The following is a 72,089-nucleotide window of genomic DNA, read 5'->3' as shown; positions in this document are numbered from 1 at the left end:
GAATGTGAAGAGACTTTATTTCACCATAACTGATGCCAAGGCATGGAAAGAGGGGCCACCCTGATGGACTCTTAAAGACTGTGCTCCACGTGATGTGATGTCACTCTAACACATTTCCTTGCTGAGTGATATATCTGATTGGTTTGGGACTAAAGGCTCACAACATTTGTACAAGTATGATCTGCACTTTACACTGGATCTTATCTGTTACTATTTCTGCTCAGAGTGAACTGGCACCCTGGTGGGCGACCTTCTACAACCAATCCCGAGCCGTTTTCCACATACACAGTGAAGAATTCTTTCACATTTGTGAATACTGCACAGTCCTTGCATATCAGTAACAATGCAGTGTCCATGTGTCCATACTACATTGCCAGCTTATTTGTCAATAGACCATTCAAAGATACTAAAGACATCTGCACTACAGCACTATATCATGGGGATCTAAGCTTGTTGCGTGAACGTTTGACCTCAGCAATTTGTGCAACTGAGTTCTGTTTTAAAGATACCAAGTTTGTCAAAATCGATGGTATTGCTGTGGGATTCTGCTGGGTCCAGCTCCCCTGGATAACTTTGTTAGATTCCATGAGAAACATGTCTTTGATGGGATGACGCATAACTTTCTACATCTTGCATGTTTCTGATGTATAGATGGTGCATTTGTTATATTTGAACAGACAGCAGCATCTAAACATTTTACACTGAGCCCGCTGTAAGATTGGCCTTACCACCAACCTTGTAACTAAGGCCCAAGCTGTTTGCTCACCGTGTCATTTTGATGCTGAAATAAAGCACATCAAAGCCATTCTACAGGAGAGTGGCTGCTCTGATCAGATCATTTCTTGCTGCATATTGCACACACTGATGACAGGTCCTGGGTCCTGAATCATGCCCAGTCTACCCCTGCTTACCCTGGAAGAATAAGGTATCTCTAAGAATTGAGCAATGAGTGAAGCTACTTGTTTCACACTGCTATTATGTAGCAGCAACATTGGGGTGTTCACCACTAACAGAATGCTGCCATCAAACCAAAGCAAATTCTGCCAATCACACACCTCAACAATGTCACACATGAATTCCAGCCCCAGTGTGATGCCAGAAATGTAGGCCGCACATCTCGAACTTTGGCACATTGTATCAAACAGTATGTCCTTCAGCCAATCACAGGAAGCAAGGCACTAAACGTACCCAGGATTCCTGAGGAAGGGCTCTTGCCAAAACGTGGATTCTCCTGCTCCTTGGATGCTGCCTGACCTGCTGTGCTTTTCCAGCACCACACTCTCGACACCGACCATATCCAACCAGCCTGAGCTTACAAAACACACAACAAAATATTCAACATTAAATATGATTCTGCAATTGGAGTATATTTACTTGATAATCCTGTGTGTGCAAACAATTACAGAGACAACCAATGTATGATTGTCAGTTGGGCTCTCAGTGAGTCAGCCTACTGCTTTGAAATTTAAACAAAGCTTAGCAGTTAATTGTCAATCATTATTCGCTGGTACATTCTCCAAGGTGACACCTCTAACTATCAGAGTCTACTTGTCAACAAATCAGCATTCTCCTTCATGCAATGTTGGTTTCATTGCCCTTTGATGAGAAGGGCACTGCTTGTCACTGGCCACTCGGGTGTTTCCTTTCTTCCTGGTGGTGGAAACCGAATAAAGATTTGTGCACCTTGTGTCTCTCACTGTGTCCCATACCTGCACACACACAACATGGGTACTGGGGAAACAATAAGTACTACCACAGTTAGGTGGGAGTGTGGGCATAAAACAAAAAAAAGGAACTTTAAAAAAAACAAAAACAGGAGTGTCAGAGCTCTGTTCAAAAAAAAAGTTGGTTTCCCCTCAAATTAATATTCCTGCAAAATGCCTAATGAGTGCAAGACAAACATCTCTTCCTACTCCAGTGGTCCCCAGAACACTGGCATCTACCCAACAGTGTGGAAAATGGCCCAGGTATGTAGTGTCCATGAAAGGCAGGACAAATCCAACACGGTCAATTATCGCCCCATCAGTCTACTCTCGATCATCATTAGTGTGATGGAAGGGGTCAACAACAGTGCTATCACGCAGCACCTGCTCAGTAAGAACCTGCTCAGCGACGCTCAGTTTGGGTTCCTCCAGGGCCACTCAGATCCTGACCTTGATTCAAACCTGAACAAAGGAGGTGAACTCCAGAGGTGAAGTGAGAGTGACAGCTCTTGACATCAAGGCTGCATTCGACTGAGTGTGTCATCAAGCAGCCCGAGCAAAACTGGAATCAATGGGTATCAGGTGGTTGGATTCACACCCGTCACAGAAAGATGGTCGGGGTTGTTGGAGGTCAATCGTCTCAGCTCCAAGACATCTCTGCAGGGGTTCCTCAGGATAGTGTCCCCGGCCCAACCATCTTCAGCTGCTTCATCAATAACCTGCCCTCCATCATAAGGTGAGAAGTGGGGATGTTTGCTGAGGTTTACACAATGTTCAGCGCTATTTGTGATTCCTCAGATACCGAAGCAGTCCATGTCCAAATGAAACAGGAGTGGGACAATATCCCAGCTTGGGCTAACAAGTGCAAGGTAACATTTGCGCCACACAAATGCCAGTTCATGACCATCACCAACGAGAGACAATCTAACGAACACCCCTTGACATTCCATCACTGAATCCCCAACCATCAATATCCGGGGGGTTACAATTGACCAGAAACTCAACTGGACTCACCACATAAATATTGTAGCTACAAGAGCAGTCAGATGCTATGAATACTGCAGTCAGTAACTCCCCTCCTGACTTCCGTACGCCCATCCACCATCTACAAGCCACAAGTCAGGAGTGTCATGGAATACTCCCCACCTGCCTGTCTGGGTGCCCTCCATCAGAACTCAAGAAGTTTGACAGCATCCAGGCCAAAGTGGGATGCTTGGTGGGCATCACAGTCACAAACATCCAATACCTCCATCACAGTACTCAGTAGCAGCAGTGGGTACTGCCTACAAGATGCACTGCAGAAATTTACCAAATATCCTCAGACAGTACCTTACAAACCCACAGCCACTTCCATCTGGAAGGACATGGGCAGCAGATACATGAGAACACCACTACCTTCAAGTTCCCCTTCAACCCACTCACCATCCTGACTTGGAAATATATTGCCATTCCTTCAGTGTCACTGGGTCAAAATCCTGGAATTCCCTCCCCAAGGGCAATGTAGATCAACCCACAGCAGGTGAACTGCAGCAGTTCATGAAGGCAGCTCACCGTCACCTTCTTGAGGGTAACTAGGGACGGGCACTTATTGCTGGTCAGCCAGCAATGCCCACATCCCACAAATGAAAAAAGAAAAATGCTTAAGTGCAATGTCTGTTTTCTCAGCAACACCCATGTTCTGTCTGACCAAATTACTATTTGTAACCTTCCACTACACACTGATGGCAAGGTGGCTGAGTGGTTAGCACTGCAGCCTCACGACACCAGGACTCGGATTCTATTCTACTCTCGGAAAACTGTCTGTGTGGAGTTTGCACATTCTCCCGGTGTCTGCCTGGGTTTCCGCCAAGTACTTGAGTTTCCTCTCACAGTCCAAAGTTGTGCGGGTTACGTGGATTGGCTGGGAAACTCAGTGAGGTAAAAACAATGACTGCAGATGCTGGAAACCAGATTCTGGATTAGTGATGCTGGAAGACCACAGCAGTTCAGACAGCATCCAAGGAGCAGCGAAATCGACGTAGAACATAGAACATAGAACATAGAAGAATACAGCGTAGTACAGGCCCTTCGGCCCTCGATGTTGCGTCGATCCAAGCCCACCTAACCTACACTAGCCCACTATCCTCCATATGCCTATCCAATGTCCACTTAAATGCCCATAATGAGGGAGAGTCCACCACTGCTACTGGCAGGGCATTCCATGAACTCACGACTCGCTGAGTAAAGAACCTACCCCTAACACCTGTCCTATACCTACCCGCCCTTAATTTAAAGCTATGCCCCCTTGTAATAGCTGACTCCATACGTGGAAAAAGATTCTCACTGTCGACCCTATCTAAACCCCTAATCATCTTGTATACCTCTATCAAGTCACCCCTAAACCTTCTTTTCTCCAATGAAAACAACCCAAAGTGCCTCAGCCTTTCCTCATACGATCTTCCTACCATACCAGGCAACATCCTGGTAAACCTCCTCTGCACCCGTTCCAGTGCCTCCACATCCTTCCTATAGTATGGCGACCAAAACTGCACACAATACTCCAGATGTGGCCGCACCAGAGTCTTATACAACTGCAACATGACCTCAGGACTCTGGAACTCAATTCCTCTACCAATAAAAGCCAGTACGCCATATGCCTTCTTCACCGCACTATTTACCTGGGTGGCAACTTTCAAAGATCTGTGTACATGGACACCAAGATCCCTCTGCTCATCCACACTACCAAGTATCCGACCATTAGCCCAGTACCCCATCTTTTTGTTACTCTTACCAAAGTGAATCACCTCACACTTAGCTACATTGAACTCCATTTGCCACCTTTCTGCCCAGTTCTGCAGCTTATCTATATCCCGCTGTAAAATGCCACATCCTTCCTCACTGTCTACAACTCCTCCGACTTTCTTATCATCTGCAAACTTGCTCACCCAACCTTCTAACTCCTCCTCCAGGTCATTTATAAAAATGACAAACAGCAATGGTCCCAAAACAGATCCTTGCGGAACACCACTAGTGACGGGACTCCAAGATGAACCTTTGCCATCAACTATTACCCTCTGTCTTCTTCCAGCCAGCCAACTCCTAATCCAAACCTCCAACTCACCCTCAATGCCATACCTCCGTATTTTTTGCAGTAATCTACCATGGGGAACCTTATCAAACGCCTTACTAAAATCCATATACACCACATCTATCGCTTTCCCCTCGTCCACCTCCTTAGTCACCTTCTCAAAGAATTCAATAAGGTTTGTGAGGCACGACCTGCCCTTCACAAAACCATGCTGACTATCCTTGATCACATTATTCCTATCCAGATGTTCATAAATCCTATCCCTTACAATTCTCTCTAAGATTTTGCCCACAACAGAAGTGAGACTCACCGGCCTATAGTTACTAGGGTTATCCCTACTCCCCTTCTTGAACAAGGGAACCACATTTGCTAGCCTCCAATCTTCTGGCTCTACTCCTGTCGACAACGAGGACATAAAAATCAAGGCCAATGGCTCTGCAATCTCCTCCCTTGCTTCCCAGAGAATCCTGGAATAAATGCCATCAGGCCCAGGGGACTTATCTATTTTCACCCTTTCCAGAATTTCCAATACCTCTTCTCTACATACCTCAAAGCCATCCATTCTACTTAATTGTGACTCAGTATTCACATCGGCAACAATGTCCTGTTCCTGAGTGAATACTGACGAAAAGTATTCATTCAGTGTCTCCCCAATCTCTTCAGCCTCCACACGCAACTTCCCACTACTATCCTTGACTGGATCTATTCCTACCCTAGTCATTCTTTTATTCCTGACATACCTATAGAAAGCCTTAGTGCTCTTAGCTCTCTCTTCAGGTTCTCCCTGGCTACCTTATAACTCTCAGGAGGGCTTTTGCCGGAAACGTCGATTTCGCTGCTCTTTGGATGCTGCCTGAACTGCTGTGCTCTTCCAGCACCACTAATCCAGAATGTGGGAAACTCAGTGTTACAGGGATGGGCTGGGAATGCGTGGAATAATTGTAGGGATTCTATGATTATGTTAGAGTCAATGGTGGTGTAACAAATGGACTTTGAACTGAATTTGTGAAATTGAAAGATCGTAGATCTCATTGAATTCATAAAAGCCCATTGGTTTCATGATTGGGAAAAGCAGCATTAGTGCCAAAAGCTGTTGTTCAAAGAAAAGGTGGAGTCACAGGTCGGCAGGATAGTGAAGAAGGCATTTGGTACGCTTGCCTTTATTGGTCAGTGCATCGAGCATAGAATTATAGAATCCCGACAGTGTGGAAACAGGCCCTTCGGCCCAACAAGTCCACACTGACACTCTGAAGAGTAACCCACCCAGATCCATTTCCCTAGCCTATTATCCAATATTTACCCCTGACTAATACACCTCACCTACATATCCCTGAACACAATGGGCAATTTAGCATGGCCAACTCACCTAACCTACACATCTTTAGACTGTGGGAGGGAATCGGAGCACCCAGTGCAAACCCACACTGTGGTGACATGTTGCGGCTGTGCAGGATGTTGGTTAGGCCATTTTTGAAATGCGATGGTCAATTCGGGTCTCCCTGCAATAGTAAAGATGTTGTTAAAATTGAAAGAGCAGAAAAAAAATTTACAAGGATGTTGCCAGAGTTGGAGAGTTTGAGCTACAGAGAAAGGATGGTACACTGGAACTATTTTCCCTGGAACATCGGAGGTTGAAGGATGTTCTTATAAAGTTTCATAAAATTATGAGGACCATAGATAGGCTCAATATACAAAGTATTTTTCCCAGAGTGGAGAAGTCCAAAACTGGAAGGCATAGATTGAAGGTGAGAGGGGAAAGATTTGAAAGGGACCGAAGGGGCAACTTTTTCATGCAGAGGCCGGTGTGTGTATGGAAACAGCTGTCAAAGAACATGGTGGAGGCTGGAACAATTACAACATTTAAAAGGAATCTGGGTACGTATATAAGTAGAAAGGGTTCAGAGGGAGATGGGCCAAATGCTGGCAACTTGGAGCAGATTAACTGAGAATATCTGGTCAACTACTGAATGGACTCACTCACAAACTCTTAACATTCGCCTGTCCCTGTGGTTTTGTTTTTGCTGCTGTTTACCTATTACAGGTACATGCTCCTTTATCCGAACGTCCAAAACCTGAAAAGCTCCGAAAGCCAAAGGTTTTTATGGAGCGTGGAGCGCCAGTCACGCCTGTGTAACATAATGGGGTTTTCTGAATGGGCGCAGGCCACAGCCACTCGGCCCACGTGGCGGTGTGGCCCAGCACTCGCAGGTCTCGATGTGTATTGTTTTGACTGTGATTAATTGCTTACTTTTCGAGTGAAAATGTCAATAAGAGGTCCTGGTACACCTATGGCTAACAATAATATAAAGAAAAGGAAGCATCTGTCATTATCAGTAATGCAGAAAGTAGAGTTATTGCAGAAGCTCGATCGTGGTGTGTCTGTGCGGCGTCTTACTGAAGAATATGGTGTCGGAACTACCACTGTCTATGATTTGAAAAAACCGAAAGACAAGTTACTGACATTTTGTGGTAATAGTGATGACCATCAACTAATGAAAAATAGGAAAACACTGCATTGGGCAAAAAATGAAGATCTTAACCGTGTGTTGATGGAGTAGATTAGACAACAAAGTAGTGAACTTATGCCACTGACTGGTTTGATGGTCATGAAACAAGCTAGAAAATATCAGAAAGAACTGAACATTAAAGACTGCAGAAATTCAAGAAGTGTAATGGTGTGAAATACCTGAAAATCTGTGGTGAAAAGGCTGACCATGAAGCAGCTGTAAATTATGCTGGCGAATTTGCCAAGCTGATATCTGACGAAAGCCTTAGTCCTGAACAAATTTACAATGCTGATGAAACAGCTCTCTACTGGCGCTGTGTCCTGAGAAAAACATTAACAACAGCTGATGAGAGAGAGCACCAACAGGTTTTAAGGAAACTAAGGACAGATGAACTTGGTTGTGTCAATGCTGCAGGCACACACAAGGTGAAATTGGCAGTGATTGGAAAAAGCAAATATCCGAGATGTCTTAAAGATGTACGCAATTTGCCTGTGCATTATTATGCAAACAAGAAAGCATGGGTAACCCGAGAAAATTTTTCTGACTGGTTCAGTAAACACTTCATACCAACGGCACAAGCTCACGGCAGACAAGCCGGACTGGAAGCAAAGTGTAAAATTATATTATTCCTGGACAACTGCTCTGCACATCCCCCTGCCGAACAGCTTGTGAAAAGTAATGTTTTTGGCATTTACTTGCCCCCTAATGTGACATCTGTATTACAGCCTTGTGACCAAAGAATTTTAAACTCCATGAACAGCAAACATAAAGACTATCTTTGAACAATGGTTTGCTGCAATCAACAGAGAAGTAGGAATTCAAGACTTCCTGAAAGTTTATTGTTAAGGATGCCATTTACGCAGTTGCTAATGCTTGGAACGATGTTGATAAAGCAACATTTACAAATGCTTGGCCCCGACTCTGGCCTCCAACAATGTTTGTAAATGAACGTACAGGTGAAGAGTTTGAAGGATTTCATATCACTGAAGAGAAAAAGATGAGAGCAAGCCTTGTTACTTACACACAAAGTTTATCAGACAAAACTGTAAATAAGTTACATGAAGCTGACATCAAAGAAATGCTGAACATTGACAATGATGTGCCTGTCGTGCATTCCTTGAGCGATGGGAACATTGCTGAAATGGTTTTAAATACGGGTTCCTGTACAGATAAGGGTGGGGATAGTAGTGATGATGGTGATGATGAGTTAGTGAACACAGTTGAAAAAGTCCCCATTAACGATATGGTTATAACGTGATCAGTTAATTGCTGACCTTGAACAACATTCATTTATCAGTGAGCAAGAGATTATGGCAATTTACTCAATTAAAGAGAGATGGCTTAGACAGAAACCAATGTTAATGAGACAGATGACACTTGAAGGAGCCTTTAACAAGGCCACCTGCCATAGTGCTGAAGCTGTCTAATTCTAAGTTTTCCCGAATGTTTTCCTTGTAATGTATTTTCTGGAAATAAAATTTTGTTGAATGTTCATGATCGATGTATTTCATAAAGTGTGGTAGTATTTCTAGTCTTTATTTATCCCGCTTAGTGTGAGTATTCATACGTTTTTGCTGTAGTGCAGTATTAATGTTTGATTACAGGGTGCTGCCCTGTACCCTACAGGGGGAGCTACATTAGTTCTGAAAACCGAAAAATCCCAAATTCCGAAGAGCAGCTGGTCCCAACGATTTCGGATAACGGACTGTGTCCCTGTATTTACTTATATATGCTAATTAAATCTGTGATCTGCTTGTAATGTTTTTCACTGTGCCTTAGCACACATAACAATACATTCAGTTCAAGTCGACATGGATGAGTCGGACCAAAGGCTCTGTTTCTATGCTGTACAACTCTAAGATATTTAAAAGGGGGAGAGAAAAATGAAAGTGGTTGTGATCTGAAATTGTTAAACTCGATGTTGAGTACAAAATGTCGTAATGTGCCGAACCAAAAGATGAGGGACCATTCCTTCAGCTTCATTAGAACAGTGTGGAGGGTGGAAGTCAGAGTGGGAGTGGAGTGGAATCTTAAAGTGACAGGCAACAAGAAGCTCAGGGTCATGCTTGTGAGTTTGGTCGAGGTGTTATTCGATCTTGGTATGATCTCTCCAATGGAGCAGAGACCACGGCATGAGCAGCTTACATATTGGCATGGCCCAGTTAATAATGCTCTTGTTAGGAACACTCTTGCCTTTAGGTCAAAGGTTTAGAGGTTCCAATTCCATTCCAGGGTATCAGCACAAAGACCTGAGCAGACACTATGATGTGGCACTGAGAAAGTGCTACACCACTGGAAATATGACCTTTTGGATTAGAGTTTCGAACAAAACTTAATCAGCCCTCTCAGATGTTTATAGAAAATCCCATGACACACCATAAGGCAGGTGAAAGTGAGGACAGCAGATGCTGGCGATTAGAGTGAAGAATCCTTCATCAGGAATGAGGATGGGTGGAGAGATATAAAGCAGCAGAGATATCCCTCACTCTAATCACAGGAAAGAGCAAATTAACTGATGACTGTCACGTTGCTGTTTGTGTGAGGTTGCTGTGTGCAAATTGCCTCCCATGTTTTCCATATTACAAGTTTCTTCAAAAGGTGCTGAATTAGCAGTGAGGTCGTTGGGACGCTCTGGGGTTGCACTGTAAATTTGCGAGCTCACATCTACCTTGGAAAGAAAGGTCAAAGGTTTAGAGGTTCTTTCTTTCCAAGCTCACATCTATCTCATTCATTTAATAAGAGACCAGAAATCACCAGATGTAGAACAGTTTACGGCACATGAACAGCATTGCTATTCTCTGTCCATGTCTATCCAAATTTAGCTTTCAGACGTTTGCTCAAAAACTGACAACAGAGAATGTTGACTTTTCCACATTGACTCTCAAGCATTGAGAGAATCAATGCAACCACTTGTTGCTTACAAACGGTTCCAGCAGGACTGTTCATGGCATTAACAAAACTGAGGCAATGTTTTGCCATTGTTATTTGAAACTCAGCAAATCAGGAGTGGGTGAGATTAATGCAAGGCTTCAGCAAAATCATAGAATCAGGAAACTCTCGTACGCGTCACTGGAATGGCTACTTTGTCATAAAGAAATTGATGCCCTAGTGATTTGTGTGTACAGAAATGGAAAATGGATCATAATGTTTAGCTGGCATTTGGTGTTCCTGGCTAATTTTCTTCCTGTTTTTCTGATGTATTGTTTGTTGCAAGAGATTTTGTATACCACATTGGTCCGACATGTTATGGGAATGGGGTCCTTTGTAAGTCTGTAAGTAGTTGGCATGGTGTTGGCATGGTGAGCGGTCATAACAGCCTCACAGTTAATTTTGATATGCTCTTCCCAAAGGGTAAGGTGGCCAGTATGTTGATTGACACAGTGTCTTCTTGGCATTGACTGTTGGACAGGCAGCAGCAAATGAAGCTGATGGAGTATCCGTTGTGAGCAAAGATTTTGTGGAAGTGTTCTTCCTCTTCCTTGCGCAGTTCTGGTGTGTTGCAGTGTGTCACGTCTCAGTTACATAGTGTCCTGGCATAGCTCCATTTGTAGATGTTGGGGTGGTTCCTGTTGTAGTTGAGGATCCAGTCCGTGTGGGTGGGTTTCCTGGATACTTTGGTTGTAAATCCCCCATTGGCCATCCGTTCTACAATGACATCGAGGAAAGGGAGTTAGCTGTCATTAACTTCCTCCTTGGTAAATGTAATCCCTGTAAGTATACTGTTCATGAGGTCGTGTGTTTCCTCTAGTCTTAAACATTTGATGATGACAAATATGTTGTCCACAAAAATCATATCCACAGTTTTGATTGGATCAGGGAAGTGCCGTGTTTCAAGTCTTTACATGACTATGACAAAGTAACCATTCTAGGACAAGCCAACCAGAGATACCCAAGTGAGTTCTTGGAAGTCTGGTTTTCGACCAAAAAGGCCATCAACAAACACACAGGCCCAGAGAACAAACCGCTACAGAGAAGAGCCAGAAATGACACTCACTCCAAAAGACTCCACCACAGAAAAACCAAACGGGACAGAACAACAGCGCTGCACAGAAATCACACTGATGATGTTACCCAGCATGGGAATGAAACATCTGCATGATAACCCAGCAACTCGGTGAGCTAACCAAATACCTCATCCACAACCCGAGCTACAGATCTTCATGAAAACCTTCAAAATCACAGGATCAGTCAGCTTTTCAACAGAAATTATTGCTCAGTGCAGTGTAATAACTAAACCTGTTCTTTAATCAAAGTAATCATTTAAAATTGTAAAGCCAGCTCCATGTAACAAATTCAGGGTTAGGAGCTACATTCAGACTGTAACGTTTGGATCTGAGCAGCACTCCTTTTGTGCTGTTGTTTCTCTTTACCTCTGACCTTCCTATTGGAACAAGGGTATTAAGAAGATGTATTATTCTGTATTACAGTTATTGCTTCAAGAGCAAGGTGTACAGTTCACCTCAATGAACAAGATGCAATGTCACTGAACTTGAACGTATCCTGGAGATACGAATATCACACCTTGAAAGACACTGGGATCATTGCAACCTCATGGCAGACTGGAACAAAAGGTGACATCACATGGTATCAAGGGGGGAGCTGGCAAGGTGAATACAGAACTGACTTAGGCATAGGGGACAGAGAGTAGCGGTAGAATGATGCTTTTCAGAACGGAGAGTTATGATTAGTGGGACTCCACAGGGATCAGTGCTGAGGCCTCTGCTGTTCGTAGTCTGCATTACTGATTTGGAGGAAAACGTAGCTGGTTTAATTAGGAAGTTTGCAGATAATACAAAGATTAGTGGAGTTGCAGACAGTGAGGAGGATTGTCAGAGGATGCAGCAGTTGGAAATAATGGCAGCAACATGGCAGATGGAGTTTAATCCAGATAAATGTGAGCTGAAGCATTTTGGAAGATCAAGTATCGGTGGAAATTATACAGTGAATGGTGGAACCTTTCGGAGTATTGAAATGCAGTGGGATCTGGGTGTGCAGGTCCACAGATCAGTGAAGGTGGCAGTGCAGGTCGATAGAGAGTGAAAAAGGCTCATGGTATACTTGCCTTCATTGGAAGGGGCATTGAGTGTCAGGATAGGCAAGTTCTGCTGCAGCTTAACAGAACTTTAGTTAGGCCATTCTTGGAATATTGCATACAGTTCTGGTTACCACACGACCAGAAAGATGTGGATGCTTTGGAGAGGGCACACAAAAGATTTGTGGAGGATTTTAGCTATGAAGAAGAGTTGGATAGACTGGAATTGTTTTCTTTTGAACACAGGAGTTTGAGGGGTGACCTGATAGAAGTTTATAAAATTGTGAAAGGCATAGATGTAGTGGGATGTATGTGGCTTTTTCCCAGGGTGGAGGGGTCAATTACTAGGGGATACAGGTTTAAAGTGTGTGGTGGGGTGGGGTGGGGGTGGGGAGACGGGGAGGGAGGTGGCATGTTTACAAAAGATATGCGAAGCACATTTTTTACACAAAGGGTGGTGAGTGTCTGGAACACACTGCCAGAGGAGGTGGTGGAAGCAGATCAAATAACAAATTCAAGAATAAATGAATAGAAAGGGAATAACGGGATACAGATCCTGAGAGTGAAGACAGTTTCGTGTGGAAGGGAAATTGTGCTGGCACAGGCTTGAAGGGCTGAAGGGCCTGTTCTTCTGCTGTATTGTTCTTTGGTCTTTTCAAGAACAATGATATCATTTCATGTCAGAATGGACAATGTCCTGGAGAGGAAATTACAGTTAGTGATGCTCCCACTCCTGTCCTTGTCCACCTCAGTGTTGGAGGTCGTGCGTATGGATGGTGTCTTTGAAGGAACCTGAGGGAGTTGTTGCAGTATCTCTTGTCAGCATGATAGATGATGATATGTATTAGATTTGAAGAAATGAAGAGTTCCAGGGCTTTGAAAGCTCAAAGTGATTAAACAATTGTGAAATGTCATATTTGTCCATATTGATTAAAGATTTCACCTAGTTTTAAAAACATTAAAAGGTTAGTCTGTCCTTACTTTAACTTTGATCTTAATGATGCCATTTTTAAAAAACTGACAATTGTAAGAAACCAATTCCCTCGAGGTGCTTTTCAACACTCTGGTTTGCTGCCTGTGAAAATCCTCCAGCATGATTGGCTCATACCTGCTTGATGACATTTCTGCTGCTGGATACAGGATATGATGTAATGGATGGATACAGAGGGAGGAGACTGTGGTGTTTGCAGTGGTCAAGTGGATGAATACAGTTGATGTGAGCAATGTATAAATACACCTTCTGAATGAGTCCAGAGGTGGGATCCAAAGATAAGATATAATCAACCAATATTTTTGGCCTCTCCAATTGCCAGAGGATTTTAATAACTTGATTACTGTGGTATACAATGAGATGTGAGCAATTGATTGGGATGGAGTTGAAAGCTGGTCACATTTATTTTGCTGATCTCTGCAAAATGTTCCTGAGGTCACTTTCCGTGGCACCAATCGCAAATATAATTGGAATGAATGTCAATCTCCACTTGGCTTCTTGTACAGTAGTTCCACATTGATTCAGTCTTGAAAAGCAGTGTAGATTGGACAAAGTCAATAACACAGATTGATCTCTATAATCCCTGAAATAAGCTTCAGTTTCCACTGTGTGGCACTAAATGGCTATTCCTCCTTGTGAAACTGGGAAACCAATGTGGAAATGTCAATCTGTTCATATCCTAGTACCATATACATCGCTGCAGAAAACCTGAACACAACTCACATTGCAAAATGTCTCCCTCTCCCTTAATTCACCTCAACTCTACAAAGCACAGAAGAAAAAAGACAATTCATATGTTCTAGAAACATTTTCCAAACAGTGCCTGAGCCAATGTTTTAGGAAAACATGATTTCCCTCGGTATTTTATCAAAAAGCATTAAAAGATATTGAATTAAATCTTTTTATCTGATTATATCTTTCAGGATGGAATATAGTCTCATCGGCCCAACCACCGATAACCTTTCATCTATCATAAGGTCAGAAGTAGGAACATTCACAGATGACTGCACAATGTTCAGCATCATTTATGACTCCTCAGAAACAGACACAGTCCATTCTCAAATGTAGCAAGACCTGGATAATATCGAGCTTGAACTGAAAAATGGCAAGTAATATTCATGATATGCCTGAAATGTCGATTCTCCTTCTCCTCAGATGCTGCCTGATCTGCTGAGCTTTTCTAGCAATACATTCTCGACTGTGAGCTCCAGCATCTGCAGTCCTCACTTTCTCCAAATAATAGTCATGCCACACAAATGGCAGGCATTGACTTTCTCCAATAAGTGAGAATCGAACATCCTGGAGATTACCATTGATAAAAACTGAACTGGAATAGCCATATAAATGCAGTGGTTACAAGAGCAGGTCAGAGGCTCAAAACCCTGAAACAAGTAACCCACCTCCTAACTCCCCAAAGCTTATCCACCATCTGTGAGGCACAAGTCAGGAGTATAATGGAATACTCTGAAATAACACTTAAGAAGCTTGACACCTTCCAGGACAAAGCAACCAGTTTGATTTGCGCCACATCCACAAGCATCCACTCCCTCCACCACCATCCCTCAGTAACAGCAGTGTATTACTGTCTACAGGATGCACTGCAGAAATCGACCAAAGTTCCTCAGACAGCTCCTTCCAAACCCATGACCACATGGAACGAGGGCAGCAGATAAATGGGAACACCACCACCTTCAAGTTCCCCTCCAAGTCACTCACCATCCTGACTTGAAAATGACAAAAATGATCTTTGGCAAAAGTCAAAAAGAGCATGGGTATTTAGATTAGGAGGTGAGTTACTTTTGGTATTCATCCCCTAACAAACAGATAATCAGAACAATGTCCCATCCCCAAGGATTACATTGATGTTTTCAAGAAACCAAGGGCTATAGACATGGTAGATTGCGATTGACTATCTGTGATGGATGGGGAGTCAAGAACTGGAGGGTATTTGGGTAAAAAAAAGGCCAGATCTTTAAGGAGTGAAATTAGAAACACATTGACATACCTTGAGTGTGATAGAAGTTTGGAACTCTTCCACAAATGAAAACAGATGTCAGATCAGTTGTCCATCTTAAGTCTTCAATAGTTGTTTTCAGTTACCCGGGTACATGCAGGGACAAGGGATAAAGACGGGTGTATGATTTAGATCGTGGATTTGCCAGAATCTCATTCCATTGTAGAACCAGTTTGAGGAGTGAAATAGCCACCTCTTGTTTTGGTGTTTAGGAGCACCTACAGAGATAAGAGCAGCAAAACCCGCCAACATGAAGAGCAGGAAGGGTAAGAACGATAAACCAGCAGGGACCACCAAAACAGTGAGCAGGATTGGTGTTATATACATAAATTCAATGACAATATCCAAAAACTTCTATCAAGACCTTTACTGACACATTTTCCTAGAACTTCCCAGGACTGTCTTCTGTTGTTCAGGTGAGCTGTCTTCTGTCTGCTCCCAGTTCTCTCTCTGCTCAAGTTCTCCCTAGTAGTAACATATGCTGTACAGCAACAGACCCTGCAACCATTCAGGCTACTCCCCATTTACTTCAGAGACATTTTTAATCAATCTGTTCTGCTGTGTTAGGACATATCAGATGCAGGTGTATGAACTCAGAATTTCTCTCTCGGAACTACCACTGCACCATCAGATCCTCCCTCCCACCTCACCCCCACCTAATTTTCAAAATTCCTCCATTGGTAATCCAGTGAAATTAGCGTGACATCAGTCTCATTACTTACACTGATTCAATGGACTGAAGGGCCATTTTATGTTTTTTTACACTTCTATGATTCTATGACTATCATCTCTCCACCCCACCCTTCCCCCCTGTTTGAATAGTTATTTTGATCAATTTATTCAGATATTTTGTGACACAACTCCAGTAGAAAATAGCTCACTTTTTTTTCAGACTGCAGCATTCCAACATCCTGAAGTTATTCACCTAACCAGGATCTAATCAGAGAGTGGATATCAGCTGATGAACCTTGGCATCCATGACTGGCCACAATAGCCCAATCCAATTGGCTACTTGTTATCACCCAAATCTCACTCTGAATAAATTCCCTTTCGAGAGACCTTTTCTCCCCACTGCTTGAATAGAGAAGCAGTTTAAACACCACTCACAATGAGATCCAATAACTCTAAGAAGTGCACCAACTCTGTCTGAAATCTTTGGTTGTAAAATGTATTTTTTTTTCCATTTCAGCCACAAACAAAAAGACAGAAAAGAAATGATATGATCTTTCCATTTCTACAATAATTTGTCTGTACTTCCAAATTTCATTGTTCATTGTCTATTTAAGTCTCTGTTTTTAGAATCTAAATTCACCAACCAACAGAACAGTTTTCTCTATCTACTCTATCTGCTCCCGTAGTAATGTGAAAACTTCAAACAAAACATCCTGAACTTTCTAAATTCCAGGGAATTCTAACTTGCTTTGTGCACTCTCCCGGTAATTTGGTTGGCCCAGTACAGATTGCTGAAGCAAATTATCCAGGAGACACTCAATAAATTCTTACCTTCCTGACATGCTAATCTGGTTATCCCAATCTAAACGGAAGGCTAAATCAAAAAATAGATTAAACAAAAAAACGGCACGCTGCTGTAAGGGGCTCTTGGGGCGCAGTGGCAGTGTCACTGTCTCTGAGCCAGGAGGTCATGTTTCAACTCCCATCTGCTCCAGAGGTGTGCAATAACATCTCTGAACATGTTGATTAAAAGTAACTAAATCCTTTTGTGTTTTTTCATTCTATCTGTAAAACCTTCTCTACCTGTTTGCCTCGAGTGGAATTCTTGCTTATCACTGATTTTATTTTTAATGACTAATGCTCCTTCACCACTCCGTCATTTCCATCATCAATTCTGTTTTAATTTAGTATATGTGGTTCATGTTTCTGATCGACTTGCAGCTATATCTCAATAATATCTTCCCCAATCGGACCTTCTTAGTTAAATTTGCGGCTGCAATTCATTCCAGGTGTGCCTTGACCTCCATGTCCTTCTCAGAAGAATATTTATTACGGTCAAACACCCCAACCTGAATTTATGTTCTCAAGTTTTACTCACGTGCTTCCTATTTCTCTTTCCTGTTTTAATGGCATTAGGGTTTGCAGAGTTAAAGGGCAATACGTCAGCATGGATCAAGGAACGGTAACTGACGAAGCAGAGAGTAGGGGTGAAGGAGGCATTTTCACATTGGCAGGTTATAACTCGTGGAGTGACACAAGGGTCAGTAATGGTGCCTCAACTGACAGCAATGACCCAAACTTGACTCAAGGTACCATCGTGGAAAGGCAAATAGGTTTGACTAACCAACCAGATGGACAGAAAACACAGTCTTACCTCATATGGTACGGAGCCAACATGGGAATCGTGTGTAGAACAAGGATTTGGAAGACACTAAGTGTACATTTTCATAACAGGCAAAGAGACACGATTTTGAAGGATCATGATTTTGTGCTTTTTGGGGAAAATGTAAAGTTTGTGAAGTTCGGGAGAATACTCTCATTGCTGTGCTATTCTGTAGCCAGACTGAGCTGGAGATTTCTTCATAATCAATTTTCCCAATTTAGATTGTAACTGCAATTGACATATCTTACAAATAAATTAAAGCAAACAGCAGATCTTAAACTTCCCTGGTCTCAATACAAATGCAAGTTGTTGTTACTGCCCTGGGTTCATGAGGATCGCCAGTGACTTTACATATAACTCCTTTTGTATTTGCAAGGTGTGATAAACAGCTTTGCGCCATATCTGACTGATGAGATGGTGTGTTCGATACATTATACAAGACAGTTATTCTCTATTTAAGCAAGTTATATCTCATCTGACTGGGAATGCTTGACAAGCAGCTTTAGTCTGAATCTACACAACTCGGGAGAATACGATGTTGACTTGTGAGATTGAATCCTCTGTTATCCACTGCCTTGTTGAGCACAAAATTTTGATAAATCCCATACAATGTGAAATACTCAGTCTGAAATGACCAACAGTAAAAAGTTGATTTATTTTTGTCTTTGTTAGCTGTTCCCAATGCGGTCTCCTCTATATTGGGGAGACTGGACGCTTCCTAGCAGAGCACTTTAGGGAACATCTCCGGGACACCCGCACCAATCAACCACACAGCCCTGTGGCCCAACATTTCAACTCCCCCTCCCACTCTGCCGAGACATGGAGGTCCTGGGCCTCCTTCACCGCCGCTCCCTCACCACCAGACGCCTGGAGGAAGAACGCCTTATCTTCCGCCTCGGAACACTTCAACTCCAGGGCATCAATGTGGACTTCAACAGTTTCCTCATTTCCCCTTCCCCCACCTCACCCTAGTTCCAAACTTCCAGCTCAGCACTGTCCCCATGACTTGTCCTACCTACCTATCTTCTTTTCCACCTATCCACTCCACCCTCCTCCCTGACCTATCACATTCGTCCCCTCCCCCACTCACCTATTGTACTCTATGCTACTTTCTCCCCACCCCTACCCTCCTCTAGCTTATCTCTCCACCCTTCAGGCTCTCTGCCTTTATTCCTGATGAAGGGCTTTTGCCCGAAACGTCGATTTTACTGCTCCTCGGATGCTGCCTGAACTGCTGTGCTCCTCCAGCACCACTAATCCATGAATGCATTTGGTTTGAAGTTCGCCCTCCCTGAATGAAACACTATTCAGGGCTTTGCTGAAGATGGATGCCAGAGGCTACAGTTTCTGCTCCTGACTCCTCATTCCTGAGGAAGGGCTTTTGCCCGAAACGTCGATTCTCCTGCTCCTCGAACACTGCCTGACCTGCTGTACTTTTCCAGCGCCACACTCTCGATTCTAATCTCCAGCATCTGCAGTCCTCACTTTCTGCAGGAAATATAGACAATTATGGAAGTTACACCTCATGAAACAACTTTAGAATGTCTCAACTCTTCGCAGCTAAAGTAGTTTTGATATCTTGTCACTGTTGTCAATTGGCCATTCATCTCATTTGATGTTTCAGAGGTTTTCTTGTATAAAAACTGTCTAATATACTTAACTATATATCAGGGACTACAATTCAATGTAAGCCATGATCTAAATGCAAGTCTTTCTCCTGGAGAAAATTAAGAGGTGCAATTATTATTGGTTGTAGACAGTGTAAGGGCAATATGCTGACTGCAACATGCTGTACTTCACAAATCAATACCCTCCTAACAAACTCTGTATAACAGAGATAGGAGCAGACCCATCCGAGGAGAGCTTCAGTTATCTGCTGGGTAGGCAGCTAAACTACACAGGTTCCATGTGAGGAGTGGAGTGGAGTGGAGTTCAGAGGAGTTGATGGCTCTGTGCTGTTGGAACGCCGAAAGGAATTCTAAGAATGAATATGGAGTTCTTGGAATTAATAGGTAACTAAGTGCTGAAGTGGAAACTCAAAACAAGTTCCAGAGAGCAAAGGAAATGGGAAGCTCATTGGCTTTGTGTTGTGAAAACCTGTGAGAGGCTAGGAAGAAGCCTGTGATCGGGTTTTGGGGCGGATGGGGGATGGGGTGTGGTTTCAAGGCCTAATTGGCCAAACTGAAGAACCATGAACCTTGTGAAGTTGAATGAAATTTGATCATCATTATGTCCAAAGGTCTGTAGGGATTGCTACCAAATGTGTGGAATCTGTCTTGATTGCATTTTGCTATCTGATGTGCACTGTGAGCTGTCAATTGCAGTTCATTCTGTACATAAGAAATAAGCTGTACATTTATTGGAGATTGTATTGCAGTTCCAATTTGCATGGTACGGTATTATTACCCATTTTTGGCCCTCAACCCATTTCTTCCCTCCCAGAACATCAACAAGGTCCCATTCAGCCTCACCTACCATCCCACCAACATCCACATCTAAAGCATCATTGACTGCCCTTCCTGCCATCTCCAACGGGACCTGAGAACCTTCTCTCATGTCATTATTCCAACCCTCCGACATGAGACCTTCTCATCACATGGGCTGCTACTACAAACAACCCATTGTCAGCCATTAACAGCCCCCATTAGCAGCTATTCATTCTCCCAGGCTGACCTTTACCCATTCCTTTGTCTGCCCACTTGTTTTTCTCTCTCTCTCTCTGGGCTCCATCACCACCTGCCAATTACTCCTCACCCCTCTCCACACCCTACCCATAACGTATATACCAACCTTTTCCTAACTACAGTCAGTTCTAAAGAAAGATTACTGGATCCAAAACGCTGCTTTCTCTCCACAGATGCTGCCAGACTTGCCCAGTTTTTCCAGCACTTTCTGATCTTGTTTCTGATTATGTTGATGGGAAAATTAAAAATAAGAGGCTAGCCAATACTTTGCAATAATAAAAACATTTTGAAAGAAGATCAGGAGAGAAGGCAGATGGTGAAGTACAGGGCAAGAGTTCACCAAGTGAACATGTACCACCGAGATAGACAAGGTCAGAACATACAGCAACATCATTGGAGTTCCCATCCAAGCCACACACCATCCTGACTTGGAATTATCCCACAATTCCTTCACTGTCACTGTCAAAATCATGGAACTCCCTATTATACAGGTTGGATTGAAAATAGGTTACATTTTTAAAACTGAATTGTTTTGTCTCTGAGCCAGGAGGTCTGGTTTCAAGTCCCGACTGCTCCAGGGCTGAGTCATCGCATTTCTGAACAGGTCGATTAAAAATAACTCAATCCTTTCATGTTTGTTAATTTTAACCATAAAACCATAACTACCTGCTTGCCTCTCGTGGAATTCTTGCTTATCATTGATTTTATTCTTGATGACTAATGCTCCTCCACTGCTCCACCATTTCCATCATCAATTCTATTTTCACTTGGTAAATGTGGTTCACATTTCTGACCATCTTGCAGCCAGGTCTCAATAATATCTTCACCAATCCAACCTTGTAAGTTGTATTCGTGGCTACAATTCATTCTGTGTGTGCCTTCAACTCCATGTGCTTTTAAGAATATTACATTTGGCCAAACAGAAATCCCTAACCTGGATTTATGCATTCACGTTTTACCCACACACTTCTTATTTCTCTCTCTTGTTTTGGGGTTTGTGGAGTTAAAGTGGAAGATGTCAATATGGATCAAGGTATGCTAACAGTGATGAAGCAGAGATCAGGGATGAATGAAACAATTCCACACAGTAGGTTATTGCATAAAGTACGGAGTTTCGGGATTGAAGGTGATTTAGCAGTTTGGATCAGAAATTGGCTCGCTGAAAGAAGATGGACAGTGGTGGTTAATGGGAAATGTTCACCCTGGAGCTCAGTTCCCAGTGGTGTGCCACAAGGATCTGTTTTGGGATGACTGCTGTTTGTCCTTTTTATAAATGATCTGGATGTGGGTGTAGAAGAATGGGTTAGTAACTTTGCTGATGACACAAAGGTAGACCGAGTTGTGGATAGTGCCATAAAATGTTGTGGGTTACACAGGAACATAGATAAGATGCAGAGCTGGGCTGAGAAGTGGCAAATGGAGTTTAATGCGGAAAAGTGTGAGGTAGTTCACTTCAGAAGAAGTAACAAGAATGCAGAGTACTGGGCTAATGGTAAAATTCTTGGTAGGTCAACAGAGAGATCTTGGTCTCCTCGTCCATAAATCCCTGAACGTTACCACCCAGGTTGACAGGGTTGTTAAGAAGGCATATGATGTGTTGGTGTTTATTGGGAGGGAGACTGAGTTTTGGAACCACAAGGTCATGATCCAGTTGTACAAGACACTGGTCAGGCCGCACCTGCAGTATTGCATGCAGTTCTGGTCACTAGGAAGGATGTGGAAGCTTTGATAAGGGTTCAGAGAAGATTTACTATGATGTTGCCTGGTATGGACGGAATGTCTTACAAGGAAGCGTTGAGGGAACTGAGACTGTTTTCATTGGAGAGAAGAAGGTTGAGAAGTAACTTAATTGAGAAGTATAACATAATCAGAGGGTTAGGTAGGGTAGACAGTGAGAGCATTTTTCCTCTGATAGTGAATGCTAACACAAGGGGACATAGCTTTAAATTGAGGACTGATAGACTTAGATTCATAGAGTCATAGAGATGTACAGCACGGAAACAGACCATTCAGTCCAACCTGTGCATGCTAACCAGATATCCCAACCCAATCTAGTCCCACCTGCCAGCACCCAGCCCATATCCCTCCAAGCCCTTCCTATTCAGATACCCATCCAAATGCCTTTTAAATGTTGCAATTGGACCAGCCTCCACCACTTCCTCTGGCAGCTCATTCCATACACGTACCACTCTCCGTGGATCTCTTTTGTATCTTTCCCCTCTCACCTTAAACCTATGCCGTCTAGTTCTAAACTCCCTGACCCCAGGGAAAAGACTTTGCCTATTTACCCTATCCATGCCCCTCATAATTTTGTAAACCTCTATAAAATCACTCCTCACCTCCAACGTTCCAGGGAAAACGGCCCCAGCCCGTTCAGCTTCTCCCTATAGCTCAAATCCTCCAACCCTGGCAACATCCTTGTGAATCTTTTCTGAACCCTTTCAAGTTTCACAACATCTTTCTGGATAGACTGAGGACAGATACTCTGGGTAGTTTCTTCATTCAGTCAGTAGTAGGAGCGTGGAAGGGCCTGCCTGCAACAGTAGTAGACTCACTGAAGTTAAGGGCATTTAAATGCACATTGGACATACACAGTGAATATAATGGAACTGTGTAGGTTCAATGGTCATCAGATTATTTTCACAGATAGGCACAAATCAGAGCCAAAGGGCCTGTACTGCACTGTAACGTTCTATGCTCTATGTTAACTCCAAAGGTCAGTATCCTGAAACCAAGTCACCCTTCATTTCCACATGAACAGTCCATGACTATAGTACTGCCTCATGTAGTATCAGCCACCAGAGGGTCAGTGGTTCTGGTTAACGTCCCAGTCAGAGAACTCATGTTCTATGAGACCCAGCTGGCTGACCTCGTTAAAACAAAACTTTAAATGGAGATGTAAACTGTGAGGAAGGCACAAAGAGGCTGTAAAAAGATCATAGACACACTAATTGCCAGAGTAACAAGGTGACAGAGGGAGTATAATGTGGAACAGGGGTGGTGTCACACAGTGGTAGTGTCCCTTCCTCTGAGCCAGATGCCTGGGTTTGGCTCACACTTGCCCAGAGGAGTGTCATAATATATCCAAACAAGTTGCTGTAAGTAACTCAGATGAAACAGTCTGAGGATACTCACTTTGACAGTGAGAATTGAAAAGCAGCCTATGTTTAAAGGGACAGAAACATTTCCATCTTGATCTTCAGAGAAACTTTAGTGTACTTGTACAAGGAACACAAAACTAGCATGTGGATAGGGAGGAATTCACCCTCCTGACCTTCATTGCAAGGAGAACGGAGTACAAGAGAAAGGATGGTAAGGCTTTGGTGAGACCATGTTCACAGGACTGTATGCAGTTGATCTCCCATTGGTTTCTGGGCTGAGTGGGTCAACCTGTGATTAGAGGTTAAGTAAACTGGTTCTAAACACCCTGTGAAGGGTCTGTTTCCGTCCTGTACATCTCAATGACTCTAAGTTTAGAAGAATGAGAGGGGATCTCTTTGAAACATTCAAGATTCTGAAATGGATTGACAGGATAGGCATTGAAAATTGGTTTCCCCGGGCTGAAGAATCTAAATCACAACGAGAGACTTGGGGTAAGAGGGAAATCATTTAGGACTGATAGGAGAAAAGTTTACATCACTCCAAAACTTAGGAATCTTTGGAAATGTCCAACTCAGACCTCTATCAGATCCCCCTCAACCACCTCTGCTCCAAAGTAAACAACCCAAGCGACCCCAGTCTCTCTTCACAGTTGAAATGCTGTAACCCAAACAACATTCTGGTGAATTTCCTTTACACTCCCTTCAGTGCAATCACATCCTTTCTATAGTGTGGTGTTCAGAAATGCACATGTAACCCAGCTGTGGCCTAACCTAAGTCTTTTATGGTTCCAATGTAATCTCCCTGCTGTTATAATCCATGCCATGAATGATAAAGGAAAACATCCTGTATGTTTTAATTACCCTATTAACCTGCCTGAACCCCTTCAGGGATCTGAGGACAAATACTCCAAGATCCCTCTGTTCCTGAGTTTCCTCACTGAGTACTCCCATGTCTTGTTATTTTTACCAAAGACCATCACCTCACATTTCTCAGGATCAAATTGCATCTGCTATTCATCTGCCCATCTGACCAATCAGTTTATATTCCACCTGTGTGTTAACATCTTCCTCCTCAGTGTTGACCACATGCCCAGTCTTTGTGTCATCCGCAAACTTACTCATCATCACCAATCAACGCTTCAACCCTGTACCCCTGAAATAGAGTATAACAGGGAGAGATATACTGCAGCAACTGACCCAGCAACAACTTCCACTGAAAAATAAAGAAACTAAAAATCCTGGTTCTATGAGAGCCTGACCACACCCCTTCAGGCTGCTTCTATTGTTCCACTTTAAAAAAAACCCATGGCCTCACAAGCTGTTAACTTTATTCACTTTCACAATAGACAGCTCGTCACATCTGTCTTAAAACCTCTACTTTTAAAAGAAAATGAGGACAAAATAACCTCTTGGAGCCATATTAATGTCACGAGTTTCTTGATCCTTGTTAGAGCCATACTCATCCAGGCAAGGTGGGACATTCCATCATAGGCCTGATCTGTGCCAGAAGATGGCGTTAGGCTTTGTGAAGCCAAATCAGGTAATCACTAAGTGTTCCCACCCTCTGACGTATTAGATTAGATTACTTACAGTGTGGAAACAGGCCCTTCAGCCCAACATGTCCACATTGACCCTTCGAAGGACAACCCACCCATACCCATTCCCCTACATTTACCCCTTGACTTAACATTATGGGCAATTTAGCATGGCCAATTCACCTAACCTGCACATCTTTGTTCCATGGGAGGAAACTGGAGCACCCGGAGAAAACCCACACAATCAAGGGGAGAATGTGCCAGTTGCCTGAGGCAGGAATTGAACCGGTGTCACTGGGACTTTGAGGCAGCAGTGCTAACTGCTGTGCCACTGTGCGGTGTAGTCACAATACTTATATGACTGGCCCAGTTCAGGTTCTGGTCAATGATAATGTCAAGTTTGGTAAGAGTGGGTTATTCTGAAATGATAATGCCATCGAAATTCAAATGGAGATGATAAGCTACCTGTTACTAGTGTCGCAAAAAATGTCATTTTCCACTTATCAGCCCAAGCCAGAAGATTGTCCAGGAATTACTGCATATGAACACGGACTGTGTCAGTATTTTAGCAGTCACAAATGGAAGAGAACACTGTGCAATCATTTGTGACCATCTAAGTTCTGACCATATGGCTGCATGAAGGTCACTGAAGAAGCAGCAGTGGGACCAGCACCCTGAGGCATTCCTGCAGAGGTGTCCTTGGGTGATGCTGTCCAACCTCCCGGAACAACAACTCCCTCCCTGTGTGTGCTCGATACAATTCCAACCAATGGACCAAAAGACCAGAAAATGGAAAAGCTGAAGTTGCTCATTTGGCCCATTAAGCCTACTCCACCACTCAGTGAGATCGTGGCTGATCGGATTGTTTTTCCTTAGGAATTCAGAACCACAAACTGCAGATGCTGGAAATCGGAAAGGAAAACAGACACAGCTGGAGAAACTCAGTAGTCTGGCAGCATCTGTGGAGAGAAAGGAGAGTCAACATTTCAGGTCCAGTGACCCATCTTCAGAACAGAATTCACGACTCCATATTCCTGCCTTTTCCCCATTAATCCTCGCTTCCCTGGCTGATGAAAAATCTCAGCCTTAACGACACAGCATCCAAACCCCGATGTAAAGAGTTCCAAGTACTGACAGAGGTTATTCCTCATCACTGTCTGAAGCGGGCAAAGCCTTACTCTGAAATTCTGCCCTCTGGTCTTATATTGTCCCACAAGGGGAGACAACCTTTCAGCATCTACCCTGTCAAGCCCCCCGCAAGAACCTTTTATCAGTACAGGCCCAACCTACTCAACCTCTCCTCATAAGAACATTCCTCCATGCCCACAATAAACGTGTTGAACACTCACCGTGCCATCTCTAATGTAAGCATATCTTTCCTTAGATAAGGGAACAAAACTGTCCACAGTATTCTATGGCAAGGTGGTGTTGGACTATGGTGGGCAAAATTAAATATCACCTAACACCAGGTTACAGTCCAACAGGTTTATTCTGAAGTATTTCTATTCTAGGAGAGGTTTAGCTACTGCGTTGCACAGTTTGAGTAAGACGTCACGATTTTTATACTCCATTCCGTTTGAGATAAAACCAACATTCTATTCACCTTCCCTAACACCTGCTGCACTTGGGAGCTAGTTCTTCTTTGACATACATTGCACTATTTCCTCCCTCCCCTGTACCAAATTCCCATTCTTCCAAATTCCTGACTTTTCCTGATTGAGTGCTGTACTCTTCTCCTGACCACACTCTGGAAAACTGAGTTTGACTGGGAGTTGGAGCAATGAATCTAAATTGTCAGCACAATAGAGATGCAGGAGGATAAACAGTATATGGTGTATGGTATTTGATTGGAGGAACAGTTGGAGAGGATTCATGGCAGCAAAGATCATCTTCATGTATTGAAAAATACTACAAGGACAAAAACACTGTCAAGAGAAACTGAATGTTACACTTGACAGAAGAATCCTCGAACTGAACAGCACTGAGTTGCTACTGAAGACAACATCTTAAGTTACTGGAATTTGCAGGCCATGAATGTGGGTGTTTTGGTTTCAACATCTGCATGTTTATCAAGATTTGAATGACATTAAATGGTGGGCTGTGGCTTCGGCACTATTCTTTATAAAATCTGAAGGAAGGAACAGGAAACTGCAGAAAGAGAAAGGGGATAAAGAGCTAAGGTCTGTAAAATCTGGAGGTCCAGCAGAGGCTGAACATCTTTCGGTTCAGAACAAGTTGAAGGCAAGGCACGTTGGTCTCAAAGTCAATAAGAATGACTTCGTTTGGATTGGTAGGTTCAAGTAGCAATGACTGTTGATGGTTTGCATACTGGGTTCCTTCTATCTTACTTAACAGAACATTTCTTTGTTTCAGGGAAACCTGTGTTTAATCCTGTTTCACTGTATCTATCAGATGTATGCCTTGGAAAATATACAGGAAGATTTTCAGGTACCGATAACATACTAATTGAATGTGTCTGTCCAATTCTCCCTTTATCTTGCATGTTTATTTCCCTGTGTTTCCTCTCCATTTGTGTTTCCTTTGCCTGACTGTTATATTTCCCTGTTCCTTTTTACATATTTCCCCTTGATTCACATGGCTGTATAGATACGTGTCTGGATTTGCTTAGTAATTTAATGCCAGACCTTTGTCGATCATATAAAGTGTTTTCATAAGCCATAGGAATAGAAATAGGCCATTCACCCACAGAGTCTGCTCCGGCATTCAAGGAGATAGTAGTGTATCTGCTAATCCTCAATTCAACATTTCTGCCTTTTTCCCATAACCCTTAATCACATTCAGGACAGAGATACATTTTTAATGCAACAGCCTCATGAGCCTTATGTGGTAAAGAATTCCACAGACGAGAGGCAGGGTGCCTGCAGAGTGGAGAGATGGAGGAGATGATCTGGGGGTTGCAGTGAGAGAGAGAGACTCACTGCCTTGAAGAAGTTTTCCTCCTCTCTCTACAAGAATCTCAGTGAGTGTCTCTCTCACTGCAACCCCCAGGTCATCTCCTCCAGCCCCATCCCCATTCACCTATTGTTACTTTCTCTCCACCCCCACCCCCATCTCATTTATCTCTCCACTCTGCAGGCACCTAATTCCTCATGAAGGGCTTTTGCCTGAAACATCGAATTTCCTGCTCCTCGGATGCTGCCTGACCTGCTGTGCTTTTCCAGCACCACTCTAATCTAGACTCTGAGAAGTTTCTCAACCCCATTTTCCCACCATCTCCCCATAACCTTTTATCCCTTTAACAATTAAGAACCTATCTCTATCTCTGTCTTTAATAGACTCAATAACCTAGCTATCACAGCCTTCTTTGGCAATGAATTTCATAGATTCACCACTCTCTGACTGAAGAAGTTTCTCCTCATCTCTGTTCTGAAATGCCTTCCCTTTACTCTAAGGCTGTGCCCTCTGGTCCCAGTCTCAAATGCTAATGGATACATTCTCTTAACACCCACTCTTGCCAAGCCTTTCAGTATTCTGTAAATTTCAATTAGATCCCACATCCTTCAAAACTCCATTGAGTATAGGCCCAGAGTTTCAACATCCCTCATATGGGATGGATGGGTTGGACCGAAGGGTCTATTTCCGTGCTGTACATCTCTATAACTCTATGTTAAGCTTTTCATTCCTGAGATCATGCTTGTGAACCTCGTCTGGCCCCACTCCCAAGATAGAGATAAGGGGCCCTACACTGCTCACAATATTCTAATTATGGTCTGACCAGAAATGTACAAACCCTCTGAATTACATCCCTGCTTTTATGTTTGTGCTCTTGAAATAAAAACCAATATTGCATTTGCCTTCCTAACTACCGACTCAACTTGCAAGTTAACCTTTACACAATTCTGGATTAGGACTTCCAAGTCCCTTTACACTTCAGATTTCTGAATTCTCTCCCCATTTAGAAATTAGTCTATGCCTCAATCCTTCCTACCAAAGTGCATGACCTCACACTTTCCCACATTATATTCTATCTGTCACTTCTTTGCCCACTCTCCTAACCTGTTTAAATCTTTCTGCAGAGTCCCAGCCTTCTCAACACTACCTGTCCCTCCATCTACCTTTGTATCATTTGCTAACTTAGCCAGAATGCTCTCAGTTCCTGCATCCAGACCATTAATGTAAAACATGAAAAGTTGTCGTCCCAACGCTGACCTTTGCAGAATTCCACTAGTCACCAGCTTCCATCCTGAGAACGACCCTTTTATCCCCACTCTCTGGTTGTCAGGCAGAAAGAAATCTTCTATCCATACTCATACCTTACCTCTAACACCACGGGCTCGATGGGCTCTTTCATATCTACCTGATGCTTCTAAATATCATCTGAAAACACATCAATCTCCACACCGACAACTCCCAGCTCCACCCCATCTTCACCTCTCGATACCCTCATCACTTCTAAACTGTCAGACTGTCTGATATCCAGTACCATATCAGCAAACATTGCTTCCAACTAAATGACAGGAATCAAAAGCTCCTATCTTTTAATCCTTGTGACAAACTTCAGTGTTGACTTACCAGCTCCATTCTTCTGTCTGGTAGCTGTTTGAGGCTGAACTACCCTGTTCACAGCCTGGGTACCAGCTACACATGTATGTTTAGGGAGGAGATGGTTATATGTTATTGAACTGGTTATCCAGAGGTCCAAGCTAATGTTCTCAGGATCACGGTTCAAATTCCACCATAGCAGAAGGTGGAATTTGAATTCAATTTCTATATTGCGTCATACAGCCATACCGCACAGAAGCAGACCCTTCGATCCAACCAGTCCTTGCCAAACATAATCCCAAACTAAACTAGTCCCAACCTGCTGCTCCTGGCTCATATCCCTCCAAACCTTTCCTATGCATGTACTTATCCAAATATCTTTTAAACATTCTAATGGTACCCATATCCACCACTTCTTCAGGAAGTTCATTCCACACATGAACCAACCTCTGTGGTAAAGAAAAAGCATCCACCCATGCCTTTTAAAAATCTTTCTCCTCCCAACTTAAAAATGTGCCTCCTAGTCTTGAAATCCCCCATCCTCGGGAAAAGACAACTCCCATTAACTCTATCAATACCCCTCACCTCAGCTCTGGGGAAACCTCAGTGATTATCATGAAAAGAACACATTTGGTTCACTAATGCCTTCTCAGACAATCTCCTGTTCTGAGGAACATGTGACTCCAAACTCACCTCAACTCTGACTCTGAACTGCCCTCTGAAATGGGGAAACAAGCCACTTACTTCAAGCTCAGTTACGGATAGGCAACAAATGTTGGCCTTGCCAGTGATATATACATCTCAAGAAAATAGTTTTTCAAAAAATATGGTTTTCAAGTTGAATATTAGATTACTTACTGTGTGGAAACGGCCCTTCAGCCCAACACGTCCACACCGACCCTCCGAAGAGCAACCCACCCAGACCCATTCCCCTACATCTAACACTACAGGCAATTTAGCATGGCCAATTCACCTAACCTGCATATTTTCTTTTTAACTGTGGGAGCACCCGGAGGAAACCCGCACAGACACGGGGAGAATGTGCAAATTCCAAACCGACAGTTGCCTGAGGTGGGAATTGAACCCAGTGTCTGGCACTATGAGGCAGCAGTGCTAACCACTGTGCCACCATGCCGCCCATATCTGATCAGATATCCACACACTCATCAAGATTATTTATTTCCACCTCCATCATTTCACCACCAACATTCCCTGCTCATTTGCTGCTGAAACTCTCAGCCACACCTTTGCTCCCTCTAGAATTGCCTATTTCCATGCACTCCTCATCCACACTCTCATGTCCTGAATCTCACAAAGTCCTGCCACCCACGGGCTTGCTCACCTCCTCTGGTTCCAAGTGAAGGAACACATTCATTTATAAATTCTCATCCCTGTTTTCAAATCCTTCCATGACTTTGTTCCTTCCTATTTCTGTAATATCCTCCAGCCCACAATGTTCTAAGATATCTGTGCTCATTTAATACTGGCCTCTTTGGCCAAACCCTAACCCTCATTTTAATTGATTCACCATTGGTGGCCAAGTCTTCAGCTACCTCTTGCTGTACCTTGAACTCTCTCCATTTCCTTTCTCCCTCTGTATCGTTTCTTCTGCAAATCTTTGTGCCCTCTCCCTATGTTGCCTATTCACTCTGACCCTTTGTATTTCCTGTCTCCCCTTCCAGCTGCCCCCTCCTTTTCCCATGTCCTCCTATTACACTCCCTTAAGTGTTCCCATAGGATTTGCCATATATCCAAATTAATTAAATTAACTGGATTTTCATCATATGTACCCATGACGTGTGCAAGAAAACTGTCCAATAAAAAGTGTGAAGTTATGGGGCCGAAGCTAGGAAAATGGCACCAGTAAGACATTCATTCAGAGAGTTGACACAAAACTGAATCGTCCAAATGGTCTCCTTTGGCACTGACCAAATTCTATAATTCTAGGAACATGTGAGATTACTTGCATTCTATCCTAAAGGGGCTGAATGCGGAGCTCAGGAAGTAAGAGACAGGTTTACATAATGTCCACACACCGACATTTCTCCAATCAGAAATCTGACTGATCATCTCCTGCCCGTGCCCAGCTCAGCCTCACACCAACCATCAAAAAAAATGAAGAATGAGGAAATAAACTTTGTGGGCAAACCTGCAAGCACTATCAAGATCGCCAGCTAAAGCTCCTTTATGAACCAGAGAGATGATAAGCCCCTTCGAGAATGTGGTTGGGGGAATAATAACTGGAAACCAGGAAATAGTAGAGGAGTTGCATAACTACTTTGCACCTGTTTTCATAGTAAAAAACATTCATATCATTCCAAAATTACGAAATGTTCACCAGACAAAAGCAGGAGAGGAAATAGGACTAATGTCATTTGCTAAACTTGGATGGCACGGAAGAATTGTAGAGGAAAAAGTGTTTCAGGGTGAGGACCAGTTCAGTCAGTCGAAGGAGGGTATCCGTGGAAGGGTACTGGTTGGTACGGCGGGAAAGGAAGAAGTAGAGGGCTTTAAGTCCTTCGTGATGGGGGATGGAGGTGTACAGGGACTGGATGTCCATGGTGAAGATAAGACGTTGGGGGCCGGGGAAGCGAAAATCATGGAGGAGGTGGAGGGCGTGGGTTTCAGGGTGAGGACCAGTTCAGTCAGTCGAAGGAGGGTGTCGGTGGAAGGGTACTGGTTGGTACGGCGGGAAAGGAAGAAGCTTCAGGGTGAGGACCAGTTCAGTCAGTTTCAGGGTGAGGACCAGTTCAGTCAGTTCAGTTGTGCTCCCACGAGGAGGTTGAACAGTTCATCCACTTTACCAACACTTTCCACCCCGACCTCAAATTCACCTGGACCGTCTCAGACTCCGCCCTCCCCTTCCTCGACCTTTCCATTTCTATCTTGGGTGACTGAATCGACACGGACATTTACTATAAACCGACCGACTCCCACAGCTACCTAGACTACACCTCCTCCCACCCTGCCTCCTGTAAAAATGCCATCCCATATTCCCAATTCCTTCGTCTCCGCCGCATCTGCTCCCAGGAGGACCAGTTCCAAAACCGTACAACCCAGATGGCCTCCTTCTTCAAGGACCGCAATCTCCCCCCAGACGTAGTCGACGATGCCCTCCACCGCATCTCTTCCACTTCCCGCTCCTCCGCCCATGAGCCCCGACCCTCCAACCGCCACCAGGACAGAACCCCACTGGTCCTCACCTACCACCCCACCAACCTCCATGTCCAGCGTATTATCCGCCGTCATTTCCGCCACCTCCAAACGGACCCCACCACCAGGGATATATTTCCCTCCCCTCCCCTATCAGCATTCCGAAAAGACCACTCCCTCCGTGACTCCCTCGTCAGGTTCACACCCCCCACCAACCCAACCACCACTACCGGCACCTTCCCCTGCAACCGCAAGAAATGTAAAACTTGCGCCCACACCTCCCTCCTTACTTCCTTCCAAGGCCCCAAGGGACACTTCCATATCCGCCACAAATTCACCTGCACCTCCACACATGTCATCTATTGCATCCGCTGCACCCGATGTGGCCTCCTCTGTATTGGGGAGACAGGCCGGCTACTTGCAGAATGTTTCAGAGAACACTTCTGGGACACCCGGACCAACCAACCCAACCACCCCGTAGCCCAACACTTCAACTCCCCTTCCCACTCCACCAAGGACATGCAGGTCCTTGGTCTCCTCCATCGCCAGACATGGCAACATGACGGTTGGAGGAAGAGCGCCTCATCTTCCGCCTGGGAACCCTCCAACCACAAGGGATGAACTTAGATTTCTCCAGTTTCCTCATTTCCCCTCCCCCCACCTTGTCTCAGTCAAATCCCTCGAACTCAGCACCGCCTTCCTAACCTGCAATCTTCTTCCTGACCTCTCCACCCCCACCCCACTCTGACCTATCACCCTCACCTTGACCTCTTTCCACCTATCGCATTTCCAACACCCCTCCCCCAAGTCCCTCCTCCCTACCTTTTATCTTAGCCTGCTGGACACACTTTCCTCATTCCTGAAGAAGGGCTTATGCCCGAAACGTCGATTCTCCTGTTCCTTGGATGCTGCCTGACCTGCTGTGCTTTTCCAGCAACACATTTTCAGCACGGAAGAATTGTACCAAAGGGTCTATTTCCGTGCCGTTTGATTCAGTGACTCGGAAATATTAGAATTATCGAAAGAGAAGAGGTGCTGGAGAAACTACCAGGGCTAAAGACTAATAAAGTCCATAGGCCTAATGGAATGCTTCTCAAGACATTAAAGACAGCAGCTACAGAGATAGTGGACACACTGGTAGGAATCTTCCAGGAATTCTTCAAGTCTGAAAAAGTCCCAGAGGATTAGGAAACTGTCAATGTGACACCTTTATTTAAAAAGGAAAGGGGGTAAACAAAAAAAAAAACAGATAATTATAGACCAGTTAGTTGAACTGATATTGCTCCTGGAGAAATATTGCTGCAATATAAAGGATGTAATAGCAGACCATTTCAAAATGCAGAACAGCTCAAGCAGAGGTAGCATGGCCACACAAAGGGGAAATTGTGCCTCACAATTTTACTAGAATTCTTTGAGGCAGCAACAAGCAGGACAGATAAAGGAGAAGCAGTGGATGTTATACAATTGGATTTTCAGGAGGTGTTTAATGAGGTATCACACATTACACTACTTTACAACATAAGCCGTGATGTGAAGGTGCTGGTGTGAGACTGAGGTGGACAAAGTCAAAACTCACACGACACTGGGTTATAGTCCAACAGGTTTGTTTGAAAAGACAAGCTTTCAGAGCCTTGCCCCTTCTTCAGGTGCTGGTGAGGGATGATATATCAGACACAGAATTTATAAACAAAAGATCAGTCATACAACTGATGCAAATGTATTGAGCAAACCTAGATGACTTTTCAGTCTTTAATCAGTTAGATTGGAAGTGCACCCTCTCTCACACTGTCATGCCCACTCACAGACAGACACATATACTCTCGTTTCTCTCTCTCTCCCCTCCTCCCCACCTCCCCCCAACCCCACCCCCTCCCCCCTCTCACACACAAATGCTCTCCACCTCTGCCACAGAGATCAGTGCTGGCACCACAATTATTTCCCGTGCTTCTTCATGACTTGGATGGAGAAAGTGAATATCCTGAAGCTAAATTTGCAAATGGGGCTAAAAATAATTGGGAAGGCAATCAGTGAGGATGACACAAACAATTTGGAGAGGGATACAGACAGGTTACGTGAGTGGCCCAACATTTGGCAGGTGGAAAATGTAAGGTGATGCCCTTTGACTGGAAGAATAAAGGAGCTGAATACTTAAATCGGGAAAGAACTGCAGAAAGCTACAGAACAGAGGGATTCAGGAGTCCTCTTCCATAAATCACAAATATATCCAAGTTCAGTGGGAAATAAGGAAGGCAAACGGAATGCTGGCCTTTACTTGAAAGAGAATGACATTTCAATGTAGGGTGCTGTGAGAGATACCTATAAAGAATGTTGTTTCTGTAAAGAATTGAGTTTGTTTAAAGTACTAAAAGAATTTAAATGTGCTTACATGAGTAAAAGCTAGTGTTAGCATTTTGCAATTCCTCAAGCGAGGTTATACTCAGAAATAACGAACTAAGAAATAAGGAAGTTGTGAGAAATTGAGAAGTATGTTGCTTTTGCAGAAAGCTAATACTGCTGACAAGCTAAGAATTGCAAGAGTAAAAGCTCAATTATTAAGTTTCTAGTAGATAAGGGTATGTGTGTACCAGAAAGAGGAACAATAAGCAGACATAACGCTGAGGACAGTTGCAAGGAAATGATAAGAATAGCAATCTTCTTGTGCACTTGGAAAAGGAGAAGAATGCAAAACCACTAACTTAACATGTGATAGTGGCTTTGCAAGACAGTTACAGCGTATATTCCAGAAAACAGAAGGGGAGTTTAATTTAGATAAAGAGAAGTTACGTAGTGGCCTTTAAGCCAATAGGTAGGATAAAGGGGTGGGAGAAGTGATCTCATGCAGCACCAAGGGTATAATTATGTACATGTTCAAATGCTCAGGGCTCATTTGCCTAATGCATCTGAAGCCCTTACTTGCAAGTTCGTAAATAAATTGCCTTGTTTCCAGCTTTTAGTGGTCTCAGCTAATTTTATTGAGTTTGTTTCTAACAGTGCTATTGTTCCAAATTGGCCTCCTCCCACCTCTATCAGCACGCCAATCACCCACCAATCCTGTCGTAACTTACCAATTAGCTCCAAGCACCGCCACACCACCAATTTAAAACTCTCATCAATAAATTAATCATTTTGCAACAACATATCCCTTCTTAATCTAGTTACCTTGTCCACAGAAAATATATAATTTATCACACAGGCAGAGAATTAGTATCTGGATGAACATCTGAAACTTTGTGGGAGAAATAGCAAATTGTGTTCATCAAGAAAATATATTTCACCCTCCACCCAATACAGCATTGGTACAGAGGTACTAGTGACATGTTGATGTATGAATAGCTGAGGAAAGGTCACTGAACTCAAAACATTAACTTTTTCTCTCTTCACAGATGCTGCCAGACATGCTGAGTTTCTCCAGCAATTTCTGTCATTGTCTAACTCAGCCTGGTATATATTTAATAAGTGTGCCTCCATTGCTCACTGGGGAGAGAATGCAACAACCACCAAAAACACCTACAATCCTCAAGAGAATAAATTCTCCTTGATCGATCTTCAGTGGGAAACCTTCAGTTTTAAACCGAGCCCCCTCGGTTTAAAACTAAACCGATAGATTCTCTCAGGAGATGAAATATCTTTCAGGGCCTCAAAGCCTGCTTCTACCGTCCTTCCCAGACTTCACAAACAGAATTGACCCATTTCTCACCCTGCTCCTGCCCCTCTGAAATCAGGTCTTCATATTTGACTCTACTTTTTCTCCCTTGGTCAGTCTCTTCACACTTACATTTATGGTTCTTCTGATATTTTACATTAGTCCCACAATTTCCTGTTTCCTGGACTGAGCTGCTTCCTCGTCACCACAGATGTGCAATCCCTCGACACATCAGGATGGTCTAAAGGCACTCTGCTTCTTTCTTGAAAGGAGGCCTCAACAGTTCCCATCATGCACCACACTCTATCATCTGGCTGAGTTTGTTCTCACTTTAAAAAAGGTATCCTTTAACTCATCTCACTCTCCAGGTCAAGGGAGTGGATAAGGACACCTGCATGGGTCCTAGTTCTGCCTGTCCCTTTGTTGAGTCTGTGAAACATTTCTTGTTCCAGTCCAACTCAGGGCCCCCTCTCACAACTCTTTCTCCAATACACTGATGATCACTAACGCTCTCATCTGGAATTGGAAAAAAAATATAAGTTTTGATTCAAACTTCCATATTTCTTTCACCTTTGCCTGGTCTATCTCTGACACTCCCCTTCCCTTCCTCAATTTTGATTTTTCTTTTTTTTGATATGAGGTTGCCCACCAATACCCATTACAACCTCTCCAACCCCCTACAGTTAACACCTCCTCATACCCTGCTGTTGAAAGGACTCCATTCCATTTGTCCTGTTCCTCTGCAGGACCTGTTCTCATAATGCCACCTTCCACAGCGTGCACTCCTTTATCCTCAAGCAAAGATTCCTCACCACCATGGGGGGGGGGGGAAACAGGGTTCTCAGTCAGGTCCAATCCATTTCCCATAATTCTACCTCCACCTCTTCTCCGTCTTCCCAGAATAACGATAGTCATAGAGTCATACACCTGTGCAGTATGGAAACAGACCCTTCAGGCCAACATGTCAATGCTGACCTGATATCCTAATCTCATCTAGTCCCATTGGCCAGCACTTTGCCCATAAGCTCTAAACCCTTCCTTTTCATATACCCATCCAGATGCCTTTTAAATGTTGTAATTATATCATCCTCCACCATTTCCTCATTCCATACATGTACCACCCTCTGCTTGGAAAACTTGCCCCTGAGGTCCCAGTTAAATCTTTCCCCTCTCACCCTAAACCTATGGCCTGTAGTTCTGGACTCTCCGCCACCTCCCCGCGCCCCACCCCCACCCCACAACCCAACCCCCGCCCCCAACCCAGGGAAAAGACTTTGTCCATTTAGCCTATCCATGTCCCTCATGATTTTATCAACATAAACCTCTAAAAGGTCATTCCTCAGCCTCCAACATTCCAGGGAAAATATCCCCAGTCTAATCAGCCTCTCCCTAGAGCGCAAATCATTACCTCTGGCTCAAATCCTTGTAAATCTTTTCTGAACCCTTTCAAGTTTCACAACATGTTTCCCATACAAGAGAGACCAGAATTGCACACAGTATTGCGAAGTGGCCGAACCACTGTCCTTACAGCCACAATAACTCCTATACTTGATGCTCTGACCAATAAAAGAAAGCATATCAAACACCTTCTTCACTATCCTATCAAGGAGCTATGAATTTGCACTCCAAGATCGCTTTGTTCAGCAACGTTCCTCAGGACCTTCCTTTGTCCTCAGTTTCCACTCCACCAGTCTCCTGCATTCAAAGGACCATCCTCAACCATTTCCTGAACCTCTCACAAGATGCTACCAGCAACATCATTCCCTCCTCTCCACGATGAGCATTCCCAGGGATCACTCCCTCCCTGGTTCACTCTTCCATCATTCCTATCAATTCCTCATCCCCACTCTCCCCGTGATATTGATGAGACCAAAAGCAGGCAGGGTGACTACTTTGCTGAACACCTTTGCTTTGTCTGTAAGAATGATTCTGACCTTCTAGTTCCTTGTCATTTCAATAAACCATCTTGCTCCCATGCTGATGTGACTGTCCTGGGCCTGCTATATTGTTTCAACAAAACTCAACACAACCTGGAGGAACAGTATCTCATTTTCTACCTCGATAGATATGTTACAGCCTTCAGGACCCAACATGGAATTCAACAATTACAAACTGTGAACACACATTATACCCCCCTCCCTGTCTTTTTAGCTTTGTGCCCAGTACAGCTGACCTATTTTCTCCTGTTCAAACTGATCATGAACACTATTTGACATTTCAGTCTCTCTTTTACAATTATTGAAACCCCCATTGTCTTCTGCTTTGGGCACCCTCACAGTATGTTCCTCTTGCTCCTTCTCTCCCTCTGTCATCAGCATAAAAACCATCACTTTCCAACACTTTTCAGTTCTGAAGGGCCATATCAGAATTGAAATGTAACTCCGTGTCTCTCTCCAATAAATGCGACCTGACCTGCTATATTTCTCCGGTATTTTCTGTTTTTATTTAATATCCTGCAAAAGCTGATCTTCAGCTGTGCATATCAGAGAACAAACTTCAGTTTTTCACTGTGTTCCAGGGAGTTGCAAATGAAGAAATGAAACTAAATAATCCACTGAAATTGATCACAGAAGCAAAAGCCAGGCTCGGATCTACTTACGCTTGGAATAAAGGTGAGTTCATGCAACGTTTCCAACAAGTTTCAGCAACAAGTCAAAAGACAGAGTACAGAAAGGGTCAGGGATCTGGCTTCAGGCACATAAGATGAGAAGACAACTGTGGGGATTGGAGCAGTCAACACAGGACCAAGGGGATATTTATCCTTAAACGCACACAGTACATGAACGAGGGCAATGAGTTTGTAGCACAGATAGAATTAGAGTCATTAGAGAGGTATAGCACAGAAACAGACCCTTCAGTCCAACTCGTCCGTGTTGGCCAGATATCCCAACCTAATCTCGTCCCAATTGCCAGCACTTGGCCCATATCCCACTAAACTGTTCGGATTCATATACACATCCAGATGCCTCTTAAATATCGCATTCAATTTATTATCATGTGTACCGAGGCACAGTGAAAAGCTTTGTTTTGCGAGCAATATAGGCAGATCACAGAGTTAAGTAACACAGATAAGTAAATAATGGGTACCAGCAGCAAAAACAAAAACACAGGTACAGGTGAATGTTAAGAGTATGTGAGTACATTCAGTATTCTAACAACAGTAGAGTAGTAACTGCTTCGAAACTGGCTGATGAGTGTGTTCTGGTTTCTGTACCTTCTCCCTGATGGTAGACGTTGTAGAAAAACATTGCCAGGATGGGATGGATCTTTGAGAATGCTGGCGGCCTTTTCTTAACAGCGGGCCTGGTGGATGGATTCTATAGATGGGAGGTTGGTTTTTGTGATTGTCCAGACCGAGTTCACCACTCTCTGTAACTGTCTCCGATCTTGAATGGTACAGTTGCCATACCAGGTAGTGATGCATCCAGACAGAATGCTCTCGATGGCGCACCTATAAAAGTTTGCAAGGGTATTTGCCTTCATGTCAAATTTCCTCAGCTGCCTGAGGAAGAAGAGACATTGTTGGGCCTTTGTGACCAGTGTGTCCACATGAAGATCCAAGAAAGCCAGTTGTGGATGACCACTCCCAGGAGCCTGATACTCTCCACTCCCTCTCCCTCTGTGCTGTTAATGTGGAGGGGGGCATGAGTAACACCCTGCCAAAAGTCAATAATGAGTTCTTTGGTTTTGCTGGCATTGAGAGCTAGGTTTTTTTCAGTGCACCATTTTTCTAGGTCTTCCACTTCCCCTCTGTAATCTGTTTCATTGCCATCTGAGATTTGACTGACGATGGTGGTGGCATCAGCTAACCTGTAAATGGCAATAGTCTGGTATTTGACAATGCAGTCATGGGTATTAGTGAGTACAGTAAGGGGTTGATTACGCAGCCCTGGAGGGCTCCAGTGTTGAGTGTTAGTGAGGATGAAATATTGTCCCCAATCTTCACTAATTGCGGCCTGTGGGTCAGGAAACTGAGAATCTAGTTGCAAAGAGTGAGGCTATTGCAATTGTACCAGCCTCCACTACTTCCTCTGCAGCTTATTCCACACACGCACCACCCTCAGCATGAAACAATTGCCCCTTCAGTCCCTTTTATGTCTTTCACCTCTCATCCAAAACCTTCTACTTCTGGACTCCCCATCCCAGGGAAAAGACTTTGTCTATTTATCCTATCAATGCCCCTCATAATTTTATAGATATCTATGAGGTCACTCCTCAGCCTTCAACGCTCCAGGGAAAACAGCATCAGCCTCCTCAGCCTTTACCTATCGCTCAAAACCTCCAACCCTGGCAATATCTTCATAAATCTTTTCTGAAAACTTTCAAGATTCACAAATTCCTTCCAATCGGAAGGAGAACAGAACTGCACACAATATTCCAAAAGCGGCCTAACCAATGTCCTGTACAGCTGCAACATGACCTCCCAACTCCTGTACTCAATGCTCTGACCAATAAAGGAAAGCCTGCGACTCCACTTTCAAGGAGCTATGAACCTGTACTCCAAGGTCTCTTTGTTCAGCAACACTCCCTACAACCTTACCATTCAGTGTATAAATCCTGCTAAGATTTACTTTCCCAAAATGCAGCACCTCGCATTTATCTGAATTAAACTCCAGCTGTCACTTCTCAGCCCATTGGCCCATCTGGTCAAGATCCCGTTGTAATCTGAGGTAACCTTCTTCGCTGTCCTCTAAACCTCCAATTTCGGTGTCATCTGCAAACTTACTAACCGGAGCTCAAATGTTCACGTCCAAAGCATTTATATAAATGATGAAAAATAGTGGACCCAGCACTCATCCTTGTGGCACTTCACTGGTCACAAGCCTCCAGTCTGTAAAACAACCCTCCATCACCACCCTCTATCTTTTATCTTTGAGCCAGTTCTGTATCCAAATTGCTAGTTCTCCCTGTGTTCTGTGTGATCTAACCTTGCGAATCAGTCTCCCATGAGGAAACTTGTCGAATGCCTCACTGAAGTCCACATAGATCAGGTCCACCGTTCTGCCCTCATCAATCCTCTTTGTTACTTCTTCAAAAAGCCCAATCAAGTTCATGAGACATGATTTCCCACATACAAAGTCATGCTGACTATTCCTAATCAGTCCTTGCCTTTCCAAATACATATCAATCCCTATCCCTCAGGATTCCCTCCAACAACCTGCCCACCACCGATGTGAAGTCTATAGTGTCCTGGCCTACCACCCTTCTTAAATGGTACCACGTTAGCCAACCTCCAGTCTTTCCAGCACTTCACCTGAGACTATTGATGATACAAATATCTCAGCAAGAGGCCCAACAATCACTTCACTAGCTTCCCACAGTCGGTGGGTACGATGTTGTGGCCATTACAAAGACATGGCTGCAAGGGGATCAGGGCTGGGAACGAAATATCGAAGGATATGGATCCTATTGAAAGAACAGGCAGGTGGGTGGAGGGAGCAGGATTTCCTTGTTCGTCAAAATCGAGACTAAATCAATAGCAAGAAGTGATATGGGAGGGTGCGGGTGGAAGGCAGAGAATGTGTTTGTATAGAATTGAGGAACCGCAAAGGGATAAAAAGACCCCAATGGGAGTTATGTACAGACCTCCAAGCAATTGTCAGTCTGTGGGGAAGAAATTAAATCCGGAGATAGTTTGAGAGGGAAAAGCTTGATTTAGACGTAATGGTATTATAATGGACTGAAGGAGAGTACAATGACATGAGGGAGGATCAGGCCAGAGTTGATTGGAAGGGAATCAAGCAGGGAAGACAGTAGAGCAGCAAGGGCAGGGTTTATGGGGTCATTTGGGAGGCACAGCAGAAATTCATCCCTAGGAAGAAGAATCAGACTAAAGGGAGGACAAGGTGTCCATGGCTGACAAGGGAAGGCAGGTACACCATGAAAACAAAGGCAAAAGTACATCATGTGGTGCAGATTAGTGGGGAGCCAGAGGATTGGGAAGACTTTAAAACCAGCAGATGCTAACTAAAAAAAGCAATAAGGGGAGAGAAGCTGAAACATTCAAGTAAGCTAGCTAGTAATATAAAAGAAGATTGCAAGAGTCTTTTAGATATATAAAAGGTAAGAGAGAGGCAAGAGTGGACACTGGACTACAAGAAAATGAGCTGGAGAAGTAGTAATGGGGAGCAAAGAAATTACAGAGGAACTACACAGATACTTTGCATTAGTCTTCACAGTGGAAGACACCAGCAGCCGACCAGAACTTCAAGAGAGTCAGGGAGCAGAGATGAGTGCAGTGGCCATCACTAAGGAGAAAGGGGCTAGGGAAGTTGAAATGTCTGAAGGTAGACAGATCACCTGGACTGGATGGACTACAGCTCAAGGTCTGAAGGGAACAGCTGAGGAGATCATTCAGAAAAAAATCACTGGAAGGTCCCAGACGTCCAGAAAATGGCTAACGTAACACTTCACTTTACAAAGAGAGGGTGGCAGAAGACAGGAAATTACAGCCAGACCTCTGTCATTGGTAAGTTATAAAGGATGAGACTATGGAGTACTAAGACCTACGTTGTAAAATAGGCTTTGTCCAAGCATGTCTGGTAAATTCTTCAAGGAGGTAATGAGCTAGTTAAACAGGACAACCAGTGATGTGATGTATGTGGATTCCCAGAAAGCTTTTGACAAGGTGCCACACAGGAGGCTGCTAGATAAGACAACAGCCCAGGGGTGTTAGGGGCAAGGTAATGGCGTGGATACTGGATTGGCTAACTGGTAGAAAACAGGGAATGGGATTAAAGGGGTCTTTTTCAGGATGACATCCGGTGAGTAGTGGAGTTCTGCAGGGGCAGCTATTCCCATTATACATTAACGATCGAGACGAGGAACTGAGTGCATTGCTGCTAAGCGTGCAGACGACACAAAGATGGGTGGAGGGTCAGGTTATGGGACAGGGAATCTGCAGAAGGACTTGGACAAGCACAGAGAGTGGACAAAGAACTGGCAGATGGAAGACAATGTGCGATATTGAGAGGTTATGCACTTTGGTAGAAAGAATACAGGCACAATCTTCCAAATAGGGAAAGGCTTTGGAAATCTGAAGCACAAAGGGATTTAGTAATCCAAGTTCAGGATTCTCCTAAGCTTAACATGTAGGTTCAGTTGGCAGTTAGGAAGGCAATGTAATGTTAGCATTCATTTTGAGAGGGTTATAGATTGTGCTATACATTGCGTTAGACTTTTGGGTGATTTTTGAGTGACTGTGAGTGATAGTCTTTGCTGGTCTATCCCAATCCCATTTTTCCCACCTGTCCCATCATTTATATGAAGCGATTTTCTATTTAACGAGGTTTTGCTGAAAGGTAACTAAGGTGTCAAAAGGGAACGACCTGTACCTGAATAGGGAAATGGGAAATAACATTGCTCTGGGTTCACATCTCATCCAGACAAGATGGGATGAACTGAAATAAGTTGGAATAGCCTCAGTCAGTTCCAAATGAACTGGGCCTACAATACAAAACTAGCATTGCCCAACAGAGTGTGGCTGGTGGCAAAAGAAATTTAACACTAAGCAGGTACACATGATGTCTCTGAGAGATGGAGGCAGAAGGGTCTGCTTATTTCAAAGAGTGGGCATGGTGGAGGGAAGAGTGGATGATCTCTTTTTATTCATCCTGGCCACCTGGACGAGGTACCATTTAATTATTCAACACAATGTCTTCAAGAAGGTGGGTTAATTGGGTGGAGTCAAGGTCTCCTGCTCATACATCTGTCCCCTATTAAGGCACAACATCTTCAGGTGTGAGAAGGGAAGGTGAGAGGAATCATACTGACATTACCACAATCCACAGCATCAGAAAGTTTCAGAAAATCCCCAGGTCACCTTAACTTTCCAAGTGAAGAAAAATAGTTTATTATAAAAGCCATGACAATGCTGAAGTACAGGTGACTGTCTTTCACCTCCATCTCCTCATTGTTTAGTGTCTGCGCTTAACTTTAATGCATCCCAACATTTTATTAGCAAATTCTCTCAATTTGGAGTTTGAAAAATGCTTTTAGTAATGATTTTAAATGTCCATTTTCTATTTTATCAGAATTGGATGTGGTTTTTGATGTGCAGCGCTCCACAATGAATCATGTGCTGACTCCTGTGGATCCGATTGTGTATGATGTCGTCAATGTGAATCTCGGACAGGGGTACTGCCGCAAGACTGGAAAGTTCACAAGTCCCAAGTGTGGGCTGTACTTTTTCAGTTACTCTTCACTGCCAGGGAGGGGTAGAAAGACAGATGTGGCCCTGATCAAGGACAATAAGATAGTCAGTCTCATTCATAGTGTGCTTCCAAGCGACAGTTCCCAGCTCTCAGCCAAAACTGTGATCCTGAATCTTCACCAAGGAGACCAGGTGTGGGTCAAGCTAGTTTCTGGGAATCTCTGGAGTGAGGAAGGATCACTCAGCTTCCAGGGGTTTCTCCTGACTCGTTCTGCTCAGTAATGGATCGGAAAGATTGAGATAAATTCTTCACTTCTGTGTTGGGTCAATATTTTCTGACCACCCTGCCAAACCTTACCATAACAGCTCACTTATAACAAGCTCACCGACACCATAGTGGAAAATATATCCTGTTTATCTCTGAGAATCACATTTGATTCCAAGAGAGCTTATGAATTAACAAATGCTTAATATCTGCTATATAGTATGCTTCAGGAACTCATCCTGTCAACAAATATCTCTTTAGATAATGGCACAGACAATAAGGGAGACACTGAGAGACAGGGACTAAGTAAGAAGGTCAGATCGAGGGAAGGATATAAGGACATAAGAACTAGAAGCAGGAGTAGGCAATTCAGCCCCAGAACCTGCTCCACCATTTGATACAATCATGGCTGATCACATCTCAGCCTCAACTTGCCTGCCCACTCTCCATAACCCGCCACCCATTATTAATTAGCTATCTATCTATCACCTCCTTAAATATACTCCATGTCCCAGAATCCACCACACTCTGCAGTAGTCAATTCCACAGATTCATGATCCTTTCATAGAAATTATTTCTCCTCTTCTGTTTTAAATCTGTTCAATTGGTTGAAGCAAACTCAGTTTTGAGATGGTGGAGATGCAGATCCCAATGCAAAAAATATATCACAATGAAAAGCTTTGAAAGTAAGTTCTCCATGTGGGAGCTATACCGAGAGAAAAAGTTGCAGAATTGACACCATGCTGGTAAAGCTTATGGCGAATCCACATTCGCACGTGGTGTCAAAATCTGTTCACAACAAATACACATTTATATGTAAACAGCAGCTTTCACATATTGAATTCTCTCATTTAAAGGGCCAGGTTTTAGTGTTTGCCGAATGATTCTCAGGCCTGTCTGTATGGATATGAAAATGTGTTGCTGGAAAAGCGCAGCAGGTCAGGCAGCATCCAAGGAGCAGGAGAATCGACATTTCGGGCAAGAGCCCCTCTTCAGGAATTCCTGAAGAAGGGCTCATGCCCGATACGTTGATTCTCCTGCTCTTTGGATGCTGCCTGACATGCTACGCTTTTCCAGCAAAACATTTTCAGCTCTGATCTCCAGCATCTGCAGTCCTCACTTTCTCCTGTCTGTATGGATATGACAATTTAGAATAACGCAAGTAGTTCTGTGCATCAGATCTTTCAATAAAGCTTCTTCCAGCATTTCAATAAAGCTTTTAAGTAAATCTTTTTTCACACACAGATGCATCCCCTTGACACACACAGGTACACAGACCAATCCACTCCACCCAAACACACATACACACACACACAGACGCGTCACCCAACACAAGCATATACACACACACAGATGGGTCCCCACCTGAAACAAGTGTCCTCCCAACACGCACACACATACTTCCCCCCGAGCGTATGCCCGCGCACACACACACACACACTCGTTGTCTCGATATGCACACAGACAGAGCCCCCAGATACACATGCACTTGCAGACTCATCCACCCCGCCTACCCCCATGGACACGTGCGTAAACCCCGAACACACAGGCATAAGCATTCACACCCCCACAATGCACATGCGCGAGTCCCCCATGTCACACACACAGACACATCACCCCCAAACATACACACACGCACAAATCCTCGCCGCATACAGACACGCCCCAGACACACACATAGAAACGTGCCCTCCCCGATGCACACACATATCCTGACATGCCCCTCCGTCATAGAGCTGCCGACTTACCCACCCACACACTCATAGATGCACCTGTCCCCTGACACGCACACACACAGACAGGCCTCCTGACATATACACCTGCGAGCATGTGTCCCCCTCCAACACACATGCCCGCATGCAGTTGCGCCACCCTGACACATACACATACACCCACCCATTCACATAAGCACATACGAGTCCCTGACATGCACACATGCGCCCCCAACACATAAACATATGCCCTCGTATTATGAAGATGTGGGTGTACTGTACCTTTAAGAAAGTTAAAAGCTAGTAGAATGACCTGACAGCACCAAGTGTTCTGAACAAGATACAATGTCACCATTTCATCCAGCAGCTAGTGTATCTGGTTGCATGGAGACAAAAAAAAAACAAATTTGAATTTGGCCAATCAGTTTAAATTGATACCCCAATAAATACCAAACACCAATCAAGAGTATATTGATAATATTAAAAGCCAATGACATCGTTGGCAGTCGCTCTCGGCCGCGCTGCAGAAGCACGACCGTGAAATTGAAGAAATTCAACGCCGAGTCGGAGGGGCGGAGCTAAAGGCCGCGACCTCGGAGACAACCGCTCAATCGGCCGTGGATCAGGTCCGGACTCTCGAGCAGCGAGTCCGGACCTTGGAAAATCATATTGACGACCTCGATAATCGAGGTCGTCGAAAAAATATTCGTTTGCTGGGCCTTCCCGAGCAGGAAGAGGAAGGCCAGCTTACAGCATTCCTGGAGCAGTGGCTGTCACAGATTTTAAATCTGGAAGCTGGATCAGGCCAGGTAAGGGTGGAATGGGCCTACCGGGTAGCAATACGCGGGCCCGGCTCGAACCAGCGCCCACGCCCGGTCCTGTTCCGGCTGCAGAGCTACAGGGAGAGGCAGATACTCCTAGAAGCCTCTAGAAATCTCGGAAAAGACCCCCAAGCTATGATCTACAAAGGATCCAAGATCATGCTATTTCAGGACTTTTCCCCGGCTCTGGTTCGAAAGAGGAAGGCATTCGACGAGGCGAAGAAGCGTTTAAGGGACTTAAATGTACAGTACTCCTTACGCTACCCAGCGATGTTACGCTTTAACCATGAAGGATCTGTATATAACTTTGGATCACCAGAAAAGGCTAAGGAATTCTTGGACTCTCTTAGATAAACTGTAGGACATAATGGATGTTGGTCTGCCTTCCCCCCCCGTCTTGGTTTATATCCCCTCCCTTTTTTTTTCTTTTCTTACCTTATTGCTTAATATTATTATGGGGGGTGGGGAGAGGGATTTGATTTTCTCCCCCCCCCCCCCCCTTGGAGTTGTTTTCTGTTATTATTTTATGTATATATGAGGGGTATATGTATATGTGTGTGTGTGTATGTATGTGTGTATATATATATATATATATGTATGTGTATGTATATATATGTATATATAAGCTGGGGGATTTGGTTAATGTGGGTGGGGGGAGGTGGTTACCTTATTCGATTTTACCTCTGTCTTTAGGAGCGGGGTTGTTTTTCCCTTCGTTATTTTGTATTATCATATTTAATTATTATTTGTTGAACTGGTAATTTTATAGTTATATGTTTATATGTGGTATTAACATTACCAAATATACCCAGGTGTTGGTAGGGGTGGGGGTGGGGTGCTCACTGTTAACTCTAGCTTTGTATTATATTTGAATTTTCCTCACTTTATTGAGGAGTGCCTGGGTCAAGGGTGGGGCATTGGTTGGGAGAAGATATGAGGGATTTTTGGAGAGGAAGTGATGCCCCCTGGGAACAAGGGGGAAAGTCTCCACTTAGATACGTTTTATATTTTTTTTTATTTAGAAATAGTTTTTTACTGTATTGTTGTGGGTGTATTAAAGAGGGTTTATTTTTGTAAATTTTACATGTTCCATGCCCGGGATGTTCTGGATGGGGTTCCCCCTCCCGAGGGGTCTCGGATTGGCCCAGAGGATTATGGTTGATCAATCGGTTAAGTGGTGCACCTGGAATGTCAAAGGGAGTAATTCGCCACTTAAAAGGAAGAAAATATTATCAAATCTTAAGAAGGAAAGAGTTGATATAGCTCTCCTACAGGAGACGCATCTGTCAGATAAAGAACACTTGAAATTACGACAGGGCGGATTTGATCAGGCCTTTTTTTCTTCTTTTAGCTCAAAAAGCAGGGGAGTTGTTATTCTTGTTCGGAAGAATTTCCCTTTCAAAATCCTAAAGCAGATAAAAGACGAATCTGGACGATATATCTTGATTAAAGCTCTCATAAATGGAGAGGAATATGGGATTTTAAATTTGTACTGCCCCCCGGCACACCCCTTTAAATTTATAACGGAAGCCTTCTCAAAATTGATGGCTTTTGATGCCCGTCATATAATTATAGGGGGAGACTTTAATTGTATTATGGATCCGGAAATAGACAGGATTCCCAAGAGTACTGCAGGAGTATCTCCCAGATCTAGACAATTGATGGATCTGAACAAAGAATTAGGATTAGTAGATGTATGGAGATGTCTTTATCCACAGGGTAGAGATTTTTCTTTCTACTCTAATCCACATAAATGTCATACCAGAATTGATATGTTTTTTGCCCCCTCAATTTTTTTAAATTCCATATCATCCTGTAAAATAGGTAATATAGCAATTTCTGACCACGCTGCTGTATATATGGAAACTAAGGCGAAGAACAGTGGGACATCCCCTCGGCATTGGCGTATGGACCCCTTCTTAATGAAAGATAGTAAATTTGTAAAGTACTTCTCTCAAGAATTTAAAACTTTTTTAGAAATTAATTCAGGTACAGCTAGCAACCCGTCAATGATGTGGGAGACCATCAAAGCTTACACGCGAGGCTTGATCATCTCCTACTCAGCGACCCAGAAGAAATTAAAAGGAGAACAACAGCGTTTGCTTGAAACCCGCTTAAAAGCGGCTGAAACAGCATACATTGATAGACCCTCTATTATTAAATTGCAAAGGATTACAGCTCTTAGGACAGCTCTAAATACTACACTTACTCAAACGGCTAAGAGGGAAATATTATTTGCAAAGCAAAGATTATATGAATATGGCGACAAACCGGGTAGATACTTAGCATTTCTTGCAAAGAAAAAAAAGGCCCCTCAGACTATTATGTCTATCAAGGAAAGTACGGGTATTTTGACTCATGATCATAAAAAGATTAATGCGACCTTTAGAAAATTCTATTCTGAGTTATATAAATCACAGGATTGTGAAGATAGGGCGAAGAGGATGCAGTCATTTTTTAAAAATTTGACTTTTCCAGACCTAACTCCGGAACAAGTATCGGTCCTAAATGCTCCTCTTACACCCCAAGAAATAGTTGATGCAATTAGGCACCTTCAAAATGGTAAGACGCCGGGCCCAGATAGCTTTCAAGCTGAATTCTATAAAGAATTTACAGAAATACTGGTTGGTCCACTTATGGACATGTATAACTATGCATATAGTCAGGGCTGTCTCCCGCCTTCGCTGAAAGAGGCAAATATCTCTCTTATCCTCAAAAAAGGAAAGGACCCAGAAGATTGTACATCATACAGACCAATATCCTTGCTAAATGTAGATTTTAAAATCCTCTCTAAAACATTAGCACTGAGATTAGAAAGGATACTGCCACATATTATAAAGGAGGATCAGACGGGGTTTATTAAGGGCCGTAGATCATCCAATAATGTTAGAAGGGCTCTGAATATGATTCAAGCTTGTCATCAGGGAAAGATACCAGGAGTAGTGGTTTCATTAGACACGGAAAAGGCATTTGATAGGGTCGAATGGTCATATTTGTTTTACACATTGGAGAGGTTTGGTGTTGGACAGGTGTTTACCAAATGGATCTCAACATTGTATAGTGATCCCAAAGCAGTTGTGGTTACCAATGGATTAGGCTCGGATAGCTTCAGTGTGGGTAGGGGCTGCCGTCAGGGATGTCCCCTCTCACCATTGTTATTCACGCTAATAATTGAACCACTAGCAGAAGCTATACGAGCTGATCCTAATATAGTGGCCCCAAGGATTGGTACAGGTAAACATAAAATTACCCTTTATGCAGATGATGTTCTTCTATTCCTCAGTAACCCTTTGATGTCCATACCCCGCTTAATTCAAGTTATTAATACATTTAGTGCATTCTCAGGCTATAAAATTAATTTTTCAAAATCGGAGGCTATGCCAATGGGTGGCCTTGCTGTGATACCCCGCTTAGCGGACGGTTCCCTTTTTCCCTTTCGCTGGTCCCTGGAGGGTTTCTTATATTTAGGCATTTTTATTACTCCAGTATTTGGTCAGTTGTATAAGGCTAATTTTGTGAATTTATTGGAAAGGATAAGGCAGGACCTCCAGCGATGGGGAGACCTGCCAATTTCCTGGCTGGGTAGAATAGCATTAATCAAAATGAATATCCTGCCCCGTCTCCTATATCCTATGAGAATGCTTCCGGTGATGCTGCCGAGGACAGCTTTATGTAAATTATACGGCTGGCTGAGTTCCTTTATCTGGAACCATAGGCGGCCCCTCATTAAGCTGAAGAAGCTACAGCTTCCACAGGCAAGGGGTGGATTGGACTTCCCAGATTTTAGGAAATATCAATTAAGTTCCCTATTAAGTTATATAGCTGATTGGGTCTTGTCTGATCCACAATCAATCTGGTTGGACATCGAGGCTTCTCAAGTAAAATACCCACTTATTAACCTTTTATTCTCAGACAAGAGGAAAATCATTACAGATCACTGTAAAAACCCTATAATACTGAATACAATCAAGGCTTGGAATATAATGCGGCAAAATGAGGGTAATTCACATAAAACATCCCCCTATGCACCGATAGTGGGAGCATGGGGATTCCAACCGGGGTTAACAGATGCCACTTTTAAACTCTGGAGAGCCAGGGGTATCTCATGTCTCGGGGATTTATTTAAAGATGGGGTCCTGATGTCTTTCGGACAGCTGCGTCAGAAATTCGGATTACCCAATGGAGACCTCTTTCGATACTTCCAAATTCGAGATTTTATACAGAAGAAGACTACGTTATTAGATAGTCTTTATAAATCCGATAAAGAATGTAGTGTCCTACGACCAGTGGGGGTATCTTCCGTCAGTAATATTTATCATTTGCTACATGATGAAGTATCGGGAGATATGGATAATCTGCTTAAAACATGGGATCAGGATCTGGGACTAGAAATCTCCACAGAAACGTGGAATGATATCTGGGAAAATGCTAGAAGAATTACTATTTGTAACAGAACCCAGGCTATCCAGCTGAAGATACTTCATAGGGCCCATATAGCACCGGTTCGATTGGCAAAATGTAAGGCAGGAGCATCTCCAATGTGTCCTAAATGCAAAATAGAGGTGGGCACTCTTGTACATTGCTTATGGACCTGTCATAAGATCCGTGGATATTGGACTAAAGTAGCAAGTACCCTGACAGAAATTTTAGGAACGGAAATAAAAGTGGACCCCGTATCTCTCCTATTGGGCTTTTCGAACTTTCCCTCCCTGGACACGTACGGGAAGAGACTATTTTCTATTCTTTCTTTCTGTGCAAGGAAAAATATTTTGATGAACTGGGTGGCGGAGGGCCCCCCTGGACTTTCAAATTGGCACAGACTAATTATGGAATGTATTCCCCTTGACTTCCTTACAAACATGGTGCACCGAAAGACCGAATTATTTTATAAAATATGGCAGCCCTTTTTGAATTACATAAATACAGATATTTCGGCTATCCTAACAAGGGCTTTTATTTAATTGAGACTACAGACCTGGCTGGTCCGCGGCCCCTCGGGGGAGGAATCCCGCACGAATACGGGTTTTATCATATCTGATGTTAACACATCCCGAGCATGTAAGAGACTTAAATATACACCCTGGTTAGTTGTAGGTTAGATTAGTAGATAGTTGAGTTTTGTCTGTTTGTTCTTTTTTGTTGTTTTTTTTTTCGGTTTTTTTTTGTTGTTTTGTTTTTTTTTGTCAAATTTTGGCTATTGTATATTTGAGTTAATTGTATATCAATGTTTATATCTGAGAGTTTTGTTTATTTTTGTAAACTTGTAAAAATGTTAAATTTCTAATAAAAATATCTATAAAAAAAAAGCCAATGACACAGTCCAATGCGTTCGGGGTATAAGACTAGGGAAAATTTGAACAGTTGAGGGAGAACTGCCAACAGACCAACAGATGCAGACTGCCCGAAACACAGCTCTCTTAAAGGTACCTTTATTGATCAGTGACCTGTGAAACATAATCCCTCAGAAGAAGAAAAGAGGACAGAGGAAGACATAAAAAGAAGATTCAACGGCTGGCTGGTTTGAAATTTGAATTTTTGGTAAATCTTAATCGGGGGTTTTATTGAACGAGTATCATAGAAGGGAAAGTAAAAGATAGGTTAGAGGAAGGAGTTGTAAATAGTTGTTACTCAATTATTCTCTGTTATTCGTTAAAAAATAAAGTTGTTAATTTTTACTTTAATAGTGACCTTTGGGATAGTTATGGGCCATCGAATTTTCACAGATTACTGCACGAGTTAAAGCTTTTCTGTGTTGCTGAGTTAAAATAAGCAGCAGAGTTTACCAGTGTCGTAACACTCCCATCACACACAAATGTGCCCCACAATGCACACACACATGCACATACACACACACGTGACCAAAACACACACATGCAGACACATGTCCAGACACATACATGCACCTACCCTTAACAAACACGTGCACCATGTAAATGCACATGCGTTCCCCCAACACACATAGGCAGACACACCCCCTAACACACATGCGCCCAGATACATACATATGTGCACTCAGATGCGCCCCTGCAGACGCACCCCTCAAAACACACACATGCCCATGCAGGTGCACCCCGACACACACACACCCACGCAGGTGCACCCCTGACACACATACACCCACGCAGGTGCATCCCTGACACACACTCACCCACACAGACAAACCACCAACACACACATGCCCACACAGATGTGCCCCCAACACACAACTGGCCATATTGACATGCCCCAGAAACACACACATGCCCACACTGACGTGTCCCCCAAACAGATATACGCCCACACGGACGCGCCCACCATCCTTCCCAACACACCCATACAGATGCTCCCCAACACACACATGTCATGTTGATGCTCCCCAACACACACATGCCCATGCAAACGCACCCCCGACACACATGCCCATGGCAGACATAGAAAACATAGAACATAGAAAAGCACAGCACAGAAGAGGTCCTTTGGCCCAAGATGTTGTGCCAAGGGTTAATCCTAATGTAAAATAAAATAACCTAACCTACGCAATTCACTGCTATCCATGTGCATGGCCAGCAGTCGCTTAAATGTCCCTAATGACTCTGCTTCCACCACCACCACTGGCAGCACATTCCCTGCAACTCTCTGCATAAATAACCTTCCTCTGACGTTCCCTCTATACCTTTCTCCGAATATCTTAAAACTGTGAACCCTCGTACCAGTCAGTCCTGCCCTGGGGAAAAGTCCCTGACTATTGACTATCCATGCCTTCATTACCTTGTATACCTTGATCAGGTCACCTCTCCTCCTCCTTCTCTCCAGACAGAAAAGTCAGAGCACGTCCCCAACACACACACCACGCAGACACGTCCCCAACACACACGCCCACGAAGACACGTCCCCAACACACACGCCCACGCAGACACGTCCCCAACACTCACGCCCACGCAAACACGTCCCCAACACACACACCCACGCAGACACGTCCCCAACACACACAACCACGCAGACACGTCCCCAACACACATGCCCACGAAGACACGTCCCCAACATACACACCCACACAGACACGTCCCCATCACACACGCCCACGCAGACACGTCCCCAACACACACGCCCATTCAGACGTGCCCACAACACACATGCCCACGCAGACGCATCCCCAACACACACACCCACGCAGACACGTCCTCAACACACACGCCCATTCAGACGTGCCCCCAACACATACACCGCCACAGACACGTGCCCAACACACACGCCCATGCAGACGCATCCCCAACACGCGCCCACGCAGACAGGTCCCCAACACACATGCCCACGTAGACACATCCCCAACACACACACCCACGTAGACACATCCCCAACACACACGCCCACGCAGACATGTCTCCAACACACAAGCCCATGCAGATGCATCCCCAACACACACGCCTACACAGACACATCCCCAACACACATGCCTACGCAGACACGTCCCCAACACACACACCCACGCAGACATGTCCCCAACACACACGCCCACACAGATGCGTCTCCAACACACACGCCCACGCAGACATGTCCCCAACATGCACCACCACGCAGAGATGTTTCCAACACATACGCCCACGCAGACGCGTCCCCAACATACACACCCATGCAGACACGTCCCCAACACACACACCCACGCAGACACGTCCGCAACACACACGCCCACAGAGACACGTCCCCAAAACACACGCCCATGCAGACGTGGCTCCAACACACACGCCCACGCAGACGTGCCCCCAACTCACACACCCATGCAGACGTGGCCCCAACACAGACACTTCCCCAACACACACGCCCATTCAGGCATGCCACGAACACACACACCCATGCAGAAACGTCTCCAGCATACACACCCACGCAGACATGTCCGCAACACACACGCCTTTGCAGACGTGCCACAAACGCACACGCCCACGAAGACAGGTCCCCAACACACACACCCACGCAGTCACGTCCCCAACGCACAGGCCCACGCAGACATGTACCCAACACACACGCCCACGCAGACACGATTCCAAACCACACACCCACGAAGATACGTCCCCAACACACACACCCACGCAGACATGACCCCAACACACACGCCCACGCAGACATGTACCCAACACACACGCCCACGCAGACACGTCCTCAACATGCACACGCCCACGCAGACACGTCCCCAACGCATATGCCCACGCAGACGTGTACCCAACACACATGTCCACGCCGACGCGTCCCCAACACACACACCCAAGCAGACATGTCCCCAACTAACACGCCACGCAGACACGTCCCCAACGCATACAGCCACGCAGACGTGTTCCCAACACACACGTCCACGCAGACCGGTCCCCAACACACTCACCCACATGGACACATCACCAACACACACGCCCAAGAAGACAAGTCCCCAACACACACGCCCACGCAGACGTACCCCCAATACACATGCCCAAGCAGAAACATCCCCAACACGCACACCCACGCAGACAAGTCCCCAAGACACACGCCCACGCAGACGTGCCCCCAAAAAAAACGCCCACGCAGACACGTCCCCAACACACACGCCTACGCAGACGCGTCCACAACTCACACGCCCACGCAGACACGTCCACAACACACATGCCCACGCAGACGCGTCCCCAACACACACACCCAAGCAGACATGTCCCCAACACACACGCCACGCAGACGCGTCCACAACTCACACACCCACGCAGACACGTCCCCAACAGACACGTCCACGCAGACGCGTCCCCAACACACACACCCAAGCAGACATGTCCCCAACACACACGCCATACAGACGCGTCCACAACTCACACACCCACGCAGACATGTCCCCAACGCACACGCCCATGCAGACACTTCCCCAACACGCACACCCATGCAGATACGTCCCCAACGCACATGCCCACGCAGACACATCCACAACGCACACACCCACGCTGACACAACCCAAACACACACGCCCATGCAGACACGTCCCCAACGCATACACCCACGCAGACGTGTACCCAACACACATGCCCACGCAGACCCGTCCCCAACACACACGCACACACAGACACGTCCCCAACACACACGCCCACAAAGACATGTCCCCAACACACACACCCACGCAGACACGTCCCCAACGCACACGCCCATGCAGACATGACCCCAACGCACACGCCCACGCAGACATGTACCCAACACACACACCTACGCAGACACGTCCCCAACGCATACGCCCACGCAGACGTGTACCCAACACACACGCCCACGCAGACCAGTCCCCAACACACTTGCCCACACGGACACATGCCCAACACACACGCACACGAAGACAAGTCCCCAACACACACGCCCACGCAGACGTACCCCCAATACACATGCCCAAGCAGAAACATCACCAACACCCACGCCCACGCAGACAAGTCCCCAACACACACGCCCACGCGGACAAGTCCCCAAGACACACGCCCACGCAGACGTGCCCCGAACACACACGCCCACACAGATGCGTCTCCAACACACACGCCCACGCAGACATGTCCCCAACATGCACCCCCACGCAGAGATGTTTCCAACACATACGCCCACGCAGACGCGTCCCCAACATACACCCCATGCAGACAAGTCTCCAACACACACACCCACGCAGACACGTCTGCAACACACACGCCCACACAGACACGTCCCCAAAACACACGCCCATGCAGACGTGGCTCCAACACACATGCCCACGCAGACGTGCCCCCAAATCATACACCCATGCAGACGTTGCCCCAACACAGACACTTACCCAACACACACACCCATGCAGAAACGTCTCCAGCATACAAACCCACGCAGACATGTCCGCAACACACACGCCTTTGCAGACGTGCCCCAAACGCACACGCCCACGAAGACAGGTCCCCAACACACACACCCACGCAGACACGTCCCCAACGCACAGGCACACGCAGACATGTACCCAACACACACGCCCACGCAGACACGACCCCAAAACACACACCCACGAAGATACGTCCCCAACACACACCCAAGCTGACATGACCGCAATACACACGCCCACGCAGACATGTACCCAACACACACGCCCACGCAGACACGTCCTCATCATGCACACGCCCACGCAGACACGTCCCCAACGCATACGCCCACGCATTCGTGTACCCAACACACACGTCTACGCCGACGCGTCCCCAACACACACACCCAAGCAGACATGTCCCCAACTAACACGCCACGCAGACACGTCCCCAACGCATACGCCCACGCAGACGTGTACCCAACACACACGTCCACGCAGACCGGTCCCCAACACACTCGCCCACACGGACACATCCCCAACACACACGCCCAAGAAGACAAGTCCCCAACACACACGCCCACGCAGACGTACCCCCAATACACATGCCCAAGCAGAAACATCCCCAACACACACGCCCACACAGACAAGTCCCCAAGACACACGCCCACGCAGACGTGCCCCCAACACACACGCCCACGCAGATACGTCCCCAACACACACGCCCATGCAGACGCGTCCACAACTCACACACCCACGCAGACACGTCCCCAACACACACGTCCACACAGACGCGTCCCCAACACACACACACCCAAACAGACATGTCCCCAACACACACGCCACGCAGACGTGTCCACAACTCACACACCCACGCAGACATGTCCCCAACGCACACGCCCATGCAGACACTTCCCCAACACGCACACCCATGCAGACACGTCCCCAACGCACATGCCCACGCAGACACGTCCACAACGCACACACCCACGCAGACACAACCCAAACACACACGCCCATGCAGACACGTCCCCAACGCATACGCCCACACAGACGTGTACCCAACACACATGCCCACGCAGACCCGTCCCCAACACACACGCCCACAAAGACACGTCCCCAACACACACACCCACGCAGACACGTCCCCAACGCACACGCAGACATGACCCCAACGCACACGCCCACGCAGACGTGTACCCAACACACACACCCACGCAGAGACGTCCCCAACGCATACGCCCAGGCAGACGTGTACCCAACACACACACCCACGCAGACCAGTCCCCAACACACTCGCCCACACGGACACATGCCCAACACACACGCACACGAAGACAAGTCCCCAACACACACGCCCACGCAGACGTACCCCCAATACACATGCCCAAGCAGAAACATCCCCAACACCCACGCCCACGCAGACAAGTCCCCAACACACACGCCCACGCAGACAAGTCCCCAAGACACACGCCCACGCAGACGTGCCCCCAACACACACGCCCACACAAATGCGTCTCCAACACACACGCCCGCGCAGACATGTCCCCAACATGCACCCCCACGCAGAGATGTTTCCAACACATACGCCCACGCAGACGCGTCCCCAACATACACCCCATGCAGACAAGTCTCCAACACACACACCCACACAGACACGTCCCCAAAACACACGCCCATGCAGACGTGGCTCCAACACACATGCCCACGCAGACGTGCCCCCAACTCATGCACCCATGCAGACGTGGCCCCAACACAGACACTTCCCCAACACACACACCCATGCAGAAACGTCTCCAGCATACATACCCACGCAGACATGTCCGCAATACACACGCCTTTGCAGACGTGCCCCAAACGCACACGCCCACGAAGACAGGTCCCCAACACACACACCCACGCAGACACGTCCCCAACGCACAGGCCCACGCAGACATGTACCCAACACACACGCCCACGCAGACACGACCCCAAAACACACAGCCACGAAGATACGTCCCCAACACACACATCCAAGCTGACATGACCGCAACACACACGCCCACGCAGACATGTACCCAACACACACGCCCACGCAGACACGTCCTCAACATGCACACGCCCATGCAGACACGTCCCCAACGCATACGCCCACGCAGACGTGTACCCAACACACACGTCCACGCCGACGCGTCCCCAACACACACACCCAAGCAGACATGTCCCCAACTAACACGCCATGCAGACACGTCCCCAACGCATACGCCCACGCAGACGTGTACCCAACACACACGTCCACGCAGACCGGTCCCCAACACACTCGCCCACACGGACACATCCTCAACACACACGCCCAAGAAGACAAGTCCCCAACACACACGCCCACGCAGACGTACCCCCAATACACATGCCCAAGCAGAAACATCCCCAACACACACGCCCACGCAAACAAGTCCCCAAGACACACGCCCACGCAGACGTGCCCCCAACACACACGCCCACGCAAACAAGTCCCCAAGACACACGCCCACGCAGACGTGCCCCCAACACACACGCCCATGCAGACGCGTCCACAACTCACACACCCACGCAGACACGTCCCCAACACACACGTCCACACAGACGCGTCCCCAACACACACACACCCAAACAGACATGTCCCCAACACACACGCCACGCAGACGTGTCCACAACTCACACACCCACGCAGACATGTCCCCAACGCACACGCCCATGCAGACACTTCCCCAACACGCACACCCATGCAGACACGTCCCCAACGCACATGCCCACGCAGACACGTCCACAACGCACACACCCACGCAGACACAACCCAAACACACACGCCCATGCAGACACGTCCCCAACGCATACGCCCACGCAGACGTGTACCCAACACACATGCCCACGCAGACCCGTCCCCAACACACACGCCCACAAAGACACGTCCCCAACACACACACCCACGCAGACACGTCCCCAACGCACACGCAGACATGACCCCAACGCACACGCCCACGCAGACGTGTACCCAACACACACACCCACGCAGAGACGTCCCCAACGCATACGCCCAGGCAGACGTGTACCCAACACACACACCCACGCAGACCAGTCCCCAACACACTCGCCCACACGGACACATGCCCAACACACACGCACACGAAGACAAGTCCCCAACACACACGCCCACGCAGACGTACCCCCAATACACATGCCCAAGCAGAAACATCCCCAACACCCACGCCCACGCAGACAAGTCCCCAACACACACGCCCACGCAGACAAGTCCCCAAGACACACGCCCACGCAGACGTGCCCCCAACACACACGCCCACACAAATGCGTCTCCAACACACACGCCCGCGCAGACATGTCCCCAACATGCACCCCCACGCAGAGATGTTTCCAACACATACGCCCACGCAGACGCGTCCCCAACATACACCCCATGCAGACAAGTCTCCAACACACACACCCACACAGACACGTCCCCAAAACACACGCCCATGCAGACGTGGCTCCAACACACATGCCCACGCAGACGTGCCCCCAACTCATGCACCCATGCAGACGTGGCCCCAACACAGACACTTCCCCAACACACACACCCATGCAGAAACGTCTCCAGCATACACACCCACGCAGACATGTCCGCAATACACACGCCTTTGCAGACGTGCCCCAAACGCACACGCCCACGAAGACAGGTCCCCAACACACACACCCACGCAGACACGTCCCCAACGCACAGGCCCACGCAGACATGTACCCAACACACACGCCCACGCAGACACGACCCCAAAACACACAGCCACGAAGATACGTCCCCAACACACACATCCAAGCTGACATGACCGCAACACACACGCCCACGCAGACATGTACCCAACACACACGCCCACGCAGACACGTCCTCAACATGCACACGCCCATGCAGACACGTCCCCAACGCATACGCCCACGCAGACGTGTACCCAACACACACGTCCACGCCGACGCGTCCCCAACACACACACCCAAGCAGACATGTCCCCAACTAACACGCCATGCAGACACGTCCCCAACGCATACGCCCACGCAGACGTGTACCCAACACACACGTCCACGCAGACCGGTCCCCAACACACTCGCCCACACGGACACATCCTCAACACACACGCCCAAGAAGACAAGTCCCCAACACACACGCCCACGCAGACGTACCCCCAATACACATGCCCAAGCAGAAACATCCCCAACACACACGCCCACGCAAACAAGTCCCCAAGACACACGCCCACGCAGACGTGCCCCCAACACACACGCCCACGCAGACACGTCCCCAACACACACGCAAATGCAGACGCGTCCACAACTCACACACCCACGCAGACACGTCCCCAACACACACGTCCACGCAGACGCGTCCCCAACACACACACCCAAACAGACATGTCCCCAACACACATGCCTCGCAGACGTGTCCACAACTCACACACCCACGCAGACATGTCCCCAACGCACACGCCCATGCAGACACTTCCCCAATACGCACACCCATGCAGACACGTCCCCAACGCACATGCCCACGCAGACACGTCCACAACGCACACACCCACGCAGACACAACCCAAACACACACTCCCATGCAGACACGTCCCCAACGCATACACCCACGCAGACGTGTACCCAACACACATGCCCACGCAGACCCGTCCCCAACACAAACGCACACACAGACACGTCCCCAACAAACACGCCCACAAAGACACGTCCCCAACACACACACCCACGCAGACACGTCCCCAACGCACACGCAGACATGACCCCAACGCACACGCCCAAGCAGACGTGTACACAACACACACACCCACGCAGACACGCCCTCAACGCATACGCCCACGTAGACGTGTACCCAACACACATGCCCACGCAGACCAGTCCCCAACACACTCGCCCACACGGACACATGCCCAACACACACGCCCACGAAGACAAGTCCCCAACACACACGCCCACGCAGACGTACCCCCAATACACATGCCCAAGCAGAAACATCCCCAACACCCACGCCCATGCAGACACGTCCACAACTCACACACCCATGCAGACACGTCCCCAATACACACGCCCATGCAGACATGTCCCCAGCGCACACGCCCACAAAGACACGTCCCCAACATAGACACCCATGCAGACACATCCCCAACGCACACGCCCACGAAGACACGTCCCCAAAATACACACCCACGCAGACACGTCCCCAACGCACACGCCAACGCAGACACGTCCACAACGCACACACCCACGCAGACACAACCCAAACACACACGCCCATGCAGACACGTCCCCAACGCATACACCCACGCAGACGTGTACACAACACACATGCCCACGCAGACCCGTCCCCAACACACACGCACACACAGACACGTCCCCAACAAACACGCCCACAAAGACACGTCCCCAACATACACACCCACGCAGACACATCCCCAACGCACACGCAGACATGACCCCAACGCACACGCCCAAGCAGACGTGTACCCAACACACACACCCACGCAGACACGCCCTCAACGCATACGCCCACGCAGACGTGTACCCAACACACATGCCCACGCAGACCAGTCCCCAACACACTCGCCCACACGGACACATGCCCAACACACAGGCCCACGAAGACAAGTCCCCAACACACACGCCCACGCAGACGTACCCACAAAACACATGCCCAAGCAGAAACATCCCCAACACCCACGCCCACGCAGACACGTCCACAACTCACACACCCATGCAGACACGTCCCCAACACACACGCCCAAGCAGACATGTCCCCAGCGCACACGCCCACAAAGACACGTCCCCAACATAGACACCCACGCAGACACGTCCACAACGCACACACCCACGCAGACACAACCCCAACACACACGCCCATGCAGACACATCCCGAACGCACACGCCCACGAAGACACGTCCCCAACATACACACCCACGCAGACACGTCCCCAAGGCACACGCCCACGCAGACATGACCCCAACGCACACGCCCACGCCGACGTGTACCCAACACACACACCCACGCAGACACGTCCTCAACGCATACGCCCACGCAGACGTGTACCCAACACACACGCCCACGCAGACATGTATCCAACACACACGCCCACGCAGACCAGTCCCCAACACACTCGCCCACACGGACACATCCCCAACACACACGACCATGAAGACAAGTCCCCAAGACACACGCCCACGCAGACGTACCCCCAACACACACGCCCACACAGATGCGTCTCCAACACACACGCCCACGCAGACATGTCCCCAACATGCACCCCCACGCAGAGATGTTTCCAACACATACGCCCACGCAGACGCGTCCCCAACATACACCCCATGCAGACAAGTCTCCAACACACACACCCACACAGACACGTCCCCAAAACACACGCCCATGCAGACGTGGCTTCAACACACATGCCCACGCAGATGTGCCCCCAACTCATGCACCCATGCAGACGTGGCCCCAACACAGACACTTCCCCAACACACACACCCATTCAGAAACGTCTCCAGCATACATCCCACGCAGACATGTCCGCAACACACACGCCTTTGCAGACGTGCCCCAAACGCACACGCCCACGAAGACAGGTCCCCAACACACTCACCCACGCAGACACGTCCCCAACGCACAGGCCCACGCAGACATGTACCCAACACACACGCCCACGCAGACACGACCCCAAAACACACACCCACGAAGATACGTCCCCAACACACACACCCAAGCTGACATGACCGCAACACACACGCCCACGCAGACATGTACCCAACACACACGCCCACGCAGACACGTCCTCAACATGCACACGCCCACGCAGACACGTCCCCAATGCATACGCCCACGCAGACGTGTACCCAACACACACGTCCACGCCGACATGTCCCAAACACACACACCCACGCAGACATGTCCCCAACTAACACGCCACGCAGACACGTCCCCAACGCATACGCCCACGCAGACGTGTACCCAACACAAACGTCCACGCAGACCGGTCCTCAACACACTCGCCCACACGGACACATCCCCAACACACACGCCCAAGAAGACAAGTCCCCAACACACACGCCCACGCAGACTTACCCCCAATACACATGCCCAAGCAGAAACATCCCAACACACACGCCCACGCAGACAAGTCCCAAAGACACACGCCCACGCAGACGTGCCCCCAACACACACTCCCACACAGATGCGTCCCCAACACACACGCCCATGCAGACGCGTCCACCACTCAAACACCCACGCAGACACGTCCCCAACACACACGTCCACGCAGACGCGTCCCCAACTCACACACCCACGCAGACATGTCCCCAACGCACACGCCCATGCAGACACTTCCCCAATACGCACACCCATGCAGACACGTCCCCAACGCACATGCCCACGCAGACCCGTCCACAACGCACACACCCACGCAGACACAACCCAAACACACACGCCCATGCAGACACGTCCCCAACGCATACACCCACGCAGACGTGTACCCAACACACATGCCCACGCAGACCCGTCCGCAACACACACGCACACACAGACACGCCCCGAACAAACACGCCCACAAAGACACGTCCCCAACACACACACCCACGCAGACACGTCCCCAACGCACACGCAGACATGACCCCAACGCACACGCCCAAGCAGACGTGTACCCAACACACACACCCACGCAGACATGCCCTCAACGCATACGCCCACGCAGACGTGTACCCAACACACATGCCCACGCAGACCAGTCCCCAACACACTCGCCCACACGGACACATGCCCAACACACACGCCCACGAAGACAAGTCCCCAACACACACGCCCACGCAGACGTACCCCCAATACACATGCCCAAGCAGAAACATCCCCAACACCCACGCCCACGCAGACACGTCCACAACTCACACACCCATGCAGACACGTCCCCAACACACACGCCCATGCAGACATGTCCCCAGCGCACACGCCCACAAAGACACGTCCCCAACATAGACACCCACGCAGACACGTCCACAACGCACACACCCATGCAGACACAACCCCAACACACACGCCCATGCAGACACATCCCCAACGCACACGCCCACGAAGACACGTCCCCAACATACACACCCACGCAGACACGTCCCCAACGCACACACCCACGCAGACATGACCCCAACGCACACGCCCACGCAGACGTGTACCCAACACACACACCCACGCAGACACGTCCTCAACGCATACGCCCACGCAGACGTGTACCCAACACACATGCCCACGCAGACCAGTCCCCAACACACTCGCCCACACGGACACATCCCCAACACACACGCCCACGAAGACAAGTCCCCAACACACACGCCCACGCAGACGTACCCCCAATACACATGCCCAAGCAGAAACATCCCCAACACCCACGCCCACGCAGACAAATCCCCAACACACACGCCCACAAGTCCCCAAGACACACGCCCACGCAGACACATCCCCAACACGCACGTCCACGCAGACGTGTCGACAACACGCACACCCACACAGAAGCGTCCACAACACACACGCCCACGCAGACACATCCCCAACACACACACTCACACAGACGCGTCCCCAACACACACACCCAAGCAGACATGTCCCCAGCACACATGCCCACGCTGACATGTCCCCAACACACACGTCCATGCAGACGCGTCCACAACTCACACACCCACGCAGACATGTCCCCAACTCACACGCCCATGCAGACACGTCCCCAATGCACACGCCCACGAAGACACGTCCCCAACACACACACCCACGCAGACATGTCCCCAACACACACGCCCACGCAGACACGACCCCAACACACACACCCACGCAGACACATCCCCAACGCACACGCCCACGCAGAAACGACCCCAACGCATACGCCCACGCAGACATGTACCCAACACACACACCCACGCAGACAGGTCCCCAACACACACGCCCACACAGACGTACCCCCAACACACATGCCCAAGCAGAAACATCCACAACACCCACACCCACGCAGAGAAGTCCCCAACATACACGCCCACGCAGACACGTCCCCAACACACATGCAAACGCAGACAAGTCCCCAACACACACGCCCATGCAGACGTGCCACCAACACACACGCCCACGCAGACACGACCCCAACACACACGCCCACGCAGACACGTCCACAACACACACACCCATGCAGACACGTCCCCAACACACACGCCCACGCAGACATGTCCCCAACGCACACGCCCACACAGACGCGTCCACAACACACACGCCCACGCAGACATGTCCCCAACGCACACGCCCATGCAGACACTTCCCCAACACGCACACCCACGCAGACACGTCCCCAACGCACACACCCACGCAGACACATCCCCAACGCACACGCCCACGCAGACACGACCCCAACGCATACGCCCACGCAGACATGTACACAACACACACGCCCACGCAGACAGGTCCCCAACACACACGCCCACGCAGTCGTACCCCCAACACACATGCCCAAGCAGTAACATCCACAACAACCACACACACGCAGACACGTCCCCAACACACATGCCCACGCAGACAAGTCCCCAAGACACACGCCCACGCAGACGCATCCCCAACACACACGCCCACACAGATGCGTCCAGAACACACACGCCCACGCAGATATGTCCCCAACACACACGGCCACGCAGACGCATCCCCAGCACACACGCCCACGCAGACATGTCCCCAACACACATGCCCACGCAGACGCATCCCCAACACACATGCCCACACAGACGCGTCCCCAACACACACACCCACGCAGACATGTCCCCAACACACATGCCCACACAGACATGTCCCCAACACACACGTCCACGCAGACGCGTCCACAACGCACACACCCACGCAGATACGTCCCCAAAACACACGCCCACGCAGACACGTCCCCAGCACACACGCCCACGCAGACATGTCCCCAACACACATGCCCACGCAGACGCGTCCACAACACACACGCCCACGCAGACATGTCCGCAACACACACGCCCACACAGACACGTTCCCAACACACACCCAAGCAGACATGTCCCCAACACACATGCCCACGCAGACAAGTCCCGAACACACACGTCCACACAGACGCATCCACAACTCACACACCCACGCAGACATGTCCCCAACGCACATGCCCATGCAGACACTTCCCCAACATGCACACCCACGCAGACACGTCCCCAACGCACATGCCCATGTAGACACGTCCCCAACGCACATGCCCACGCAGACACGTGCCCAACATGCAAACCCACGCAGACACGTCCACAACGCACACACCCACGCAGACACAACCCCAACACACACGCCCATGCAGACACATCCCCAACGCACACGCCCACGAAGACACGTCCCCAACATACACACCCACGCAGACACGTCCCCAACGCACATGCCCACGCAGACACGTGCCCAACATGCAAACCCACGCAGACACGTCCCCAGCGCACACGCCCACAATGACACGTCCCCAACACAGACACCCACGCAGACACGTCCACAACGTACACACCCACGCAGACACAACCCCAACACACATGCCCATGCAGACACGTCCCCAACGCACATGCCCACGAAGACACGTCCCCAACATACACACCCACGCAGACACGTCCCCAACGCACATGCCCATGCAGACATGTACCCAACACACACGCCCACGCAGACACGTCCCCAACATGCACACCCACGCAGACGCGTCCCCAACACACACGGTCACAAAGAAACGTCCCCAACACACACACCCACGCAGACACGTCCCCAACGCACATGCCCACGCAGACACAACCCCAACACACACGCCCATGCAGACACGTCCCCAACGCACATGCCCACGAAGACACATCCCCAACATACATACCCATGCAGACACGTCCACAACGCACACACCCACGCAGACACAACCCCAACACACACGCCCATGCAGACACATCCCCAACGCACACGCCCACGAAGACACGTCCCCAACATACACACCCACGCAGACACGTCCCCAACGCACATGCCCACGCAGACACGTGCCCAACATGCAAACCCACGCAGACACGTCCCCAACGCACACGCCCACAATGACACGTCCCCAACACAGACACCCACGCAGACACGTCCACAACGTACACACCCACGCAGACACAACCCCAACACACATGCCCATGCAGACACGTCCCCAACGCACATGCCCACGAAGACACGTCCCCAACATACACACCCACGCAGACACATCCCCAACGCACATGCCCATGCAGACATGTACCCAACACACACGCCCACGCAGACACGTCCCCAACATGCACACCCACGCAGACGCGTCCCCAACACACACGGTCACAAAGAAACGTCCCCAACACACACACCCACGCAGACACGTCCCCAACGCACATGCCCACGCAGACACAACCCCAACACACACGCCCATGCAGACACGTCCCCAACGCACATGCCCACGAAGACACATCCCCAACATACATACCCATGCAGACACGTCCCCAACGCACATGCCCATGCAGACATGTACCCAACACACACGCACACGCAGACACAACCCCAACACACACACCCACGCAGGCACGTCCCCAACGCACACGCCCACGCAGACACGTCCCCAACATGCACATCCACGCAGACGCGTCCCCAACACACACGCCCACGCAGACACGTCCCCAACACACATGCCCACGCAGACGCGTCCCCAACACACACGCCCACGCAGACGTACCCCCAATACACATGCCCAAGCAGAAACATCCCCAACACCCACGCCCACGCAGACACGTCCACAACTCACACACCCATGCAGACACGTCCCCAACACACATGCCCATGCAGACATGTCCCCAGCGCACACGCCCACAAAGACACGTCCCCAACATAGACACCCACGCAGACACGTCCCCAACGCACATGCCCACGCAGACACGACCCCAACACACATGCCCACGAAGACGTGTACCCAACACACACACCCACGCAGACACGTCCCCAATGCATACGTCCACGCAGATGTGTACCCAACACACACGCCCACGCAGACCCATCCCCAACACACACGCCCACACAGACACATCCCCAACACACACACCCACGCAGACCCGTCCCCAACACACACGGCCACGCAGACACATCGTCAACAGACATGCCCATACAGACACATCCCAAACACACACGCCCACGCAGACACGTCCCCAACACACACACCCACGCAGACAAGGCCCCAAAACACACGCCCACCCAGACGCACCCCCAACACACATGCCCAAGCAGAAACATCCCCAACACCCACGCCCACGCAGACATGTACCCAACACACACGCCTACAAAGACACGTCCCCAACACACACACCCATGAAGACACGTCCCCAACGCACACGCCCACGCAGACACGTCCCCAACACAGATGCCCACGCAGACACGTCCCCAACGCACACGCCCAGGCAGACACGTCCCCAACGCACATGCCCACGTAGACACGTCCCCAACACAGACGCACACGCAGACACGTCCCCAACACAGACGCCCACGCAGACACGTCCCCAACACACACGCCCACGTAGATACGTCCCCAACACAGACGCCCACGCAGACACGTCCCCAAAATACGCACCCATGCAGACACGTCTCCAACACACACTCCCATGCAGACACGTCCGCAACACACATGCCCACACAGACACGTCCCCAAAACACACGCTCACGCAGACGCGTCCCCAACACACATGCTCACACAGACGCATCCCCAACACACATGCCCACGTAGAAACGTCCCCAACACACATGCCCACGCAGACATGTCCCCAACACACACCCTCACGCAGACACGTTCCCAACACACAAACCCACGCAGACATGTCCCCAACGTACACGCCCACGCAGACACATCACCAACACACACGCCCATGCAGAAACATCCCCAACACACACACCCATGCAAACACATCCCCAACACACACGCCCACGCAGATGCGTCCCCAACGCACACGCCATCACAGACTTGCCCCCAACACACATACCCACGCAGACAAGTCCCCAACATACACGCCCACACAGACAAGTCCCCAACACACACGCCCACGCAGACACATCGTCAACAGACATGCCCATACAGACACATCCCAAACACACACGCCCACGCAGACACGTCCCCAACACACACGCCCACGCAGACACATCCCCAACATGTATGCACAAGCAGACGCGTCCCCAACACACAGGCCCACACAGACACATCCCCAACACACACGCCCACGCAGACATGTCCCCAACACACACGCCCACGCAGACACGTCCTCAACATGCACACGCCCATGCAGACACGTCCCCAACGCATACGCCCACGCAGACGTGTACCCAACACACACGTCCACGCCGACGCGTCCCCAACACACACACCCAAGCAGACATGTCCCCAACTAACACGCCATGCAGACACGTCCCCAACGCATACGCCCACGCAGACGTGTACCCAACACACACGTCCACGCAGACCGGTCCCCAACACACTCGCCCACACGGACACATCCTCAACACACACGCCCAAGAAGACAAGTCCCCAACACACACGCCCACGCAGACGTACCCCCAATACACATGCCCAAGCAGAAACATCCCCAACACACACGCCCACGCAAACAAGTCCCCAAGACACACGCCCACGCAGACGTGCCCCCAACACACACACCCACGCAGACAAGGCCCCAAAACACACGCCCACCCAGACGCACCCCCAACACACATGCCCAAGCAGAAACATCCCCAACACCCACGCCCACGCAGACATGTACCCAACACACACGCCTACAAAGACACGTCCCCAACACACACACCCATGAAGACACGTCCCCAACGCACACGCCCACGCAGACACGTCCCCAACACAGATGCCCACGCAGACACGTCCCCAACGCACACGCCCAGGCAGACACGTCCCCAACGCACATGCCCACGTAGACACGTCCCCAACACAGACGCACACGCAGACACGTCCCCAACACAGACGCCCACGCAGACACGTCCCCAACACACACGCCCACGTAGATATGTCCCCAACACAGACGCCCACGCAGACACGTCCCCAAAATACGCACCCATGCAGACACGTCTCCAACACACACTCCCATGCAGACACGTCCGCAACACACATGCCCACACAGACACGTCCCCAAAACACACGCTCACGCAGACGCGTCCCCAACACACATGCTCACACAGACGCATCCCCAACACACATGCCCACGTAGAAACGTCCCCAACACACATGCCCACGCAGACATGTCCCCAACACACACCCTCACGCAGACACGTTCCCAACACACAAACCCACGCAGACATGTCCCCAACGTACACGCCCACGCAGACACATCACCAACACACACGCCCATGCAGAAACATCCCCAACACACACACCCATGCAAACACATCCCCAACACACACGCCCACGCAGATGCGTCCCCAACGCACACGCCATCACAGACTTGCCCCCAACACACATATCCACGCAGACAAGTCCCCAACATACACGCCCACACAGACAAGTCCCCAACACACACGCCCACGCAGACACATCGTCAACAGACATGCCCATACAGACACATCCCAAACACACACGCCCACGCAGACACGTCCCCAACACACACGCCCACGCAGACACATCCCCAACATGTATGCACAAGCAGACGCGTCCCCAACACACAGGCCCACACAGACACATCCCCAACACACACGCCCACGCAGACATGTCCCCAACACACACGCCCACGCAGATGCATCCCCACCAAACACGCCCACACAGACGCGTCCCCAACACACACACCCATGCAGACATGTCCCCAACACACACGCCCACGCAGACATGTCCCTAACACACACGTCCATGCAGATGCGCCCACAACACATACGCCCACGCAGACATGTACCCAACACACACGCCCACGCAGACAGGTCCCCAACACACATGCCCACGCAGACGTACCCCCAAAACACATGCCCAAGCAGAAACATCCACAACACCCACACCCACGCAGAGAAGTCACCAACAC

General features: G+C 47.7%; 1 protein-coding gene across 1 annotated transcript; it reads left to right on the top strand.

The window, feature by feature from the left end:
* Positions 1–27,116: 27,116 nt before the first annotated feature.
* LOC148138670 (complement C1q tumor necrosis factor-related protein 3-like) lies at positions 27,117–45,650 on the top strand. The gene is made up of 4 exons (XM_087981318.1): positions 27,117–27,259; positions 27,343–27,417; positions 38,787–38,880; positions 44,302–45,650. The coding sequence occupies exons 1-4, from the start codon at positions 27,242–27,244 to the stop codon at positions 44,700–44,702; spliced, it is 588 nt and encodes a 195-aa protein (XP_087837444.1). The 5' UTR covers positions 27,117–27,241; the 3' UTR covers positions 44,703–45,650.
* The last annotated feature ends 26,439 nt before the right edge of the window (positions 45,651–72,089 follow it).

This window comes from Chiloscyllium plagiosum, unplaced genomic scaffold (assembly GCF_037043375.1).
Source record: "Chiloscyllium plagiosum isolate Xiang-an unplaced genomic scaffold, Cpla_swu_hap1 HiC_scaffold_39, whole genome shotgun sequence".
NCBI classification, from domain to species: domain Eukaryota; kingdom Metazoa; phylum Chordata; class Chondrichthyes; order Orectolobiformes; family Hemiscylliidae; genus Chiloscyllium; species Chiloscyllium plagiosum.
Note: the sequence above shows the minus strand (reverse complement) of the source record. Positions and strands in the feature narration are given on the sequence as shown.

Bases quoted from the DNA above. Each gene is read 5' to 3' on its own strand.
- LOC148138670 (XM_087981318.1), top strand. The intron at 27,418-38,786 runs GTACCGATAACA...ACTGTGTTCCAG, and splicing joins ATATACAGGAAGATTTTCAG to GGAGTTGCAAATGAAGAAAT. The intron at 38,881-44,301 runs GTGAGTTCATGC...CTATTTTATCAG, and splicing joins TACTTACGCTTGGAATAAAG to AATTGGATGTGGTTTTTGAT.